The sequence below is a fragment of the Hevea brasiliensis genome, chromosome 10, assembly GCF_030052815.1.
Source record: "Hevea brasiliensis isolate MT/VB/25A 57/8 chromosome 10, ASM3005281v1, whole genome shotgun sequence".
Lineage (NCBI taxonomy): Eukaryota > Viridiplantae > Streptophyta > Magnoliopsida > Malpighiales > Euphorbiaceae > Hevea > Hevea brasiliensis.
This window is the reverse complement of record NC_079502.1, coordinates 87,071,987-87,144,075: the sequence shown is the minus strand read 5'-3', so window position 1 is coordinate 87,144,075 and position 72,089 is coordinate 87,071,987.

Here is a 72,089-nt window from a genome sequence, read left to right as displayed (position 1 = left end):
GCTATCTCAAGTGCAAATCCCCAAAAGGAAATTAGAAGATCTGTATAGCTCATCATACTACATATCATATCTAATAGGGTATGATTTCTTCTTTCAGATACACAATTAATTGTGGTGTTCCTGGAGGATTCAATTAAGAAATATGCTGTATTCCTTTAGGAACTCATCAAACTCAGTACTCAAGTATTCTCCTCCCCGATCTGATCGTAGAGTTTTAATACTTTTTTCTTTTTGTTTTTCTACTTTAGATTTAAATTCTTTAAACTTTTCAAACAATTCATGATAGTATTTCATTAAATACAAATACCCATACCTTGATTTATCATGTAACACCCTCGTACTAAGTAGTTTCGTACATTCTACTATTTCGATGACCAATGTTTGTTCGGACAATTAGAGTGTCTGGAAACATATTTAAATCATATAGAAAAACCATAAATTAAATTAATGAAGGTCAAATGAAATTGGAGGAAAATAATAGAAATGAAGTACAAATCGATTAAATAAGCCTGAGTCCCGAAGATGGGTGACCGACATGGGAAGCGACTGTGAGTTCAGTTGCTACCCTAATTTCATAAGGAACCTTATCGAGAACTCAATGAAGGATTAATTTAGAAATTATTGGGAAATTGAAATCAAAGAAATGATAAGAGAACAAGCATAAATAAGTGAATCAAAACCTAAGGACTCATCGAGATTATGGAAAAAGATGGACAATAACTCGATGAGGGGCATTTTGGTCAATTCACTCTAAGAGTTGAATTTTGACCTAAATTTCAATTAAAATGAGTGAGATTGAAACATTGAAAAAGAATTAAAATCATGAAGAGGTGTATGAAAATGTAAATAGGACATAAAGGGGATTAAGGAGATTGTTATAATTAAAATAATTATAATTAAAATTTTAAATTAATATATATATATATATTGATAATTTTAAAAAGAAGAAAAAAACTAATAAATGAGATTTTATCTTCTTTCTTTCTTTCCAAACCAGCTGGCTCCTCCTCTATCTCCCTCTCCTTCCATTTTCAACATTTTAAGCTTATAAATCCTTAGTTTTCTTCCATGTTTCCCATGGCTTATCTTGAGAAAAACATAACTTGGACCTTGATTTGAAGATTAGAAGCTAAAAAACCAAGAAATTTGAAGAGTAGTGGAAGAGAGGAAATTGCTAAAGTGAGGTAAGTAGACTTCTAAGCTTCCTTTCTTATATAATCACTTGAATTGAGTTTAGTTATGGGAAATTTACTTGAGAAATAATGAAATTATGCATGTATGAGGGGAACTTAAATTTCGGCTAGCCATGGGAGAGTAGGCTTTTGATGTGTTTTTATTGAATTGAGCATGAATTCTAGCTTAATTGAGGTTGTATATATGATTGGTGTGTTGAAATTGCATGAATTGGGAAGATGTGAAATTAGGGTTTTGGAGAATTAGGGCTTTTGTAGTATGATGTTCAATTGGTGCTTATAAGGTTAAATTATAGTCAATTTAGGTGTATTGAATGTGAATTAATGTTGGTTAGTGAATGGAATTAATGGAATGATAGTGTGATGAATGTGTTGAAATCTAGACACTTGAGTCCAGTGTGTTTAGAAGCCTATAAGTTGAGTTACACAACTCCAATTGGTGTGAAACCAATTAGAAATGAAACCTAAGACATAATTATCTAACTTTCATGGGGAAAGTCTGCTCAGAAAATGACCATAAGTTACCTTAATTTAGGCTTGAATCTGGATTACTAATTCTAGACCTGGAGAAAATTACCATATGAATAATACTTATTCAATTAGGCATAACTCACTCTATAAAACTCCAATTTAGGTGATTCTTGAACCTACGGAACCCTGAGACATAGGATAACAATTGTTATGAAGATCATGAAGCCAAATTATGACTCTAACTTGATCAAATTGCTAGACAAATTTAGTCCAATAAATCTACCCAAATGCTGGACTAAACCTGGAAAATGTGAAGGATTAGGCATCGACTAGTTTTGGCAAAATTGTCATAACTCAAGCTACACTATAGAAAATTAGGTGATTCCAAAGCCAAAATAACCATAAGACATAGAACTAAAAACTTTATGTTTGGACCTAAACCCAGTTCATAGGGCATATTGGGGTAAGTTAGGAATGCCAAATCTAAAATTCTTGCAGTGTAGTCAATTTGCCCTATGACCTTTGAATGGTTATCAGGCCATAAATTCCCCTATAAAACTCTAATTGAAGTGATTAAAAATGATTTGGAAACATAAGACAAAGGCCTAAAACATTGTTTTTGGGACTGGTCCAAATTATGAGCTGAGGATGCCAGGATATAGAATGCAAATTTAAGGTAAAAATCTTGAAAACATGGAATTGCAGGGTAAGACACCTAAAACAATATTTAGTAAATTAACCATAACTAGAGCTACATAACTCCAAATTGAGTGATTCAAAAAGGAAAATAAAACTAAGACATAGAGGAACAACTTTCATTGAGATCACCTTCCCATATTGTCGCAAGGGATTTTGCGGTCGCCTGAACGAACCCTCACCGAAGTGGGAAAGAGTGAGGAGTCGCCACCTTAGTTTTAAGGGAAACTAAAGAAAACCATTTGTGAAGATAAATTGAAATAAAACCACTTCAAAACAGAGATTCTAGGTTCGGGGTCCGTAAACGGGTGGGGAAGGTGTTAGGCACCCCACCTCGTCCCTTAATAAGGATAAGTAGATTTAATTTTTGTGTTAGTTAGGAAGGCTTGAATGGACATGTTAATCCTTTTGACTAAAGGAACATTTGATTTTTCACTAAATTTGGATCACCCAGATACATAAGTAAATGAGACAACCTTAGTGAGTTACTGTTTGCGTGTTAATTTTATTTGAAAGGAATATTTTATTAAAATTTTAATTTAAGAATCGGATAAGAACTCTTCTCCGAATTCTTTAATATTCATTAAAATTCTGAGTTGAGACCGGATAAGAACTCTCCTCCGATCTCTATTTATTAAAATTTTGAGTTGAGACCGGATAAGAACTCTCCTCCGATCTCTATTTAATGTCTATTAAAATTTTGAGTTGAGACTGGATAAGAACTCTCCTCCGATCTCTATTTAATATTTATTAAAATTTTGATTTGAGACCGGATAAGAACTCTCCTCCGATCTCTGTTAAGTATTTATTTAAAATTTTGATTTGAGACCGGATAAGAACTCTCTTCCGATCTTTTTTAAATTAACAGGAACCTGAATGGGATCTTTCCGATCTCCCGAATTTTAATTTCAGCTACATGTCATAAGGTCCTAAAGCTAAGGATTCTGGCGTTCTAAGGTGCTGGGGATAAGGCTTCTTTTAACTAATTGATATTTTGTGACTAAATAAGAGAAGCTGGACTGAATTTTGCTGACCTCCCCTAAGGTCACTTTACACCTATTAATGTCCGATCTATTCTGTTTCGTTTACTTTAGTTTTATTCCACTTTATGGCATCTTTCCGAATTGCCGTTTACGTTAGCCTAATAGTTTGGCTATTTTCTTGACGTGTTATTCAGGCTCTCTCTCTTAAAAGAGACCCTTAAGTTGCAGTTACCTACGTTTTACCCAACCACTTACACGCTACTAGGAGCTAGAAAACTTGCATTCAGAAATGACGAAGATTAATAAAATGATGGACTGATCACTAAAGAAATAACTCGAGAGTAACATTCTTTGGGGTTCTTTTGCACAAAATGAACTTGGAGAAAATCGCATATGTAAGAAGAACAAAGAAAGTGCGAAAAGTAAACGTAAACACTTAATAAAACAGCAGTATGAGCATTTACCTGTAAGGAGCCAAATTTATTGAAATAACTACGGGGTGACAAATAGTGATAAGACAGCGGACTGATTAGCCTGAGGGCTGATGTTCGTCGTGAACTGAAGGGTGCTTAGCTAAAATGCAATCAGATTAAGATAAAAATCGAGTGGAATGAAGTTAAGCTTGGGCAATGGGAATGAAAACAGAGATGATAAAGGGCTGAAAGTGAGAGTGTGACCAGATAATGAACAAACTGGAAATGTAGAGTTCCAGTATTCAGAATCCCTTTTTAAGAAAACCCTTCAGAAAACTAGTTTCAAAAGTCTTTCTAATCAACACTTCTAAGTAGTAGAATAACAAACTGAATGAAGTTTCAGAGTTCTTCCGCTATAATAACTACCTCTCTTTTTTTTGCCCGTCCTTTGAACAGTTTTTCATGAAGGTATTTATAGGAATCGGGTGCTCCCCATGAAGGGTCAGGATTTATTTTGAGGGAGATGGAGGGTCTGGATTTTGAAGGACATGATCGGATGCTCGAGAATTAAAGAGAACAAAAATGAACGGCTGAGATTATTCTTCAGAATATTTGTCCTTTTCTCCTTTCAATCTGACGGTCTCAAATCCTTTTGTCCGGAACGATCCGAGGGCTAAGAGTGAAAGGCGCTGGTCTTGTCATCTCTACTCTTGATCCAAGGGCTCCGGGCTCGTCCTTACAAGTGAGATCAACGGTGGAGATTGGGATGTACAGGACTGTCATGACATACCCTGGCACCTGTCAGCATTGCGGGAGATTCTTAGGCGTGCGTTGGAGATCTTGTCTGCCACGCTTTAACTACCTCGGCTCTGATTCTGACGACGGTTATTTGGGATTTGTCTTATTCTTCTTGCCTTCTGATCCTTCCCACGCTCCTATTCCGATCTCTCATGCTAATCTCCCATCTTCCGATCTCTATTATTCCGATCCCTAAAGATTGCCCAAATGATGTAATCCGATCTCTTGGAAATAAAAGTCAATTCTCATCTTGTTATTATTGCATTGATTATTTTTCGAGCTCTAATATGATTATCCGATCAGATTCTTTACCTGAATGACACTTATCTGATATGTAATTCGAAACACCTGGATCTACCGCTCTATAATTAACCGATCTCTTTATGGAATCTTAGGAATATTCATGAGACGTGTCAGAACAGCTGGTGAGTCCCGCTAACCGATGCGCTGCCTGGAACCTCGTGAGCATTAAATGCTCGGACGAGTATAAATAGGGGTGGGGGGGTTAGCCATTTGCTCCTGTATGTCATTTTCAATCTCTCGCTCACAACCTCAAAGTTTTCTCGTTTACTCAAGTTCTTCCGACGCCGATCAGACTCCGGTAAGGGCTTTTATCTTCTTTTTAGTTTAAGTTCTTTATTTCCTTTGAAAATGAGCGGTGCCGAGGGTCAGAGAGCGGCGAGCCCTCCTTCCATTCAGTTCTCGTGGTCGTCTGACGAAGAAGAGGTGGTCGGGCCAAGCGCGCAACCAGAACCTCCTAGGGTCTCCGTTCCAGCTCGGGGACGGATCGCACCATCAAGGCATGCACCTCCTTCGGGGAGGGAGAATCTTCCTATGGAAGAGCTGCCGTCGATCTTGCAAGAAACCGATCTGCAGTCGTTTAGCCAGGAGTACAACATAGAGCCCGATTCATATGAACTTATCCGGTGTCACGGCGATCACCGAGCCGATCACTCCTTTGAAGAGAATGACATGGTGATGGTATACGAGGAGCGATTAAAGGCGGTCTTGATTCCCTGGACGACTTCTTCAAGGAGGTCCTAAAATTCCACCGAGTGTGCATCGCCCAAATTCACCCTAACTCGTGGCGGATCTTGGTAGCCTTCCGAGGCCTGTGCCGAGCTAAGGGAATCAGACCTACGGCTAAGGTGTTCGCCGAACTGCACAGGCTAACTTGCCGAAAGGACGACGAGCATTGGTTCTTTTAGGCGAAGCCTCATTGCGGGCTCTTCACCGATCTGCCCTCCTCTCTTAAGAATTGGAAGAACCGCTTCTTCATTCTGAGGAGCAAAAATCCGACCTGCTTCGAGGACTTCCCCCGTAGCTGGTGGCATCAGGGGCCCTTGATTCCGAAGCGTATTACCCTGAACAAGGAGGAAAGCCTAATAGTGCTGGAGCTGAAGAATCAAGCTGCCACCCAAAAGTACTCCTGTTTAGATGCGGTGACTGCCGAGCTGCATCATTGGATGATGGAGTTGATCACGGGCGAAAAGCACGGGCTTCAGCTCTCTGATCTTGGCATCGGTATTTTCTATTTCTCAGATCTTTGGACCTTATCGATCTCACTGACCTTTTTTTTTGTGTAGGTATGGCGGGCGGTGAAGGTTCTAGGAAGCGGAAGAAGGAGAGAGAGATTTCCCGGAAAATAAAGGAGATGAAGCGTTCGGCCCTACTTCAAACTCCCGGCCATGAACCAGGGGAGACGCAAGGAGGCCCGTCCCGACCTTCGGGGCCGCCGATCACTGAAGCTGTCCGATCTCCTCCTCAACAGGAAGAGCCGGCTCCACCTCCTCCAGTTGCTCCAAGCACAGAAGGGGGTCGTTCTCGACCTTCTTCGAAGCCCTCTTCTCGTGGCGCTCAAGTCGTCGCTTCTCGGAGAACAATCGGACTGTTCGGGAGAACCCTGATTTTGCCAAAGTCTTGGGGTCTTCTATCTGCCTTCGGGAGGATCGGGACAGACTGTCTCCGGACAACCTTGACGATATCCTGACTCGATCCATGAGCCTGAATGTGGAGTGTCTGGTGAACCAGCACATAGTTCGGGAAAAGGCTCATCGCCTGGGTAAGGAGATCGAGAAGAAGAATCAGGAAGTGGCTTCTCTCCGATCCCAACTCCTATCCACTCAGGATTACATATCTCAAGTTGAGGGGCGGGCGAAGTTCTATGAAGACAAGCTGGCCGAACAGTCTCATGTTCTGGCTGAAAAGGATCGTGCTCTCGGGGAAGTCCAGGCGCTTCGGGCCAACGAAGCTTCTCAGGTCGCTCAACTTATCGAGGAGCTTAAGGCGAAAGACGAAGAAATGGTGACAGGAATAGCAGGTGCTTATGTGAATGCTCACCAGGACCTCTTAGCCGAACTCCAGAAGCGTTACCCAGAGGAGGACTTCTCTTGGATAGCCGACTGCTCTGAGGCGAGGGTGAGGATAGTGAGGAGGAGGGAGAGGGTGAGCGAAATGTAGATCAGGCTGGGGGTGATCCCCCAGCCGAATAACTTGTACAAATTCTGAAATGAAATGAAATGAAATGACTCTTTTGTTCAATGAATGGTTGTGATCGGAACATTTCTAAATTATTAAACACTTGATTGTTTGAGTATCTTGAAAGAACTTGAAAGTGATTATTAACCTAAGTGTGAGAGATCGGAAGACATAGTGAGCATAAGATCAGTAGAGAATCAACATTAATCGGGACCTGATTAAAGTTGGAAATTTGGTGAACCCACTTAAAATCAAGATCATCATTACATCGGATTGGAATCTTAATTATTCCTGAACTTAAAATGAGAAATCGGCAATAAGACCAGTGACATAAAGATTTAGTATTGACTCAATTTTGTTTGACAGGAGAGATCGGGAATGTAATCGACCGGTCAGGAAATTTGACAATTAGCTTGAGAGATCGGTGAGCGACTTGGCAAGGCCTTAGATGATACGAGGGCTTAGCATTGATTCAATTTTCTGTGAAGAGAGATCGGTAATATGGCAAAGAGAGGTCGGAAATGTAGTTGGCTGGCAAAGGAAAATTTAGTGCTGGGGATCGGTTTCAAGGTTTATTGATTCTGGGGATCGGCCAAAATATGGTGTCGACAGCTGCCCCTCTTTACATAATTTCTATTAAGGGAAAAATTTCCCGTGTAGGAATTATGTAAAGATTTAGACCCGTATTTTGGACGATTAGGTGTCCGAAACTAAGGCATACCTAAGTCAGTGACCTAGGGATCAGTATCAGAAGTTAAATTAAAATCAACTTGGATCAAGGAACCAGAGTTTGATAGCAGGAAATTAAAATCAACTTAGATCAAGGAACCAGAGGTTGATAGCAGGAAATTTAAATGCGGGAAATTAAAATCAACTTAGATCAAGGAACCAGAGGTTGATAGCAAGAAATGTAAATTGCAGGAAATTAAAATCAACTTAGATCAAGGAACCAGAGGTTGATAACAGGAAATGTAAATTGCAGGAAATTAAAATCAACTTAGATCAAGGAACCAGAGGTTGATAACAGGAAATTTAAATTGCAGGAAATTAAAATCAACTTAGATCAAGGAACTAGAAGTTGATAACAGGAAATTTAAATTGCAGGAAATTAAAATCAACTTAGATCAAGGAACCAGAGGTTGATAGCAGGAAATGTCAATTGCAGGAAATTAAAATCAACTTAGATCAAGGAACCAGAGGTTGATAACAGGAAATTTAAATGCGGGAAATTAAAATCAACTTAGATCAAGGAACCAGAGGTTGATAGCAGGAAATTTAAATGCGGGAAATTAAAATCAACTTAGATCAAGGAACCAGAGGTTGATAACAGGAAATTTAAATTGCAGGAAATTAAAATCAACTTAGATCAAGGAACCAGAGGTTGATAACAGGAAATTTAAATGCGGGAAATTAAAATACACTTAGATCAAGGAACCAGAGGTTGATAACATGAAATTTAAATTGCGGGAAATTAAAATCAACTTAGATCAAGGAACCAGAGGTTGATAACAGGAAATGTAAATTGCAGGAAATTAAAATCAACTTAGATCAAGGAACCAGAAGTTGATAACAGGAAATTTAAATGCGGGAAATTAAAATCAACTTAGATCAAGGAACCAGAGGTTGATAGCAGGAAATTTAAATGCAGGAAATTAAAATCAACTTAGATCAAGGAACCAGAGGTTGATAACAGGAAATTTAAATTGCAAGAAATTTAAATCAACTTAGATCAAGGAACCAGAGGTTGATAACAGGAAATTTAAATTGCAGGAAATTAAAATCAACTTAGTTCAAGGAACCAGAGGTTGATAGCAGGAAATGTAAATTGCAGGAAATTAAAATCAACTTAGATCAAGGAACCAGAGGTTGATAACAGGAAATTTAAATGCGGGAAATTAAAATCAACTTAGATCAAGGAACTAGAGGTTGATAGCAGGAAATTTAAATGCGGGAAATTAAAATCAACTTAGATCAAGGAACCAGAGGTTGATAGCAGGAAATTTAAATTGCGGGAAATTAAAATCAACTTAGATCAAGGAACCAGAGGTTGATAGCAGGAAATTTAAATTGCAGGAAATTAAAATCAACTTAGATCAAGGAACCAGAGGTTGATAACAGGAAATTTAAATTGCAGGAAATTAAAATCAACTTAGATCAAGGAACCAGAGGTTGATAGCAGGAAATGTAAATTGCAGGAAATTAAAATCAACTTAGATCAAGGAACCAGAGGTTGATAGCAGGAAATTTAAATGCGGTAAATTAAAATCAACTTAGATCAAGGAACCAGAGGTTGATAACAGGAAATTTAAATTGCGGGAAATTAAAATCAACTTAGATCAAGGAACCAGAGGTTGATAACAGGAAATGTAAATTGCAGGAAATTAAAATCAACTTAGATCAAGGAACCAGAGGTTGATAACAGGAAATTTAAATGCGGGAAATTAAAATCAACTTAGATCAAGGAACCAAAGGTTGATAGCAGGAAATTTAAATGCGGAAAATTAAAATAAACTTAGATCAAGGAACGAGAGGTTGATAACAGGAAATGTAAATTGCACTCACAAAGCAAGCCTGATCCGGACACAAGAAGTTCTTCCCCAATGAAGTGTACTTAACAGAATCTCGAAGACCAATGACGAATGGAGGACGAGTTGCAAGACTTGACCTATGGCATTGTTTCTTCAAATGCCCCATTTCTGTTTTTCAGATTTTCTCCTGAAAAGCACCCTCGCGGGTTTTTACTTCCCCTTCGTCTATATGGCTAGAAGTGCCCTTCAGGGTTTTCACCTCTAGTTTTTTTTTTTTTTTAGGTCATTCCCTGCAAATCTCATAGTAAAGTACGTGAGGTTATCAATTGTCAAATCTTAATCTTATGGCAAAAATTTTAACTGATTTAAATAGCGCATTAAATAACGAGATTGCAGAAAGATAAATATAAGGGAAAGATAGAAACATGGGGAATGAAGTGTGATTTTATTACGGTTTTAATAAAAACAAAGAAGAAGTTTCAAAGAAGAAGGGTACAAGGATAGATCTCACATATTCCTTGCGGTTGATCTTGAAATCCCTTAACTGCCATTATTTCAAGTTCTCTGAAGCCTCATGCCGTGACATTTTCCTCTTCATCCTGGTTTCATGCCCCCCGTTCCTTATTTCTCCTTTTTTGGTTCTTGGGATGCCCTTTCAGGTTTTCACCCCTAGAGTTTTTTTTTTTTTTTGCTAACTTACTTTTTCAAGGCGCCCTTTCGGGTTTTCATCCTTCACTTGTTTTACAGAAAGCGCCCCTTCAGGGTTTTCGCCTTCTTTCACACATTTTGCTAGGAGCGCCCTTTCGGGTTTTCACTCCTACTTTTTTTTTTATTTTTATTTTTTATTTTTTTTTAGGCATAGTATTTCTTGACGGTGTCAGCATTCACAGGTCTCGGAAACTCTCCACCGTCCATGTGGGTCAAGATCAAGGCTCCTCCAGAAAATGCCCTTTTAACCACATAGGGTCCCTCGTAGGTTGGCGACCATTTGCCCCGGGGATCATTTTGATTCGGCAGTACTTTCTTCAGAACTAAGTCCCCGGGTTGAAATTCGCGTGGGTGAACGCTTTTGTCAAATGCCTTAGCCATTCTCCTCTGGTATAACTGCCCATGACATGCCGCTGTTAATCTTTTCTCATCCAACAAGTTTAACTGATCCAACCTCGATCGGATCCATTCTGACTCATCAATCCCTGATTCCTTCAGGATCCATAGGGAAGGAATTTCAACTTTTACAGGTAATACTGCTTCCATCCCGTAAACCAGTGAGTACGGAGTTGCCCCGGTTGAGGTTCTTACAGAAGTCCGGTATGCGTGGAAAGCGTAAGGAAGCATATCATGCCAATCCCTATACGTGACCGTCATTTTCCGGATTATCCTCTTGAGGTTTTTGTTTGCAGCTTCCACCGCTCCATTCATCTGGGGACGGTATGGGGAGGAATTGAGGTGTCGGATTTTGTATTGATCACACAATTTCTGAATCCTCAGACCATTCAGATTCTTAGCGTTATCGGTGACGATTTCATTAGGGAGGCCATGCCGGCAGATAATATTGCTTCTGAGAAATCTGAGAAACGTATTCTGTGTGATGTGCGTATAGGATGTCGCCTCGACCCACTTGGAGAAATAGTCGATGGCCATAAGGATGAATCTGTGCCCATTGGATGCCTTGGGATTTATGGGACCAATCACATCGATGCCCCACATTGCGAAAGGCCATGGTGAGACGAGGTTGAACAACTTGTGAGGTGGCACATTTATCGGATTGGCATAGATTTGACACTTATGGCATTTTCGAAAATACTCGATGCAATCCTTTTCCATTGTGGTCCAAAAATACCCTCACGTCGCATGATTTGCTTAGCCATCATGTGCCCATTGGCATGGGTTGCACAATTTCCCTCATGAGTCTCAAAAAGGATTTTCTTCGCCTCTTTTGCATCCACACATCTCAACAGTTCACCGTTGGACCCTCTCTTGTATAGGGTCTCACCACTGGGGAAGTATCCCAATGCTAATCTCCGAAGCATCCTCTTTTCGTTTCGGTTTGCCCGAGGGAAATTCTGCAGTTCTCAGATGAGCAGAATGTCATGATACCAAGGTTTACCGTCGGGTTCTTCCTCAATCATGAAGCAATATGCTGGCTCACTTCTTGCTTTAATCTTCAATGTCTGAATCATCTGACCCTCTTCGATTTGAGCCATAACAGCTAGAGTAGCTAAGGCATCAGCAAATTAATTCTTGTCCCTACTAAGGTGAGTGAAAGAGATTTCTTCGAATTTTTTGATAAGCTCCAATAAGTACTTCTAATACGGGATTAGCTTGGGATCCTTGGTTTGCCATTCTCCCTTGACTTGATAAATAATCAGGGCTGAGTCTCCGTATACCTCCAACTTCCTGATTTTCATTTCGATGGCAGCCTGTAGACCCATCACACAAGCTTCGTATTCCGCGACGTTGTTGGTGCAGTCAAATCTCAATTTAATGGCTATCGGAAACTGTTTTCCATCCGGGGATATCAATACAGCTCCAATTCCATTACCGGACAAATTGACAGCTCCGTCGAAATACATTTCCCATACATCGGCTGGCCTCTCTTCTTCGCAGTCCACTTCATTAATATGCTCATCAGGGAACTCAAAATCCAGAGCTTCATAATCTTGGATAGGATTTTCTGCTAGGAGGTCAGCGATCACGCTACCTTTTACTGCCTTCCGGGTCATGTAGACTATGTCGTATTGGGAGAGTATAACCTGCCACTTGGCTATCCTACCTGGCACGAAGGGGCTTTCGAATACATATTTGATAGGATCCATCCTGGAGATGAGCCATGTCTTGTGATTCAGCATGTAGTGCTTGAGGCGATTTGCTGTCCAAGCTAATGCGCAGCAAGTCTTTTCTAAGAAAGAGTACCTCAACTCACAATCGTTGAACTTCTTGCTCAAGTAATAAATAGCCCTCTCCTTTCGGCCGGTATCATCATGTTGTCCCAAAACGCACCCCATCGAGTTCTGTTGGACCGCCATATACAGGATAAGAGGCCTTCCCGCCACGGGTGGAACCAATACTGGTGGGCTGGTCAAGTATTGCTTAATTTTCTCAAAAGCCTCCTGGCAAGCTGAATCCCACTGGGTGGAATTATTCTTCCGGAGTAGTCTGAAAATAGGCTCAGCTTTGGTAGTGAGATTAGAAATAAATCTCGAAATGTAGTTCAACTTTCCCAGGAAACTGCGCACTTCCCTTTCTGTTTTTGGGGATGGCATTTCTTGAATAGCTCGAACCTTGTCTGGATCAACCTCTATTCCCCTCTCGCTTACTATGAATCCCAACAACTTTCCCGATCTAGCTCCGAATATAGATTTGGCAGGGTTCAGTTTCAACTGGTATTTCCTAAGCCTTTCGAATACCCTCCTCATCACCTGTACGTAGCTTTCTTTTCCTTTGGATTTAATGATCATATCATCCACATACACTTCCACCTCTTTATGCATCATATCGTGGAATAATGTGACCATTGCGCGCTGGTAGGTAGCACCAGCATTCTTCAACCCAAAAGGCATGACCCGATAGCAAAACACTCCCCATTGAGTGATGAAAGCAGTCTTATCCTTGTCTTCCTCGTCCATCGGGATCTGATTATACCCTGATGCCCCATCAATACATGAACACCTGCCTAATCCCGCAGCATTGTCTACTAACACATCAATGTGGGGGAGAGGGAAATCGTCTTTCAAGCTTGCCTTATTAAGATCCCTGTAGTCAACGCACACCCTAACTCTCCCGTCCTTCTTCATTACCGGGACGACGTTAGCTACCCATTGGGGGTATTTGACCACTTCCAGGAACCCAGCGTCATACTGTTTCTTGACTTCATCCCGAACTTTGAGCAGTGTGTCGGGGTTCATTCTTCTTAACTTCTGCTTTACAGGGATTGTCCCCGGAATTAGGGGAATTTTGTGCGTCACTATCTGAGGGTCCAAACCCACTATATCATCATAGCTCCAGGAAAATATGTCGAGGAATTCTTTAAGCAGACTGATCATATCTCCCAATTCTTCACTCTCCACTACCTTAAGTTCCCTTTTTACTTCTTCTGTGCCTAAATTTATGGTGTGTGTTTCGTCTTCACAAGGCACTAGGGAGGGTTCATCTTTTTCATTGCTTTCTTCTGTAAGGTCTTCCTCAGAATCACTTGAAGTAATGGCAGTTATGGGGATTTCAAAATTAACCAGAGGAATTTCTGAGTCTATTGGATTATTGGGTGTTAATTGATGAATGGTCCTGAATGAATAAAAATGGAACATATTATAAGGATGGAATTCAAAAGGAAAGGAAAAGAGAATTGGATTTAAAATGTGCTATTAATTCATTAATATTTATGCCATAAGAAAAAGGTCCATTTACAATATTACACTTGCCACCATGGACAAAATGATCAAGTGTAGATAACCAAAAGGTACTTTAATCGAAATTGAGTACAGGGATGTCCTCCGCCGTCCAGTTGTCTAGTTCTTGCCCCTCAGCTATCGGTGAGACTAGAGCTTCATATAAGGGATCCAGGTAGATGACTTCGATGGATGGTTCATCAGGTGATTCTTCCACCTCTGCTGGATTTTCAATGATCGGTTTAGTGAAGACTTCTGTGATTCTCGGGACTACTTTCATCTTTCCCATTTTCTGATCGAATCTCTGATCCCGAAGTGTTTTCCTCATCCAGAATCGTCCATCCATAAGAGCATCTTCCTCATAACCCAATCTGTAACGGCCTATCTTCTGAATAGTCGGTATGGGTTCCACGATCCCTTGTAAGGCAGTACCTAGGCCTTTTCCCTCTTGATACCCATTTCTTGACATTACTTTGGCCACCATAGCCATAGCCCCCTCCTTCCCGGTATCTTGTAACTCAAGGGCCTGGAAAGAACTCTCCAATGACTCCTCGGCCGCTTCCACATAAGGAAGTGATTGCGGCTTGGTGACCAATATGGCTTCTTCACCCCTTACAGTGACGATTTTGCCGTCCTTAATGTATTTTATTTTCTGGTGCAAAGTTGAAGGAACAGCATTCGCAGAATGGATCCACGGCCTCCCCAACAACATAGTGTAGGCCGGCTCAATGTTCATCACCTGAAACGTGACGTTGCAAGTACATGCACCGACTTGGATTGGCAAATCAATGTCTCCCAGCACTTCTCTCCTTGTACCGTCGAAGGCTCTCACCACCATAGCACTCTGACGTATATCAGATTGGTCAACCGGCAGCCTGGCTAAGGTAGCGCTAGGCAGTACATTGAGGGCTGATCCGTTATCGATGAGGACCTTGGCCACTATACAACCCTTACATTTCACAGTTACATGCAGAGCTTTATTGTGCCTTAAGCCTGCAGGGTCTATCTCCTCTTCAGAAAAGGCTACAAAGCTGGATGCCTGGATTTGTTCTACTATCTTCTCAAACTGCCCCGGTGTGATGTCGGGGTTTACAAAGGCTTGATCCAGGATTCTCTGCAAGGCTTGTCGGTGGACTTCTGAGCTCAGGATCAGTGATAACAGTGAAATTCGGGCAAGTGTCTTCCTCAACTGCTCCACTACATCATATTCACTCTGTTTCATTATTTGGAGCAGCAGTTCTTCCTCTTCTTTATGTTCAGCAGGGTCTAATTCCCCTGCTTTCTCAACTTCCTCTTCTGTATTTCTTGATGACTCTCCCATTTTTACTTTCCCTTTCCTCTTTTCTCTTTCTTCATTCCCGTAACACCTCCCACTTCGAGTTATAAACTCGACTTTTTGCTCAGGTGGAGAGGGCTTTGTGGCAGCGACATGTTGAGGATTGTTCTGGGGAGTAGCACTGGTGGTAGGTCCGGCATAAGTCATCTGAAAGTGTTCATGAGTGAAACATGGCTTAGGGGGTGCCGGGGGTGAGGCAAGGCTAGGAGCCGGTGTACTGCTTAACGCTCCTTGGGTGAAGACTTGGAAATCGTAGTTCCAAGGTATGGCATGGGTGTTGGTAATAGGGAGCTGAGATGGGGCTCGGATAACCGTTACTGGCGGCGAGGCTACTAGGGGTGAAAAGGTGATTCTGGGTTTGGAGGTAGAAGCATTCTGGCTGTATCTAGTGGTGTTCACTCCCTCCTCCATCTTCGGCGTTGTCTGGCATCTCAGAACCTTGAGAGACAACAGGTTCAGGACCTCTTGTTTGAATCCATCACAATCCCGCAGCTCATGATCGGTTGCCCCTCCATGATAAGGACACCCCGTACATTCTTCTACTCCCGTTACCTGAGGGCAAAGGTAGCCTTCCCTCATTGCCATAGCAAAAATTTCTTTAAAGTAAGGAACCAGCTTGTCTACTTCCGGTGTTGATCCTTCTCTATCAGACTCTATCATGTTTACACCACCGCCCGCATTATGGTTAGGCAGTGGGTTTGAGGTAACATTGGGGAGGGAACCATTTCCCTCGATTTCAGCCACCTGTTTCAGATTAAAGCGTGCACTCTCCCCCTGAGTGCACTGCAGTTGTCAGTTGAATGCCCTTGTGCCCCTCCATGGTACTCACAACTGGCAGTGGCATCATACCACCTGGGATACGGCGGCTGGATCGAGTCTAAGGGGACTGGTACAATTTGGTTTATACCGACAAGGTATCAGTATATTTCACTGAGAGGGAGGGGAAGAGGTGGATCAGGGTTCCTTGGAGGTCTTGGGTTATTTTGCGGTGGTCTTGGTTGAGCGGGAGGAAGAGATGGTCTTGGTTGGTAATTTGTAGGTGAAGGGTATTGTGGGCGTGGGTGTGGATAATTAGGGAAAGGAGGTGGAATGTTGGCGACTGTTTGGCCATGAGGGGGAGGATATGGCCGATAATTGTTTTGAGGGAATGGGGAATAATTGTTTTGACGGGTGACGGAATGCACCTCACCCTCCTTCTTCTTGCCAAAGCTGGCAGTCTTTTTCGCAGGGTTCTCAGCCAACTCCTGCAATCGTCCCATTCTTAGATTGGCCTCTATTCTTTCACCGGCCTGTATGATGTCAGAGAAGCTATTGGAAGTGTTTCCAATCATCAAGTTGAAGTAGGGAGCCTTTAAAGTCTCGATGAACAGAGAGCATAGCTCATTGTCAGTCACCGGAGGGTGGACTTCTGCCGCCTTTTCTCTCCATCTCTGGGCATACTCCTTGAAGCTTTCCCGGTCTTTCTGCACCAGATTTTGAAGATCCCTCCTTGTGGGGGCCACATCGCAGTTAAATTTGTACTGCTTCAAAAAGGCCTCGGCTAAATCCTTCCAGGAGCGTGATGCTGCTCTGTCTAAGCTGAACGCACCACCTCGGGTTGCTCGAGAGGCTCTCATGAAAGAAGTGGATTAACAGTCTGTCATCATCTGTCATAGAGGACATCTTGGCAATATAGGTGGCCAAATGAATTCGAGGGTCCGAATTCCCAGTATACTTGTCAAAATCGGGGATCTTGAATTTGGGCGGCACCACCACATCCGGTACTAATCTTAGTGATGCCACGTCAACTGAGCCATACATATTCAGACCCTCTATAGCTCTCAATCTCTCTTCCAGAGCGGACAGCTTCTCATTTTCTCTCATCTTACTTTCTCCTCCTATTGTGTGAGGTACTCCCCCGACTGGGAAATGAGGGGCAGGATGAATTGGAGGGTTCGGGATCGAAAGGGATGATTCGGCATTCGGGATGGTTGGGTAATAAGAGAAAAGAGCTTCATTATTTAGTGGAACCGGATTGACAGTGACCGTCGGATCCTGGATTGGTGGCTGGAAAGTGAAAGAGGTTGAAGCGTAGTGAGAATCAACAGTTGTAGGAGGTGGAGGAGGTAATGGTAGGTTAAGGTCTGAAGTTGGCTTATTTTGGGACATCTCCCTCATCAGTTTCATAAGTTCTGAAACTTAGTCTTTTAGTTCAGACACTTGCCCCTGTAGATTCTGTACTTGTTCCTGGTCTTCCATTAGTTTTCTTGTTCGAGATCTCGTTAAGTACACTCGCTGGGGTTGAATCGCGTGCATGGTCAGACTTGCCTTGTTCGAAGCAATGTTGTTTTTCTGTAAGGGAGTCAAAAAAGAAATTTTTTAGTGAATTTTGATCAAAATTAAATAGGGTCCTGATGTGGACGAAGGATACGGTAGCATTTGAGAGCCAGGAATGAAATCTGTTGAAGGATGACTGCATCACTTTTATCATGGCATCGCTCAATAGTCTGACTGTGAATGACCGGATTGAATCCGTATTTATGATACCTGTCCACATAGCGCATTCAATTTTTCATATAACCCTAGCGAGGGAGTTCCTACGGGAGTCATATTATTCATTCACAAATTTGCTAAACAAGGGTCCAAAAATCATTTCATTAACCGAATAATTTGTACACCGTGTTCTTTACATCGGCCAAGGCTCTGGGAGGTTTTTTATAATGAGATGACATTTTCTGAGATACTCATATAACCTTTCTTCTTGCTTGGCAGGGTTGAATGCTTTTAGAGCATACTCGGATTCAGGTAGGAGTTCTTGCTTTCCCCGTGCTATCGTTCTCTCTAGCTGGTCAACATTCTCTTTCAGCTCTTGATAGAGAGCAGCTTGTTTTTCTTTCTCTTTTCTTTCCTTAGCACATTCTTTCAAGATATCGTTGATGAGTAGTGCCTATTCTTTTAATTCGAGCTTCTTCCTTTTGTTTTCCTGTTTATACTCTTCAACGAGTGCCTCCTGGTATTTCATCTTTTCCTGAAGCTCACCATTCTGTGCTTCTACTTCTTTCATTCTGACGTGGAGAGTTTTTCCTTTTCCCACCGTATCTCTTGCTCTTCAAAACCCATCTTTTAGGCCCTTGCCACTTCCCTGAGCCTTCTTACTTTCCTCTTGAGAATCTGCTGTTTGTCCTCCAACTGTTTTATTTGTTCTTGCAGTTGCGAGTTCTCGGTATTTGCCTTTTGTAGCGAGTTTATCAAATGGCTATCAGCTTCTTCTAATAGGACGTTTCGGCGAGGGTCGCTGTCTTCGAATTCTTCAGTTGAGTGTTCTCGGTCCCTGTTAGCCCTCCATTCAAGATAATCGCATGTGGCACTTGGACCTTTAGGCGACCTTTCCATCAGAGAGATGTTTTCCTAGGATCTGCGAGCCATTTTCAACCCTTCCTCTTCTTTGAGCTCGTGGTAGAAATGACCTTGGTGGTATTCTTCACATCGATTACGTGCGTATGAGCCAAACTGCCTCATTACTAATGCCGGAGTGTAACTTGTGTACCCGGTTACTCCGATTAAGGATACCGATTGATTACCTCCCGTACCGATCAAAACAGGTTGGCCTTACGTCCACAGCTTCTTCCAACAATATTCATGGCTATTGAAACTCAAAATCCATTCCTGCCACTGCTGTTCATTCTTCGGACTGATTACTAACCGGGTCATCTTCTCGATGGGAGGCTGGTCAAGGTACCAGGTCAATCCTTTGGTCTCCACAGGACACATGTGGCTGATAATCCAGAGGTATAACAATTGAGAACAACACTTGATGGACCCTTTACCTGTTATGCGCAGAGGTAAGGGTTAATAAGGTCTCTGCAAGAATTGCCGGTATCGGATTGACCTCCTGCCTTTCTACCGCCCAGAATACTTCCACCGTGCTGCAGGTTATGATTCCTAATGGTCCTGGGAACAAAATCAGGCCATAGATTCCCAATGCGAGTGCTACTGAAGCTTGATCCCACTGTTTCTCTTGGAGGAATTGACCTAACCGCTTCTCGAGGTAGGTCCAATACCATCCATGCGTGTTCCCTTTGACCGTTTCTTTTGACTTTGCTTCCTCCGAAGGAATACCCAACAAATGTGTTAATCGTTTCCAGGTCTGCCTATGCTCAAGGTGTAGGTAGATCCGATTCTGTGTTGAGTAAGGAATCTCCGATGTGCGATATTCTTCCATAGTGGGAGCGTATCAATGTCATTGAAAGAGAATACCCGTGCCAGGATTCCAAAGCGACACATGGCCTTTAATGTTGGGATTTAGACCTTGACTCGCATTAGGGTTGCAATTTTCCCGTATTTCCTTTCAAATCGTGCCTTGACCTGATCGGGAAATGACCTCCATCCATTAGACAGACCCTCGAGGCTGTCCATTCTAACTTCAATTTTATTCAGATCCCATGAGGGTAGTGAGCTAGTGTGTGCCTTGAAAACATTATCTTGCGAGGGTACTGGAGTATGAGTTGACTTGGACCGAAGTTTAGCATTCTGAACTTCTTCTGCCGACTGACTCGAGGATGCCATGATAAAAATGATGCCTTATCCTTCTCACAGACTCTTGGTTTGATGATGCCTGCGGGAAAACTCGTTAGGGAGATAAATTAGGGTAATTTTGAATCATACTGTTGACAGGATGACACGTACACATTTATCAAAGTAGGAAAATGTGTAGGTGTTTTAGTAGAATTCAAGATTACCCTCACAAAAATGAACAAAAGGAAATTAAAGCAAAACAGGGTAAGAGTAAGTATGCCCCTTTTTGTCCTATGATAGGGAGACTCCTGATATCGGATGAGCGCTACCTATTTGGATAGTTCTATCTTATAAGGTAGTTTTCTACGGTTTTCAGCTATTGTGATAGTTTAGCTCAAGGTCTAATTTTCTAAAAGCCACAGGTTCCCAAATTGCCCCTACTGTAAACAGTAGAGCCCCATTCTACCCCCATGATATTATCGGGAAAATTCCACGAGTATCACAGTGGATAGAATGAGTTTCAATATGAGCAGAAGCCTTCACGGATACTAACGGGGTAAAACCCACTGGTACCACTACATGACGCCCTCCTACTTTCCTAAATGGGTAAGAAAGCCCGGGTATAGGACCGAAGTGTGTGAGGACATTGTGTGAGTGTTCAGTGTGTGAAGGGACACCTTTACCTCTTCCCAATATAGGGGGATTTTTCTTTTTTTTTTTTTCTTTCCTTTTTTTCAAACAATAAGCGCTGTAGGGAATAAAACAAGCAAAACAAGTAAAACAGTTAGCGGAATAACAATAATTAACGTATAAAATATTGCGGAATGAGCCCACTATAATTTGATCGACAAAAATTAAATCTACTTTTGGACCTCTAGACCGGGGTTAAGTCAGTACCTCCCCAGCGGAGTCGCCAAGCTGTCACAAGGGATTTTGCGGTCGCTTGAACGAACCCTCACCGAAGTGGGAAAGAGTGAGGAGTCGCCACCTTAGTTTTAAGGGAAACTAAAGAAAACCATTTGTGAAGATAAATTGAAATAAAACCACTTCAAAACAGAGATTCTAGGTTCGGGGTCCGTAAACGGGTGGGGAAGGTGTTAGGCACCCCACCTCGTCCCTTAATAAGGGTAAGTAGATTTAATTTTTGTGTTAGTTAGGAAGGCTTGAATGGACATGTTAATCCTTTTGACTCAAGGAACATTTGATTTTTCACTAAATTTGGATCACCCAGATACATAAGTAAATGAGACAACCTTAGTGAGTTACTGTTTGCGTGTTAATTTTATTTGAAAGGAATATTTTATTAAAATTTTAATTTAAGAATCGGATAAGAACTCTTCTCCAAATTCTTTAATATTCATTAAAATTCTGAGTTGAGACCGGATAAGAACTCTCCTCCGATCTCTATTTATTAAAATTTTGAGTTGAGACCGGATAAGAACTCTCCTCCGATCTCTATTTAATGTCTATTAAAATTTTGAGTTGAGACCGGATAAGAACTCTCCTCCGATCTCTATTTAATATTTATTAAAATTTTGATTTGAGACCGGATAAGAACTCTCCTCCGATCTCTGTTAAGTATTTATTTTGAAATTTTGATTTGAGACCGGATAAGAACTCTCTTCCGATCTCTTTTAAATTAACAGGAACCTAAATGGGATCTTTCCGATCTCCCGAATTTTAATTTCAGCTACATGTCATAAGGTCCTAAAGCTAAGGATTACAGCGTTCTAAGGTCTTTGAGGATAAGGCTTCTTTTAACTAATTGATATTTTGTGACTAAATAAGAGAAATCGACTGAATTTTGCTGACCTCCCTAAGGTCACTTTACGATACCTATTAATGTCCGATCTATTCATTTCCGTTTACTTTGGTTTTATTCCACTTTATGGCATCTTCTTTGAATTGCCGTTTACGTCGACCTAATAGTTTGGCTATTTTCTGACGTGTTATTCGCTCTCTCTCTTAAAGAGACCCTTAAGTTGCGATTACCTCGTTTTACCCAACCACTTACACGCTACTAAGAGCTAGAAAACTTGCATTGAAATGACGAAGATTAATAAAATGATGGGTGATCACTAAAGAAATAACTCGAGAGTAACATTCTTTGGGGTTCTTTTGCACAAAATGAACTTGGAGAAAATCGCATATGTAAGAAGAACAAAGAAAGTGCGAAAAGTAAACGTAAACACTTAATAAAACAGCAGTATGAGCTCTTACATGTAAGAGCCAAATTTATTGAAATAACTACGGGGTGACAAATAGTGATAAGGCAATGGTGATTAGCTTTGAGGGTGATGTTAAATCGTGTGAAGGGTGCTTAGCTAAAATGCAATCAGATTAAGATAAAAATCGAGTGGAATGAAGTTAAGCTTGGACAATGGGAATGAAAACAGAGATGATAAAGGGCTGAAAGTGAGAGTGTGACCAGATAATGGACAAACTGGAAATGTAGAGTTCCAAGATTCGAATCCTTTTAAGAAAACCCTTCAGAAAACTAGTTTCAAAAGTCTTTCTAATCAACACTTCTAAGTAGCAGAATAACAAACTGAATGAAGTTTCAGAGTTCTTCCGCTATAATAACTACCTCTCTTTTTCTTGCCCGTCCTTTGAACAGTTTTTCATGCAGATATTTATAGGAATCGGGTGCTCCCCATGAAGGGTCAGGATTTATTTTGAGGGAGATGGAGGGTCTGGATTTTGAAGGACATGATCAGATGCTCGAGAATTAAAGAGAACAAAAATGAACGGCTGAGATTATTCTTCAGAATATTTGTCCTTTTCTCCTTTCAATCTGACGGTTTCAAATCCTTTTGTCCGGAACGATCCAAGGGCTTCGGGCTCGTCCTTACAAGTGAGATCAACGGTGGAGATTGGGATGTACAGGACTGTCATGACATACCCTGGCACCTGTCAGCATTGCGGGCGATTCTTAGGCATGCGGTGGAGATCTCGTCTGCCACGCTTTAACTACCTCGGCTCTGATTCTGACGACGGTTATTTGGGATTTGTCTTATTCTTCTTGCCTTCCGATCCTTCCCACACTCCTATTTCGATCTCTCATGCTAATCTCCCATCTTCCGATCTCTATTATTCCGATCCCTAAAGATCGCCCAAATAATGTAATCCGATCTCTTGGAAATAAAAGTCAATTCTCATCTTGTTATTATTGCATTGATTATTTTCCGAGCTCTAATATGATTATCCGATCTGATTCTTTACCTGAATGACACTTATCCGATCTGTAATTCGAAACACCTGGATCTACCGCTCTATAATTAACCGATCTCTTTATGGAATCTTGGGAATATTAGTGATACGTGTTAGAACAGCTGGCGAGTCCCGCTAACCGATGCGCTGCCTGGAACCTCGTGAGCATTAAATGCTCGGACAAGTATAAATAGGGGTGGGGGGGGGGTTAGCCATTTGCTCTTGTATGTCATTTTCAATGTCTCGCTCACAACCTCAAAGTTTTCTCGTTTACTCAAGTTCTTCCGACGCCGATCAGACTCCGGTAAGGGCTTTGATCTTCTTTTTAGTTTAAGTTCTTTATTTCCTTTGAAAATGAGCGGTCTGCAGGGTCGAGAGCGGCTAGCCCTCCTTCCATTCGGTTCGTGGTCGTCGGCGAAGAAGAGGTGGTCGGGCCAAGCGCGCAACCAGAACCTCCTAGGGTCTCCGTTCCAGCTCGGGGGCGAATCGCACCATCAAGGCATGCACCTCCTTCGGGGAGGGAGAATCTTCCTATGGACGAGCTGCCGTCGATCTTGCAAGAAACCGATCTGCAATCGTTTAGCCAGGAGTACAACATAGAGCCCAATTCATATGAACTTATCCGGTGTCACGGCGATCACCGAGCCGATCACTCCTTTGAAGAGAATGACATGGTGATGGTATACGAGGAACAGTTAAAGGCCGGTCTTGATTCCCTCGGGCGACTTCTTCAAGGAGGTCCTAAAATTCCACCGAGTGTGCATCGCCCAAATTCACCCTAACTCGTGGCGGATCTTGGTAGCCTTCCGAGGCCTGTGCCGAGCTAAGGGAATCAGACCTACGGCTAAGGTGTTCGCCGAACTGCACAGGCTAACTCGCCGAAAGGACGACGAGCATTGGTTCTTTCAGGCGAAGCCTTATTGCGGGCTCTTCACCGATCTGCCCTCCTCTCTTAAGAATTGGAAGAACCGCTTCTTCATTCTGAGGAGCAAAAATCCGACCTGCTTCGAGGACTTCCCCGTGGTGGTGGCACGAGGCCCTTGATTGAGCGTATTACCTGAACAAGGAGGAAAGCCTAATAGTGCTGGAGCTGAAGAATCAAGCTGCCACCCAAAAGTACTCCTGTTTAGATGCAGTGACTGCCGAGCTGCATCATTGGACGATGGAGTTGATCACGGGCGAAAAGCGCGGGCTTCAGCTCTCTGATCTTGGCATCGGTATTTTCTATTTTTCAAATCTTTGGACCTTATTGATCTCACTGACCTCTTTTTTGTGTAGGTATGGCGGGCGGTGAAGGTTCTAGGAAGCGGAAGAAGGAGAGAGAGATTTCCCGAAAAATAAAGGAGATGAAGCGTTCGGCCCTACTTCAAACTCCCGGCCATGAACCAGGGGAGACGCAAGGAGGCCCGTCCCGACCTTCGGGGCCGCCGATCACTGAAGTTGTCGGATCTCCTCCTCAACAGGAAGAGCCGGCTCCACCTCCTCCAGTTGCTCCAAGCACAGAAGGGGGTCGTTCTCGACCTTCTTCGAAGCCCTCTTCTCGTGGCGCTCAAGTGCTGATCGCTTCTCTGGAGAACAATCGGACTGTTCGGGAGAGCCCTGATTTTGCCAAAGTCTTGGGGTCTTCTATCTGCCTTTGGGAGGATCGGGACAGACTGTCTTCGGACAACCTTGACGATATCCTGACTCGATCCATGAGCCTGAATGTGGAGTGTCTGGTGAACCAGCACATAGTTCGGGAAAAGGCTCATCGCCTGGGTAAGGAGATCGAGAAGAAGAATCAGGAAGTGGCTTCTCTCCGATCCCAACTCCTATCCACTCAGGATTACATATCTCAAGTTGAGGGGCGGGCGAAGTTCTATGAAGACAAGCTGGCCGAACAGTCTCATGTTCTGGCTGAAAAGGATCGTGCTCTCGGGGAAGTCCAGGCGCTTCGGGCCAACGAAGCTTATCAGGTCGCTCAACTTATCGAGGAGCTTAAGGCGAAAGACGAAGAAATGGTGACAGGAATAGCAGGTGCTTATGTGAATGCTCACCAGGACCTCTTAGCCGAACTCCAGAAGCGTTACCCAGAGGAGGACTTCTCTTGGATGGTCGACCTGGCTCCTGGGGGCGAGGGTGAGGATAGTGAGGAGGAGGGAGAGGGTGAGCGAAATGTAGATCAGGCTGGGGGATCACCCCCAGCCGAATAACTTGTACAAATTCTGAAATGAAATGAAATGAAATGACTCTTTTGTTCAATGAATGGTTGTGATCGGAACATTTCTAAATTATTAAACACTTGATTGTTTGAGTATCTTGAAAGAACTTGAAAGTGATTATTAACCTAAGTGTGAGAGATCGGAAGACATAGTGAGCATAAGATCAGTAGAGAATCAACATTAATCGGGACCTGATTAAAGTTGGAAATTTGGTGAACCCACTTAAAATCAAGATCATCATTACATCGGATTGGAATCTTAATTATTCCTGAACTTAAAATGGGAAATCGGCAATAAGACCAGTGACATAAAGATTTAGTATTGACTCAATTTTGTTTGACAGGAGAGATCGGGAATGTAATCGACCGGTTAGGAAATTTGACAATTAGCTTGAGAGATCGGTGAGCGACTTGGCAAGGCCTTAGATGATACGAGGGCTTAGCATTGATTCAATTTTCTGTGAAGAGAGATCGGTAATATGGCAAAGAAAGGTCGGAAATGTAGTTGGTTGGCAAAGGAAAATTTAGTCCTGGGGATCGGTTTCAAGGTTTATTGATTCTGGGGATCGGCCAAAATATGGTGTCGACACATATTATGACTGAAACTAGGTTAGAATTGGGTTCTAAGGTCAAGTCTTGAATCTACCCTGAACCCAAAAACTTTTAAATTTCATGGTAACTTAGGAAATTATTTGATTAGCTATTAGTAAAGTTTAGAATGAGTATTAAGACTTTAAAATTGTGTAATTTCAGTGGAAAAGGAGCCTTCTAAGGAAGGGAAAGACTAAGTCAAGAAAAGAGAATTCAAAGAAGGTTTGTGCACAACTAGACTTTCTTTTTGTTTTAACATTGTAAATGAACTTTATATGATTCAAGCATGCTTTTTCTTATGCATTTAAGAATTATTTACCTTGTTTTGAAGATTTTTAAATTGTGAATGAATTTATATTATGGAAAGATGAATGTTGGCTATCAATTTTATTGTAGCAAGGGGGTGAGCCGGATTTTGAATGTTTTTAGAGGTGTTTGAGTACTTGATGTGTTGCTAACCCTATAAGGGGAAGTGGATGAATAAAATATGATTATTTGATTTGCAATATGATTCTTTGAATGAAATTATTTGAATTTGTTTTGAAACCACAGTTATCATGGCAATTTGATTTGTGTCCCTCATTATTTGAGGTGAAATTGATATTGTGTTCCTCCCTCTCTGGCTTGCCAGTTGAGGTTGAGTTCGGATGATTACTCATATTGCTAGCTAGCCACCTCCCTCATTAATTGTGGTTAGTGAAGTTGTAGATTGCTTTGTCGTGGTGTACAACATGGCATTGATTAGAAATTTTGTGTCATGGCCCTAACTGTGTGATTGTTGGCAACACAACTTCTTTGTGAACACTTTGATAAAATGTGATTGAAATGAATGATTTGTATGATTGGAAATTTGAACAATGGTTTATGACTTATGGAAAATTTGGATATTTCAAGCTCTTTGTTATGCCTTGAATAAGCATGTTTTATATTGAATTTAAAAATTATAGTTGTGCACCACTGAGTTCACCACTCAGCGATAGCTTTTGTATGCTGTCGCAGGTAGGGGAAAAGAGAAGGCTGTAGAGTGAGAAGCAGCGGAGTAGTGGTTTGAGTTAGCTTCGGGTATATATTAGGTATACCCATTGTAAATTCATTTTGACGTAATTTTGATTATATGTATGTATAAACATTCAAGCAGTTGTACATAAACTTTGTAATATTATTTTTCCATTTCAGCTTGATGTAAATTTTTTTTGTAATATTAATTTGTTACTTTCAATGAATGTAAATTTGTAATTAAATGTTCTTTTGAGATGTCAATAAAGAATTATTATTCTTTTGGTCTTGAATGAGTAAAAAGAAATGATTTGACCATGATTTAAATTTAATTTATGCATGATATTATTTACAGGATGTTTTCAACAGGTTTTAAATTTTGGATTTATTAAAATTACAGCTATTACCACGCAAAATTTCCGTAAAATTAAAATGAAACAAAATGCTTTGATTCATTTAAAATCCCTTGTAGTATATCTAATGGGTTATTGGTAGGCGAAGTTAAATAATTTATTAGGTATACTATGAGATCATGTTATACCTTACGGAAGGGTAGGGTGTGACATATCATTGGTAAAGGTGATGAAGTAGTAATAACCTCCTCTTGGCATTTCTTTAAATGGGCCGCATACATCACTATGTATCAGCTTCAAAATATCTTTAGCTCTTAATCCTTGTCTAACAAAGGGAGATATAGTCATTTTGCCTTGAAGGCAGGATTCACAAATTGGAGTAGGTTCAGAACCCAATGAAGATAAAATCTTCATTTTCTCCAATTTTGTAATCCTATCTTCTGCAACAAGACCTAATCTTAAGTGCCAAAAATGTTTTGGACTTAATTTGGTTTCAGTAATGGCATTAAATTCAATTTGATTGCTTGCACTGATTTTATATTCATTATTATTATCCAAATAATAAAGGCCATCATGTAAATTATCTATGCCAACAATTTTATTTCCAAAATAAATATTGCAAACATCATCTATGAACCGAAATTTATATCAATTACTAGTTAAACTAGATATAGAAATGATGTTTTTTAAAAGAATCAGGTACATACAATACATGATCTAAATACAAAACATGTTCTTTTAGATACAAAGATGTAGACCCTGTGGCTAAGGCTGCAACTGTTGCTCTATTGCCAATGCGGATTCTAACATCTTGTGACTTCAAGCATTCACTACTTGCTAGTTTCTGCATATAAAAGTATATGTGAGAACTTGCACCAGTATCTAAAACCCAAGCTGTAGATGAAATATGAGTATTACCATAATCTAAATAACAAGAAATAGACATACCTTCCAAAGGCTTATCCTTCTTGTTCTTCACAGACTCTAAATACTCAAGGTAGTTTCTCTTCTAGTGCCCTTCTTTTTTACAATGGAAACACTTTTCTCTGTCTGAAACAACTTCAGATTTCTTCTTCTTCTGTTTGGTTATTCTTCTAAATAGACCTGGAATAGAAGGTTTCTTTTTCTTGTTACCTTTATTCTTCTTGGACTTTCCAACATAAGAAGATGAGGCAACTTAAGCAACCTCCTTTCCTTTATTTCCTGGCATGTTCTTTTGGGCTATCACTAGTAGGTTCAACAACCCAGCTTAAGTGCACTCCTATTTAGTCATATGGAAATTAGTAACAAAAGATCCAAAAGACTTAGGTAGGGACTGACGGATCAAATTTGACTGTAATTAAAAGTCCATGGAAAAATCAAGATCCTCCAACTATTCAATAAGCTAAATCATCTTATGGACATGATCTCCCACATTCTGTCCCTCAGTCATCCTCATTCTAAATAGCTATTTAGATATCTCATATCTTGCATGTCTGCTATGCTCACAATACAACTCTTGTAGGCGGGCAAGGATGTCTAATGGACTTTGCATTTTCTCATGCTGCTTCTGCAATTCATTTGTTATGGAAGCTAGCATATAGCATCTAGCCCTCATATCATGCTCTTTTCATCTATCTAAAGTTTTTTTTTCTTCCTATGAAGCCCCTACAGGTAAGGGGCTAGGAACCCTTGAATCCATAACATATTCAATATGTTCTAAATTCAGAACAAGCTTTAGAATTCTTAACCAATCAGAAAAATTTGGACCAGTAAGCCTATTATGGTTATGTATGCTCGCTAAGACATTGGATGGTTGTGGTTGAGTGCTCATTTTATCAAATTAATACTACAGAAAATAATAAGATTTAAATTAGCATATTGTATCAAGTATATTAACCAAAATGATTATGGTCTTTTAATCAAATTGGTCCTCCCACTAATTTGGCAAATCCTACACTTCCAAAATAAGAAACGAAAATCCTAGTTAAGATAGATTTCTAGTGGGTGATTGAATTCTTATAAACTATTATTCATCCTCTAGTACATCTATTCTTGAAATCATAACAATTTATAAGTGAATAACTCTTTACTCATCACATCACATCACATGTGAGGTTCAATCAATTATTTGGCCCCTGATGCTCAAAACCTCAGGTACACCTATTCTTGGTATATCTTGCATTATTTAAGTTGAGCCCACTAAGTCAGCCTGCAAATTTGAACCTTAATGACCTCAGGTATATCCATTATTGGCCACCAAGGTATTTACATACTCACAATATCTCATGCTTAACAATTATTTTAAGAACATCTCTTAAACCAAATGCATCATTCCTATGTAAACATAGCCAACAATGCAAGTGTCTAAAATATCTCAAAATAATTGTCTTAGTGGAGGGATATCACGTAATTTCCAAAATTACACCATTTTCAACTTAATCATTTTGTTGGACGATTTCCTCTGCCGACTTAATCACTATACGGTCTCACTTTGGACATTAACCATTTTCATGCATATCTCATATACATCATGAACATATATATCACAAACATACATTCATACAATGGAAATGGAAAAGACATGATCATGGACTATTCTATGGAAATTTAAGCCCAGCCACAAGGATTGAATTCACAACATCCTAGGTTACATCCCTCTATTTGTAGCTTGTTCACAATTCTTCAACTCTTGAAGGGTTGTGCTCCCACTGATCTCCATCAATGTATTAAGCTCCATTTCTTCTTGTAAATCCACCAAGCCAATTATAATATTTATCCTTGGCATACCAAGGTGAAAATACAATAAAATTGAGCATTCAAGCTCAAATAAATAAATTACAACCTAAGAAATCTATCACAACAACATATGATACAACCCTTGTAAGAATTAAAATAATTATTACAAGTCCATAGGAATAAATAAGAACACAATTACATTGGTCTCCTAAAGTCCATGATCACCCTTCATGCCAATATCTATACATTCATCACATAAACATATATTTAATTCTAAATATCACATATTTAAATTAAATCTAATCAACCATGAATCTCATTCATAATCATGTTATATTCAATTTGGACCTTAGATTAAATAATTTAATTATCAAGAAAAGTCATACAAGTTAAGAAAACATCTTGGTCACATCATTAGCCTAATGGATATTTCACCTTGGCATAATGGTACTTCACTCAAAATTTATGATTTTTCTTGGTATCTAATAGTTTTAAACATCATCTCATGCATGTTCGACACCATTAAACAACTTAACTAAAAAACATAAAATTGTTTGCAAAAAGTCAAATTTTGGCCGAATTGAAGGTGAGCATAGTCTCACCATGCTTGATTCAATTCTAATAATTTTGAGTTTTGCTTATTTCCAATTACATCCCATGCAACATATAAATGTCCCAAACTGCCTATAACATGAATTAATGTTCCTAATGGCAAATTAGGGTGGCTTTGATATCGATTGAAAGAGAAATGCACCAATTGCAAAAATAATTCATTAATAGGTGTAATGTAACACCCTAGGCAAATCCCACATCGGCAAAACACGGGAGAGATGCTGGCTTTATAAGTTGGTGGTTCGTAATCCCTAGTGATGCGTTTTAAAATCGTGAGGGCTTCGGCCCAGAGCGGACAATATCACTAGTGGGCCGGGCCATTACATTTGTGGTATCAAAGCCGCTCTGCGTGCAACCTTGGGCGATGGTGGGGCAAACCTTAGCGAGGACGCTGAGTCCCATAAGGGGGGTGGATTGTAACACCCTAGGCAAATCCCACATTGGCAAAACACGGGAGATGCTGGGTTTATAAGTTGGTGGTTCGTAACCCCTAGTGACGCATTTTAAAACCGTGAGGGCTTCGGCCCAGAGCGGACAATATCACTAGTGGGCCGGGCCATTACATGTAAATATTAGCAATTTAAAATTTTTCATAACCTAGGGTTTCAAGTATCATGCAACCACATTAAGCTATTGAAAAACACATCATTTAGTCTCACTAAATCATGTTTCAATTGCTAATCAAGCCTAATTTCCATTAGGAAATAATTTCCTCAAATTTTAACAAGTTAGGGTTTTGGAGAATTCTTACCCAATAGGTATAGAATCAGATTCTAAACACATAATCTAGGAAGCAAGGCCGCCAATTGCTAGCCCTCTACCTTATCCACACAAGCTCTTTGATTGAAGCCACTTGATCAACACAAAAATCTCCTCCTTTGCTTCCTTATGGTTCGGCCAGAAATTGAAAGGGAGGAAGAGTATGTTGTTTCAAGTTTTCTCTTTTGGAAGTCATGAGAAACACTTTCTCATTTGTAATTCAAAAGCAACAACACTTGATTCTCTTGAATTCTTAGTCTTAAGGATGAAGATGAAACTAAGGGAGAAGGAGAAAAGTGGCCAGCCAAGAGATGCTAGAAGAAGACATATTAATTTCTTCTTATCTCTTAAACTAAATATATTCATTTCATAATTAATATTAGCTAACAAGTGTGCATTTTCAATTGGTTAATTAAAAGTGTTGTCCAAATCCTACTGGTCCACTTGTCCAAGCTTAATATTAATTTAGAAATTAAGATTTGATTAATTAAAAATTAATCATGCTAATTAATTAATTAATCAACCATTAATTAATTAATTTCCTTCTATGTTTGACTAAGTCAACTTGGTCAAACTTTGACAAGTCAAACTAGTCAAAATTCATTTTCTTCCTTAAGTTAATTTTCAAGTTTATAGTTAAAAACTTTAAATATTAACTTCAAAACTTCTGTTGATAAATTTATTTTCAAGTCATTGCAATCTAATTGCAAACTATATTAGTTAATTCAATTAATCAATTAAACATTTAATTAATTAATTAAATTAATTTTGCTTTGATCAAATTGCTCTTATGTGTGTGACTTACTGGATTTATTACTAATTGGCAATGAGAATAATATTAACTCTTTAATATTATTGGAACCATTCCAAACTCAAAATGAAATTTTCTTTTCATACGAGTTCTCATAAGTCATAATTGGCATCTAGCATTATGTGCTATGACTACCCAATTAATTATGAATTTATTCTTTAATTCATGAACCTTTGATCATACATACCATTTACTAAAATCTTTCCATTACAAAATTCTAATTCAAGCTGGAGTCATGGTTTATGTCAAACTCTAATTGCTTTGAATCATATGTTCTCTTTTAATTCTAATTCTTGATTAATAAAACTTTCTTGTCAGAAACTCTTTTCTAACAAAGTCTATCTATCATAGCCAGAAACTTAAATTATCAAGAACAATTAAATGAATATAGGATTTTATCCCTATTTACTTAGGGTAACAGATCCTATTTTGACTAACACCTATCTCCATATACAACTAGTCGAAGCCAACATATGCCCATATACTCATACTTAGTACAAGTATGAAAGTAGTATCAAACTCAAACCACCCATATACAAGATAACTATGTTTTCTCAGGTCAAGGGATTATATGCACTATTACGATCTAGATGTCTTTGTATTGACAAGAGTAAACTCCATGTATAAGTTATCTTATGTCACTAGTTCGACCTATTTATCATATAAGTGCCCACTATGTTTGTCGTATGGTATGAGACTCGCTATTCCATCCTATTAGTATCTCATACTCATCTATGGAAACAAACATAAGTGACAATCTTCTTGGATAAGTCATGCCCAATGAATTACCCTAGATTGTCAATCGAATTTATAACACTTATACTAGAATGTTCTGTCACTCATATTCTTAGCAATTTAAGAATAGAATATCTAACAAGATATTAAAGGACCTTTTCAATTAAATTTAAATCATTTGTATAACACCCTCACTTTAAATAGTCCGTACATTTTACTGTTCCGGTGACTAATGTCTGTTCGGAGAGCTAGAATATCTGGAATTATATTTCAACTAGAGTGAGGAGTCATAAATAACCCAAATGACAACAAGAAAAATTAAGAAAAAATTTAAGCAATAAAATGCACTAAGGTGAAATGAGCCGTAGCTCAGGTAATGGGTGACCTAACGGAAAGCGATTGTAAAGACAGTTAGTAACTTTAGACCCGTGGGAAACCCTGTGAAATAATTTTTGAAACTCCAATGAAGAGTTATTGAGCCTTAGATGACAAAAGAATGCCAAGCAAATGTTAAAAAATTTTCTAAATCGGTACAGACAATTTTAGCTTGTTAAGCTAAATGAAGGGCATTTTGGTCATTTCACCTCCAGAGATGATTTTTGACCAACTTGTCCATATAAGTAAGTGAGGCATACAACATAAAATGTGAATAAATATTGCTAAAAATTTAATTAAAAATGAGTAAAGAAAGAAGAAAGAAAAAGAAAAAAAATGAAATTTAAAATTCAATTATGACATAAGGCATATGCAAGCATGATGCAATTAAAATTATTTCAACCAATCATAATTAGACAAGCTTCATCATAAAAGATAAAAAGAGATTAATTAAAAATCAAAAGCCATCTTCTTTATTTCTTCCCTTCATAGCCGAATTCACTCTCTCTCCTCCCTCCATTGTTACTCTTCCATCAAACCTTGCATAACCCTAGTTTCTCACCATAAAACCCCTTGCTCCTTTCACTAAAACTAATCCCTGCACCTTGAGCGAACTTGAAGCAGCAAAAAGAAGAGAAAAGAAAGAGGTTTAACAAGCTTGAAAATTAACTTAAGTAAGGTTAGTGTCAAATCTTTCCTCTATCTCTCTTAATTCTTGTTTAGGCACTTGATTTAAGTTAGAAATTGTCACGACCCAACCTATGGGCCAGACCGGCACTAGGACCTGGGCCAGCTTAAAGCCCCTGAGGCCCGTAGTAAGCCTAACTATTCCTCAAATCCATAACCAGGCCCACAATTTAGGCCCAATATGCATATAAGATAATTTAAATTAAACTGTTATAATTTCATTTCGGGCCAACTTAGCCCATAAATTTTTCAGAAACTAAAACCAGGGGAGCCCAGCTCAACCCTTTTACCTCATTTACAAACTGTTTAAATACCATACAAATCTTCGTTTATTAATCTCAAAAATTTAAATTAACACAATTTCTAACAAGGTCCACACTATTATTAACACATGCGGAGTTCTAGATTTTATATTTAGAAAAGATAGTAAAACAATTAAATAATCAACGTTAAACCTGCGAGGGAGAAAACAGGTTGCTCTGTAAAATAACTCCTCCTGTGGCCTGGAAAAATATTGAACAGGAGTGAGCATTTGACTCAGAGAGTAAAATATCAATTTTAACCATAATCTCTATAACTATCTAAAGCTAATGCACCCTGTAGAGTGAAATGCAACATCAACAATAATTTCACATCATAATAGCAAAAAGGTAATTTGGAGCACTCACACACCCAATAATAGCAATCATAATATATGGGAGCTGATCCCCTATACAGCTCTCTTAAATCCAACAAGAACTCGGACTTCCACTTAATAACAAAATCGGGGTCCCAGCGAAGAACTCAAGCCGTGTTTACCCCGAAGGACCGGGTCCTAGCGAAGATCTCAAGCCGTGTCTACCCGTCCTATCCATAGTCCACACCACATCACACGCACGCCAACGCACGCACACTGCTCCAAATTACCACAACAACATCCATGGCACTTAACAGTTATGAATGCAACATAAAATGTGCCTAGAGTTTAACTATATAGATATTTACATATAAGTGATGCATGGGCATGCTTGAACATATAATAATATTGAAATTACAATTAAAATTAAAATTTTACTCACAGTACACCGATGACTATTGCGGCTGCTGGATGCAGAAAAATAGCTGACCTCGATCACCTAATAATTAAATTATAAATTTATTAGTACTAAGTTAAGATAAAACTCTAAAGGGGCAATAGACAGCCTAATTTATGTCGAAAATCTGGCAGAGTTTCCCCTATACCTGGGACCTACCCAACCTGCAAAAAGGCTCAAAATAACACTTCTAAATTCAACTCATATCTCATTATCATCATATGGCCCCTCCTGGGCCCTCCAAACCAAGCAATGCTCAAAACCTTAAAAATTACGTTTTAGTCCCTATAATTGATATTTTGTAAAAATCTACTCAAACAAGCTCTAAAAATTCTAAAATTTTGCCCCGTGATCCTTAATAATATTATAAGGCTATTGCAAAATAAATTGTAATTTTGTAATCACCCATGAATATTTTACTCAAAAATGTCACTCAATAACAGCTAACATATTCTTAATTCAACCCAATTTAATATTCACATATTTAAACCTCCATCCTCAAGCTTCAACCAATCATATAAAATTTAAATATCTTAATTTCAAATAATCTTATATGCCCATATGCTAAAAATCTAACTAAAATCCATCTATATTTCTCAAAAATATTCTAGAATCATTCAAAAATTCAACAAACACCATAGAATATCTCCAAATAATTTTACTTTCATCATATATTTTTCTTAGAATTTTTCTCCAATTTTTCCTGTTTAAGAAACACTGTATTTATGCTCCACAGACAGAGAAATAATAAAAATTGTCTTACCCGAAGTTTATCTGTGTCTCAAAAATTTCAAAAATTTATGAGGAAGCCTCTGGAAGTTGAATCATCTCCATAGCCCACCGGAAGAACCACACATTTGCGGGATTTGATCATACCATCATGTTCCTCTCCTCTTCCTCAGTCCATATGTGGTCTCGGATCGTCGATCCAACGGTCGGATCGTCCTAGATCTGACGAAAAAGCTTGAAAAACCAGAAACTTCTCTCCTCCATATCTCACTCATCCGACCTCCATTTGCTGCAAAATTGGTATCAAAAGAAAGCTCTCGGAACAAGCTTTCCAATGCCACCTGAATCGCCTCGATCGGACGTCGGATGAAGCCGGAATCGCGCCGGAAAGCCGCTGCCCACTGTGCGCGCATTTTCTCTCCTCCTCCCTCTCTTGCCGCCGTTTCTGGTGGCTCTTGCCGTCGCCGGCCAGGTGGGGAGCCACTCGGGAGGTCGCCGGCCGGTCACCGGAGAAAGAAAGAAGGAGAAGAGAGGGGAGGAGAGGAGAGAAGAGAAAAAATTGGGGGGGGGGGGGGTCCTCCTCCCTTTTTTTTTTTTTTTAAACTTTTTTTTTTAAATGTTTGGCAGTGACAGTGGAAATCCATTGTCACACGCCAAACTCAAATCATTTTTTTTTTCTGAGTTGTTACAGAAATTGCAAGAAAATGAAATGAAATCTACATGTATGTATACCCCATAATTTTGGCAGCCATGAACATGCTAGGGTTTGATGACTTATAAGTGAATTAAAATGGTGTAGAGATGCCTTTTTATGTGTACAAATGAATTAGAATCTTAAATTGTATGTGTAGTGCAAGATTGGAAGAAGGGGTGTCACAATTTGAACATAAATGAAAAGAATAATTGCCATTAAATGGGAGTAAAAGTTTACATGATACAATGCAATGATATGCTATAGGACATACTACTAACATCTAAAACTATAAACCATAATTTATAATACTTGTACCAGAATATTTCGTCACTCATATTCTTAACACTTTAAGAATGAAACATCTGATAAGTTACTAAAGGATATTTTCAATTAAATTTAAACCATTTAAATTTAAAAGAAAAAGATATATACTATTAAAAGGAAATAAATATTTATAAGATACAATTTTATGATATGCGCTAGGGCAAACTACTAACAATCTTTCACTTGCACTAGAGCCAATCATTACAAAATCTTAGACCCATCTTCTCAAGATGTTGATCTAATTGGTTTTATGCCATGGCCTTGGTGAATGAATCAACTGGATTATCAACTGAAGCTATCTTCTGCATGGCTACATTGCCTCTCCCAACTATTTCTTTGATAATATGATAGCACCTTTCTATGAGTTTAGATTTCTGATGAGACCGGAGTTTCTTTGCTTGAATAACAACACTATTATTATCACAATATAGAGGAATTGGTGAAACAATCGAAGGAACTACTCCAAGTTTTATAACGAACTTCTTTATCCAAACAGCTTCTTTTGAAGCATCAGATGCAGCAATATACTTAGCCTCTGTAGTGGAATCTATAACTGTTGTTTGCTTGGAACTTTTCCAGCTAACTGCACCTCCATTATATATAAACACAAAACCTAAGATAGACTTCTATCATCCGCATCTGATTGAAAATTAGAATTTGTAAATCCATCCATTTGCAAATTACCTCCTCCATATATCAAGAGTAAATCCTTAGTTCTTCTCAAGTACTTAAGGATATTCTTGACTCTAGTCCAGTGTTCAAAACTTGGATTGGATTGAAACTTACTAGTTAAACTAACAGCATAAGTGATATCTAGCCTTGTACACAACATAGTATACATAAGACTTCCAATTACTAAAGCATATGAAATTCATGCCATCTTTTCTCTTTCCTCAGGTGTCTTTAGAGACATTTCTTTGGAAATATGGATACCGTGCCTTACAAGCAATAATCCTTTCATGGAATCAAGCATGTTAAACCTTTTTAACAACTTTTCCAAGTATAGACTTTGGGATAAAACTATCATTCTTTTCGATCTATCTCTAGATATATGAATTTCCAAAATATAGGTTGCTTTCCCAAAGTCTTTCATTAAGAAAGTATTAGACAATCAGATTTTTATAGTTGTTAGCATACCGATATCATTACCCATCTATAATATGTCATCCACATACAAAACAAGGAAAGTGAGTGCACTCCCACTAACCTTCTTATACACACATGGCTCATCTTCATTTTTGATAAAACTAAAAGATTTGATGGCTTCATCAAAATGGATGTTCCAACTCCTCGAAGATTGTTTTAAACCATAAATGGATCTTTTAAGCTTGCATACTTTAGAACCATCCTTGGATTCAAAACCCCTAGGATTGTTCTATGAAAATGTTTTCCTCTATATATCCATTGAGGAAAGCTGTTTTGACATCCATTTGCCAAATTTTATAATCATAGTATGCTACTATTGCCAATAAAATCCCAATAGATTTCAGCATTGCTACAGGCAAGAATGTTTCTTCATAATCAATCCCTTGCCTTTGGCAAAACCCTTTCGCTACTAGCCTTGCTTTGTAGATTTCTACCTTTCCATCAGAACCAGTTTTTCACTTGAAAACCCATTTATTCCCTATTGGTACAATACCTTCAGGTGGGTCTACAAGATCCCAAACTTGATTCTTATACATGAAATCCATTTCAGATTTCATGGCTTCTATCCATTTTGAAGAGTCTATATCTCATATAGCTTCTTCATAAATCATAGGATCATCATCATGATCAACTTCTTCATGAACAAACAACTCTTGTTCATTCTTATGAAGAAATTGATATCTATCCGAAGGATGAGATATTCTACTAGATCTTCGAGGAATTAATGTGGAGACATCATCAATAGGTGTAGGCTCACTAGATGGATCAATATCCATTTTATCTGTTTGTTGGTCAGAATTCTCTAATTCTAATTCTATCTTCCTTCCTTTGCCACCTTCTTGAATAAACTCTTTCTCAAGAAAAATAGCATCTCTACTTATCACAACTCTTTGTGATGAAGGAATATAGAAATAATATCCAAAACTATCTTTTGGATATCCAACAAATTGTCCCTTTTTTTATTTTGTTTCCAATTTATCAATCTTCAACTTTTTTATATATGTTGGATAACCCCAAATCTTAAAATGCTCAAGACTTGATTGTTTTTCATACAATATCTCACATGGAGTGGAAGAGACTAATTTGGAAGGGATGCGATTAAGAAGGTGCAAAGCTGTTTCTAATGCAAATCTCCATAAGGAGATTGGAAGGTCAGTATAGCTCATTATACTTCGTACCATATCCAATAGAGTACGATTTCTCATTTCAGATACACCATTTAATTGTGGCATTCCAAGAGGAGTTAATTGAAAAACAATGCTATGTTCTTTTAAGAATTCATTGAATTTAGTACTTAAGTATTCACCCCCTCAATTTGATCTTAGAGTTTTAATATTTTTTCCTGTTTGTTTTTCTACTTCTGATTTGAATTCTTTGAACTTTTCAAAGGATTCATGTTTATATTTCATCAAATACAAATACCCATACCTTGATTTATCATTTGTAAAGGTAATGAAGTAGTAAAAACTACCTCTTACCATTTCTTTAAATGGGCCACATACATCACTATGTATTCACTTTAAACTTCTTTAGCTCTTAATCCTTGTCCAACAAAGAGCGATCTAGTCATTTTTCCTTGAAGATAGGATTCACAAATTGGAGTAGGTTCAGACCCAATAAAGATGAAATCCCCATTTTCTTCAATTTTATAATCATATCTTTTGCAATATGACCTAATCTTAAGTGCTAAAGTTGTTTTGGATTTGATTTGGTTTCAATGATGGCATTAAACTCAATTTGATTACTTGGATTTGTTTTGTTTTCATTATCCAAATAATAAAGACCATCTTGTAAATAATCCATGCAAATAATTTTATTTCTAAAATAAATGTTGCAAATGTCATCTATGAAATGAAATTCATATCCATTACTAGTCAAACTAGATACATAAATGATGTTTTTGAAAGCATCAAGTACATACAAAGTATGATCCAAAAACAAAACATGCTCTTTTAGATACATTGATTTAGACCCTATGGCTAATGTTGCAATAGTTGCTCCATTGCCAATCTGGAGTCTAATATCTTGTGCATCTAAGCTTTCACTGCTTGCTAGTTCCTGCATATCAAAACATATATGAGAACTTGCACCAGTATCTAAAACCTAAGCTGTAGATAAACTATGAGTATTATCAGAATCTAAATAATAAGATATGGACATACCTTCTAAAGGCTTATCTTTCTTGTCAGATGCCAAATGCTCTAGGCAGTCTTTTTTCCAGTGCTCATTCTTCTGACAATGGGAATGCTTTCCTTTATCAGAAACAACTTTAGATTTTATCAGAAACAGCTTTAGATTTCTTTCTCTTTTGGGATTGGTTTTTGGCAATCCTGCCAGAAGGACCAGGGACAAAAGTTTTCTTCCTTTTATTGCTTTTCTTCTTCTTAGAATTTCCAGAAGAAGAAGCAACTAAGGCAACTTCTTTTCCCTTATTGCCAGGCATGTTTTTCTATGTAATGACTAGCAAATTCAACAAACCAGCCAAGGTGCATTCCTGTTTAGTCATATGAAAATTTGTAATGAAAGAACCAAATGACTCTGGAAGGCATTGCAAGATCAAATCTATTTGCAATGTGAAATCCATAATGAAATCAAATGCTTCAAGCAATCAGCGTAATCATTTTATGCATATGATCTCCCACATTCATCTCTTATGTCATCCTCATCCTGAATAACTATTTAGATATTTCATATCTAGCATTCCTGCTATGCTCACCATACAACTCTTACAGGTAATCCAGGATTTCAGATGCAGATTACATCTTCTTATGTTGCTTATATAACTTATAACTCATTAGTTATAGAAGCAAACATGTAGCGCCTGGCTCGCATGTCATGTTCCTTCCAGCTATCTAAAGTGTCATGTTCCTCTTGTGTGGCCTCTTCTGGTAAAGGACCAGGAACTTTGGAATCTAGAACGTATCCTATACACTCTAAATTCAAGACAATCTTTAGATTTCTCAATCAATCCGAGAATTAGGCCCAGTTAGCCTATTATTATCAAGTATGCTAGCTAAAATGTTGGATGGTTGTGTTATCATTTTATCATATTAAACTGCATAAAATAACAAGATTCTAAGTAGTATATTATACTATGTAACTAATCAAAATGATTATGGTCTTTTAATCAAATTGTTCCTCTCACTAATTTGGCAAATCCTACACTTTCAAAGTAGGAGGCAGAAATCCTAGTTGAGATGGATTTCTAGTGGGTGATTGAATTCCTATAAATTGGTAATTATCTTTAAGTACATCTATTCTTCAATTCATAACAATTCATAAGTGAGTAACTCTTTACTCATCACATTTCATGTGAGGTTCAATCAATTATTTGGCTCCTAATGCTCAAAACCTCAGGTACATCCATTGTTGGTATATCTTGTATTAGTTAAGTTAAGCCAACTAGGTCAATAAGTATGCAAATTTGAACCTTAATGACCTCAGGTACATCCATTCTTGATCACTAAAGTATTTACATACTTACAACATCTCATGTTTAATAATTATTTCAAGAAAATCTCTTAAACCAAATACATCATTCCCATGTAACCATAGCCAACAATGTAAATGTTTAAAATTTCTTAAATAATTGCCTTAGTGGAGAGCCATGATGTAATTTTCAAAATTACACCATTACTAACTTAATCATTTGATTGAAAGATTTTTTGGAATACTTAATTACTATTTGGTCTCACTTTGCACATTAACCATTTTCATGTATATCTTATATACATTCATGAACATACACATCTCATACATACATTCATCAATAATAATGTAAAAGGTATTGTGACACTCCTTACTCGTCTACAGTATAGCCGAGCAAGATATGCCACACTATGTACCGGAATACCATATTTTATCTCAATTATTTTATCCTTCCTTAATTTATTTCTTTATGATGATGAAATGCAATTTGGGAGATTTGACTCATTTAAGTCATTTATAGAAATTATAAATTCATTTGAGGTTCCAAAAATTTTATAGAAAATCCGACATAGTACTGGCTAAAAATGGAGAAAACAGTTCTTCGGAACCTGTGAAAAACACTTCCAATAATCATTTTTATTCCACAACTCCCAATTATCACATCAATTTTCAACAATTTCTCATCAATTTCTCAAACTTTCCAATCATTCAATTCACATCATATTTATACTCAAATCATAAATAAATACTCAACTTTCATTTATGAACACCATTTACAGATAATTTCATTAATACATAATCACATAAGTTTCAATATACATGACATAATAAAAGTTTAGTTATAAAATTTACAAAAATACAAAACACAAAATACAAAATACAAAATATAGCCTAGCATCCTACCAATGCACTGTAGCTGAGAGGTGACATAGGACACTAGCAGATCTGACTCTCACCCTAACTGGGGTCTACTGGGATCGTGCTCCGTAACTCCAGTACCTACGCATGGCAAAAAGTAACTCGCTAAGCAATAATGCTTAGTGGTGCCAATAATGAATAAAAAGAACTAAAAGAAAATAAATATGCAGTGTGTATATTGATGGCTCATGCAGACAAATTTTTGGTAATTATTTGTAGTCTTATTTATTTGGTACTTGTTATATCCATTATTTCATTAAATTTATCAACTTTCATTTTTGGTTGCTCAAGTAATCTATACTGGATGACTGGACTGGATAAACGGGTAAACTGGCACTGGTACCTTGGGCCGTCACATCATCGGTCACATAGTGTCTCCCGGTGTGCAACAGAACAGCTGATAAGCTGTAATAACATTAGGCACAAGGCTAAGTATCATCATAATATCAGAATGGCTAAAAGCCATAAAATCACAGAATGGCATAATGCCATGTGTAGTACTGCTAAATGAACCCTTTTGGCATGCCAACCTATCCAAACTAATCTTACTAGGTGTGCTAGGGCACATTACCAAGTTATTGATTGAATTTTCATGCTTTACATGTAAGGTTACTATTCATTTTACTATTTAGGTCAAATTATTGACTTTCCAATGCATAATAGCTACATAAGTCCTAATCACATAAATTTACTACATTTTGATTCCCAAAAGTGTTGGCATTAGTTGCCAATCCATACTTCTAACCAATGGTGAATAAATAAAAAATTTCAATTTTCAGTGCTAGAGTTCACTGTTCCATTAAGCCATTCTATAGTGAGAATTTGGCCAAATATTCTTCATCAAAGTTGTTCTTTATTGTGTCTAGTTATATTTATTTTTTTGAATCACTCCATTTGGAGTTTCGTAGCTCAAGTTATGGCCTAAACACCATAACTGGCCGGATTGCAATTTTTCTAGAATTTCTGGGCAGAATCAATTCTACAGTTTTTGTACACTGAATGCAGATCAGTTTTTGGACATGTTATGGTTAAAATTTGGGTTTGTTTTCTTCATGAAAGTTGTAGGGCTATGTCTCAGCTTTCTATTGGTTAAAATTCAGGTCAATTGGACCTTTCTACCCTGAGTTATGATCAAATGAATGAATACTATTCATTTGGTCATTTTCTAGGGACTGCATATTAGTCACTCGGATTAGGTCAATTTTTAGATCCACTTAGGTTGGTTTTCTAGGACAGGTTCCTTCATCAAAATTGTTGTATTTTGTGTCTAGTATAGCCTATAATTGGCCTTGCACTAATTGGAGTTACCTAGCTTGAGTTATAACCCTAGGAGCACACTGGACTCAAAGGGTCCAGAATGCACACTTAAGGCAGTCTAATTCTCTACATTAGTTAATGTCACCAATCACTCCATTTCCAATTCAAAATACACCAAATAGTTACTAAATGACCATTAAAATATCATTTTGTGTTCAATTGCATCTACCCCCATATTTGAGTTTCAAACCCTAGCCCTAAAATTTCAAAGTTTCATTTTCTTGCACTAAACTCATAAACTAATGTTTTGAGTGATACAATCATATCAAGGGTAGCCTATTCACTTATTTAATCCAAAGAAACCATCAAAACCATAACAAATCCATGGCTACTGAAAATAGGGTAACACCTTAACATATTTATTTTTAATGGAATTTCATATATCCTAGCTCAAATTTTCATTCTAACAAGAAATATGAAGAAAAGAGAAAAGGAATTGGACACTAACCTCAATTGATCACTCTTCCAAGTTTCCAAATCTTCCTTTTTCCTTCTTCTTTTTGCTGGCTAGAAGTTGTTTAAGGTGTAAGGAAAAATTGTAGTGAAGGGAAACTAGGGTTTTTGGGGTGATTTGGTGGGTTAGCTCAAGCTTGATCAAGCTTCCATGGAGTTTTCTTTCCTCTCTCTCTCTCTCTCTCTCTATGTTTCGGCTGCCCAAAGGTTGTAGATGGCTGTCCACTTTTTTTAATTTTTATCTCCTTTTATTCATGTTTAAGTAGTTTATAATGATGTATCAAAATTTGGTTGGGTGAAAATATTTTAATTGCATCATGCTTATGTCATAAATGTGACTTTTATTTCATTTTCTTTTCTTTTCTTTTCTACTCATTTTCAATTAAATTTTTAGCAATATTTATTCATATTTTAGATCATAGTAATTATTTACTTAATTGGACAAGTCGGCCAAAAATTATCTCTAAAGACGAAATGACCAAAATGCCCTCTGTTTGGCTTATTGAGCCAAAATCGTCTATACTGATCTAAAAATTTTTCTAAGTATTTTCTTGGCATTCTAATGCCATAGAAACATCAATGACTCTTCTCTGGAGTCCCAAAAATTTATTTTATGAATTTTTTCTTGGGTTTAGGGCTCCTGTTGCAAGGACCACAACTTCCCACTGGGTTACTCATCATTAGGGCATTGGCTCATTTAACTTGGTTGTATTTTATTTCTAAAATTTTTCCTAAATTTTTCTTATTAATATTTGAGTTAATTATGGTTCCTCACTTTAGTTTAAATATTTTTCCAGACGTTCTAGCTGTCCGGACCGACACCGGTCACCGGAATAGTAGAATGTACGAAATTGCTACAGTGAGGGTGTTACAGATATGATTATGGACTATTCTATGGGAATCCAATCCTAGCCACAAGGATTAGATTCAAGGGCATCCTGGGTTATCATCCATTTATTTGAAGCTTTGCTTGACAATCTTTAACTCTTGTGCTCTCGCTGATCTCCATCAATGTCTTGAACTCCATTTCTTCTTGTAAATTCCACTAAAGCTAATTACATAATGTATCCTTGGCATACTAAGGTGAAAAATACAAAAGAATTAAGCATGCAAGCCCAAATAAATAAATTTACATCCTATGACTAATCATAGCCACTTATGATACATCCCTTTGTAAATGATAAAATAATTATTACAATCCCATAAAATAAAATAAGAAATCAATCACATTGGTCTCCTAAGTCCATGATCATCCTTCATGCACTTTTCACACATCCAACTCTTGAACATGAAATTTAATTCTAAATATCCAATATTCAAAATTAAATTAATTTCTCATGAATCTCATTCATAAGCTTGCTATATTTATGTTGAGACTTTGATTAAACATTTTAACCACCAAGAAAAACAAGAAAAACCATAAAACCAACATTTGAATACCCATGTTCTAAACATGGCCGAATGGCACGAATGCATAATTGGTAATTTTTCTTGATTTTTTCTTGCTCCAACTTACATCCAATGCAACTTTCAAAAGTCTCAAACATCATATAACATGAATTAAAGTTCATAATGGCAAATTAGGGTGGCTCTAATACCAATTGAAAGAAAATTGCACGTAAGGGTGCAAAGTTAGCAATTTTAAAATTTTGATACCTAGGGTTTCATGCAAAACATAAACCATTTATGCTATTTTAAAACACATAATTTGGTCATAACTAATTATGTTTCAATTGCTAACATGCCTAATTGCTATTAGGAAATAAAACCCCTAAATTTAACAAAGTAAAGTTTAGGGAAATTTACCCCTAAGGCGCATAATCAAATCCAACACCTAATCTGGGGAGTGAAGACCACCAATTATTGATCCTTTAGCTTGTCCACATAAACAAGAAGACCAAAGCTTCCATTGATGAACCAAAACCCCTTGGATCCTTTCCCTTTGATTCTACCAATAGTAGAAAAGGAGATTATAGGGTTTTACTTGTATGGAACTGTGGAGAAACACTTTCTCAACCTTTAATTTTTAATTCTCTTGAATCAAGCAAGAAAATAAGAAAAAAATTTTGGCTATGGAGATAAGAGTGGTTCAACCAAAAGATGGAAGAAGAAGAAATCACTTTTTCTTTCTTTCTTATCCTTTTATTTATTTTAATTTCCCTTAATTATTTTTAACCTTACAAGTGTCCATACTTAATTCAAAGATTAAATGTGTTTTTTAATCTTAATTAGTCCACTTGTCAAGTTAAGATAATTAAAGGAATTAAAATTTCAATTAATTAGTATAAGAAAAATCCTAATTAATCAAGCGCTTTCTGTAACACCCTCCCGGTAGCAACTCCGTACATTCTACTGTTTCGGTGATCGGTGTCGGTCCGGACAGCTAGAACGTTCGGAAAAATATTTAAGCTAAAGTGAGGAACCATAATTAACTCAAATATTAAATAGAAAAATTTAGTAAAAATTTTAGAAATAAAATACAACCAAGTTAAATGAGCCGGTGCCCAAGCGATGGGTAACCCAGAGGGAAGTTGCGGTTCTCGCAACTAGGAGCCCTAGACCGGGGTAAAAATTCATAAAATAATTTTTGGGACTCCAGAGAAGGGTCATTGAGGTTCCTATGGCATTAGAATGCCAAGAAAATATTTAGGAAAATTTTCAATCGGTACAGACAATTTTGACCCACTGAGCCAAACGGAGGGCATTTTGGTCATTTCGCCTTCAGAGGTGATTTTTGGCCGACTTGTCCAGTTAAGTAAATAATTATTATGACATAAAATATGAATAAACATTACTAAAAATTAAATTGAAAATGAGTAGTGATGAAAAGAAAAGAAAAATGAAGAAAATTGAAATTTTGACATCACATGATGTCATTTAAAAAGCTCCACCCAATCATCATTTGACAAATAAATTAAAGGGACAAAAATGACATAAAATGGGACAAAAATAAAACCAATTCCAGCAGCTTCTTCCTCATTTCAGCCGTAGCTCTTCCTTTTCCAAAGCTTTCCACCATTGTTACTCCCCTTTAAGCTTAAATTTCCTTAAAATCTCACCATATTTCCCATAATCATCTTCATAAAAACTGAATATCTACCCTAGCTAGAGTGCTTGGAAGTAAAAGGAAGCAAGAATCTTGAATTTGGCAAGAAAGAGACTTGGCTAAATTAAGGTTAGTGCATATACATACCTTAAACTCTTTATTTCCATGATAAGAGACATGAATTAAGTAAGAAATTGTAGCTTAAATGGATAAAAATTGTGTGTATGTCCACCATGAATTTCGGCTGCCCTAATGAAGAAATAGGAATGAGTGTTTTTGATGAACTTAGAGTGAACTAGAAATCATGTTTAAAGTATATGAATGTAAGAATAATGAATTAGTAGCTAACTAAGGTGAATTGTGTAAACCATGAATTTGAGCTAGGGTTTTGGGAGTAAAATGTGAACTTGGCTTATGAAATGATTAAAGGACATTCTAATGGTCAATTAGTGACCATTTGAGGCAAGTTAATCATAATTTGAAGTGAGCTAATGCATGGCAAAGTGAAATGTGCAGGCTGCCTAGAGACAGCAGTAATGAGGCTGTGATTCCAGCCCACTTAGACAGCCATAACTTTGGCTGTGTAGGTTCAATTAGTGTTAGGCCAATTGGACATGAAACTAGACTTATAATGGCACATTTTTGCTGAAGAAACCATGCCCAAAAGACCAAAGCAAGAGGACCAAAAGTTGGCCCCAATCCGGGTACCCTGCAAGCCAATTCTGCAGAATGACCAAATGAACAGTAACTGTTCATTTGGCCATAACTCACTGTAGAAATGGTCAATTGACCTGAAATTTTTAAAGCAACAAGTTAAGAAATAGACAAACAACTTTCATGAAGAAACCTACCCCAAATTATGACCAGAACCTAACCCAAATGGCAGTCACAATCACTGTTCATGGTACTGTAGATTTGGTAAATTCTGCAGAATTGAAATCCGGCCAGCTGTGGTTTTTGGATCATATCTGGAGCTAAAAAACTCCAAATGGAGTGATTCAAAAAAAGAAATTCAACTAGACAAAATAAGGAACAACTTTCATGTTTACCATTTCCTCAAATTCCCACTACAACAGTGCCCAATGGAACAGTAAAGTTAGGCTACAAAAACTGAAAATTCTACTTCCCTTGGTTTAAACTTAGAAATGGTATAAATGCTTAATGCCAACAAGTTTTGAATGCAAAATGTGGTATGTTGGGAGTGTCAAAACCAATGTACCTATTTTCTATCAAAAAGTCAACATTTTTGTTAACCAATGAGGTGAATAGTGACACCAAAACTTGAAATTCAAAAATTGAAGAATTCAAAAGTATCAAATGCCCTAGTATACCTAACAAGATTGGTTTGGATAGTTTGGCATGCCAATAGGGTTCAGTTAGCAGTACTGCACATGGCAATATGCCATTCTGTGATTTCATGGCTTTTAGCCATTCTGACCTTGTATTGAGATGTGGCCTTGTGCCTGATATTATTCTGACTAGTTAGGTTACAGTTGCACACCGGGAGATACATATGTGACCGATGGTGTGACGGCCCGAGGTACTAGATACCCAGTGCCAGTTTACCCGTTTATCTAGTCCAGTCATCCAGTATAGGTTACTTGGGCAACCTAATGAATGAAAATGGACAAAGTTAACGAAATAAATGAATATAACAAACACAAATAAATAAGACATATACATACTTATTTTCTGCTATTTTCTTTTATTTTGTTATTGCACCACTAAGCATTATTGCTTAGCGCGTTGCTTTTGCCACGAGTAGGTTCTGGAGATATTGAACGTGAGCCCAGTAGACCACAGACTGGGTGAGTCCATCCTGCAGCTCTGCACAGTGTCCGTGTCACCTCACCATCTACAGTGCATTAGTAGGACACTAGGCTTCTTTTTGGTATTTTGTAATTGATTTTTATTTTCCTTTGTGTAAATGAAACTTATGTAATGTATTTTGATTTTCATGTAAATAATGAAAATTGTGTTGATGAATGGAAAAGTGAATGTTTGACTGTGATTTATATATGATATGACATGAGATGAATGATTGAGAAAATCAGTTGAAAAATGTTGAGATTTTGAGATTGGAGTTTGAGAGTGATGAGATATGAATATTGAAAGTGTTTTTAACAGGTTCCGAAGAACTGTTTTCTACATTATTAGCCGGTACTCTGCCGGATTTTCTATAAAATTTTCGGAACCTCAAATAAATTGTAATTTCAATAAATGGCTTAAATGAATTATATTTCACAAGTTGTATTCAAAACTATGATAAAAATAAATTAAGGTAAAATAGAGTGTGCCGGTACACCATGTGACATTGCTTACTCGGATATACTGTACACGGGTATGGAGTGTCACACTTTCTCTCTCCTTTGATCAAGTCAAACTAAATCAAATTAACCAAAATTAATTTTTTTTCTTATGCTTAATTAATCAAGTTTATATTTAAACACCTTAAATATTAACTTGAATACTTCTATTGATAAATTTAGTTTCATGTCATGCTAGAAACTTTGCAATCTAATTGCAAACTAAATATATTAATTTGATTAATTAACTAAACTATTTAATTGATTAATCAAATTAATTTTGCTTTGGTCATATTGTTTTTATGTGTGTGACTTACTGGGTTCATTACTAATTGGTAATGAGAATAATATTAACTCTTTAATATTATTGGAACTATTTCATACTCAAAATGAAATTTCCTTTTCATTTAAGTTCTCATAAATCATGATTGACATCTAGCATAATGCACCATGACTATCCAATTAGTTATGAATTGTTTCCTAATTCATGAACTTTTATCACACATACTATGCACTAAAATCTCTCCTTTACAAAATCTCAATTCTAGCTAGAGTCATGGTTTATATCAAACTCTTATTGCTTAGAATCATATGTCCTCATTTTAATTCTAACTCTTGGTTAATAAGACTATCCAGTCAGAAACTCTTTTCTGAGTAAGTCTAATCTGTTCTGGCCAGGAACTTGACTTATCATGTAACACACCTTACTCGATCTACAGTGAAACCGAGTAAAGGAATGCCACATTCTGTGCTTAGAGCACCTAACTTTGTATTTGAATAATTTTCTTACTTAATGTTTATTATTTTTTTCTTTATTAAAATTTTTTTTAATCATAAATTTCAAAGGGAAAAACCGCAAGAGTTTCCCCTAAAGTTTTGACATCCACCTGTTAATAACACATATTAATAATCATATTTTCAATTGCAATAATATTGATAATCAACTCTCATCATACTTGTAATCAAATTCATTTTTTCATCATATGTGAATTTTTACATAATATATATTCAGACATAAATGTGTAAATGTAACAAAGTATGCTTATACTTAATTTACGGTCATCCAAAATAAAATTTACATCGAGTGTTTTGGTACATGACAATTGGAATACAAAAATGAGTGACAGTCCAAGTATGAGATGACTTCGGACTTTCCTGCAGATCCACTCCCTCCTCCCCTATCTCTGTCTACATACTCCTTACCTTCAGTACCTGCGTGAGGAAAAACCTATGCGCTAAGCTTCACAGCTTAGTGGTGCACTAATAATTTAAAAAGAATAAAAGCAAAACTTGTATATATACTATAAGAGATTTTATAAATAATGTTTAAGGGTTAACATCATTCTCATTATGTTTATGTACATTTTTTTTAATTAAATCACATTTTAAGGCTTGTCATGTGGCCACAGTAACCTATGATAGAACTATATGGACTGGATATGGAACTCTCAGTACTAAATACTTTGTGTCTTTGACCGGTTTAACAATAGGTACTCGATGCCCCTATATAACTGTCAATATAGCCTCTCGGTACTAAACACTCGGTGTCTCTGATCGGTTTAACAATGGGCACTCGGTGCCTCTATATAGTCATTCATCAATCCAATAGTATAATTAATGCAGTATTGCTAATAATGTCCCCTATTGGCATGCTAATCTATCCAAACCAATAATTCACTGTCTAGGTTTACCCGGGCTTAATAAGGTAATTATCATTTTTATTTTCACATGATGGAATCAACAATACTTGTATGTGCATAAACTTTTTCCATTATCATATTTTCATATTGCATACATTTAAATTTTCATACATTTATTCAAAATTCACACATATGATGTCCATTGTCAAATTTCAACAAAAATCAGACTTTATGCATTACTTTGCTCAAGTATTTTGGCCTAGTAATTACAGGAATTAAATTCAACTTTCTTTATGAGATTTTTAAATCTATCTCTTAACTTAAATATAGTTTTTAAATCATTTAATTTGGATTCAATGATCAAAAGTTATGATCAATTAATCAATAGCTATCCTTAAGCAAAATTTTAACTTCACCAGTTATAGAGCAGGTTTTGGACAAATTTTGGACTCTGGATTTGAACAGGTTGCAATTAGATTTTGCCAATTTATTCTTCATGAAAGTTGATCCCTTGGATCTTAATTTCCAAAAAAATAAGAATCATCTCTTTTGGAGTTCCCTAGGGTAAGTTATACCCATTTTACTCCTGACAGTCCAGAATGCACTCCTACCAGGTTTCATATTCTGTGCCCTATCTTCTAGCCAAATTTAAGGTCATTTCCACAAAATTTTTGGGTAGCATTCCTTCATGAAAGTTTTAGCCTTATTTCTTAACTTTCATTGGCCCTAAATTTCATGTCATTTGAAATTATAGAATGCAAATTATAGGCTTATGAATCATTACTGTCCTAAATTTCTAGTCAAATTCAGGTGAATAGGATAGCAAAGTTAAAATTCCATCAAAAATTCTAGTAACAAGGGTTTCATGGCATCTTTTCCAAAATTAAACTTTCATATGTCCATTTCAATCTCCAATTGAATCATTTCAAAATCAGGACTACAACTCAAGTTATGAATGAAAAAGTGCAAACTATTCCAGACTTCAGTCATAGTTAGAGTAGTAATAAGAAATACAAGAATTTCACCATGCAGCCAATAAAATCAATTTTTGGTCATAACTACAAAGTTTTAGAGTATTCATTTAGCTTTCCAATGGTTTAAGAATCACCCTATTTTAAGTTCTGGAGCACCGGTTATGAATTTTCAAATTCGCATGTCCTGCTTCTAGAAATCATCAGGTCTATTTTCTAGATTTGAGCAACAAAAAGTTTTGCCCTAAAACACTATCATAGCAGGGGAATTAGGTCTAGCACAAAACTACAAAGTTTTAGAGCATTCATCAAGGTTTTCATAGACATAAAGATCATAAAAATCTATCTTTTCTAGCTCAAGTTATGAAATTTTAAAAAAGGCTAGTCCTACAGGCCTACTGGTAGAACTAGGGTTTCATCACCCCTTCCAACTATCTTTCTCACTATTTTAAATTTCCCCCTTGTCCCTAGTGGTATCCTTACTCGAACTTGATAAAAAATAAAGGTTATAGCGCTAACCTTAAGGGAAAACTAGCCGCTACTCCCCCTTTTTTTTTCCAAATTCTCCTCCAAACCCTTTATGGAATTAGGGTTCTTCAAGCTTTGTTTGTTAACTCTTCTTGCTTCCTTGTTTATACCTTCCAAAAATGGTTTGATCTAGGGTTTGGATTTGAGGTTTTCTCTTTAAATTTTGAGAGAAATGGCTATTGGAAGAAACAAAGAAAAGGGGAAGAAGAATGAGCATGGCCAGCTTGGTTTGGAGAGGAAGAAGATAAGGATGCTTTAATTAGTTTTACCCATTAATTTTTCATCTTTGTCCATTGGTCCATAGGGTATTTTCTCTTATTTCTAAATTTTCACCAAAACTTTATAATCTATTCAAGGTAGTCCTCCAACCTTTTATTTACCCCTTAACTTTTTGATTAATTCATTTTAGTCCTCTAACTCTTAGTGGCCAACTTCCTAGGTATGATAGGAAGCAAGTGCACACCCATATAGTTTGCCACTTATGTGAATACTTTTACTTCTTTTCATTTTTTTGACTTATTAATTCATAATTATACCTTAATTAAGTCTTAATTAAGAGTTCTACAAGGTTCTATACAAATTGAAGTACTGAATAAACCCAAAATACCGATCTTTATCCACTTCCCAGGGGAATTACTCATCGCCGGGACTTGTGCACATTTAATTGATTTTTAATCCATTTCTTTTATTTTCCTTCAACCTTACTTGATCTTTATTAAATTAAATTATGACTCTTTACTTTAATTTAAGGGTGGTTTCAGACATTCTAGCCATCCGAACAGACGTTAGTCGCCAGAACAGTAGAATATATGAAACTACCTAAAGTGAGGGAGTTACATATCAAGAATAATTTAAACGGACATAGGATTTTATCCCTATTTACTTAGGGTAATAGGTCTTATCTTGACTAACACCTATCTTCATATATAACTAGTTGGAGTCAACACATGCCCATATACTCAAACTCAAACTACTTATATACAAGATAATTGTGTTATCTAAGGTCAAGGGATTATATGCACTATTATGATCTAGATGATTATGTATTGACAAGAGTAAACTTTATGTACATATCATCTTATGTCATTGGTTTGGCATACTTATCTTATAAATGCCCACTTTATTTATTATATGGCATGAGACTTATCATTCCATATCATTAGTATCTCATACTAATCATGGAAATAAATAGGTATGATAGTTTATATGAATAAATCTTATCCTAGGAAGTATCCAAAACTGTAAGCCATGATTTATAGTACTTGTACCAAAATATTCCATTACTCATATTCTTAACACTTCAAGAATGAAACATCTAACAAGTTACTAAAGGATATTTTCAATTAAATTTAAACCATTTAAATGTAAAAGAAAAAGTTATATGCCATTAAAAGGAAATAAATATTTACAAGATACAATTTCATGATATGCTCTAGGGCATACTACTAATAAATATTTATACTATGTTTCACTTGATGACGAATGAAACTTTCATCTATATAATCCCATTCCTACCAGTGTTGAGTTCTAATCAGGCCTCACATTCTTTTTCATCATTCTGTTTATGGATCGGAAGTTTATCATTCACTTTTTTTCACTTTAATTTCGTAGAATCTTGCCATTGAGCTCACATTAGGCAACTTTTACTATCTTCCAAACCCCTTATCATCATTCTTGACATCCTTTCTCTTCATTCATTTTTGTTTCTTGCCTAATATTCAAGCCTTAATAATAGTAAGGAATAATTCTTAATCATTTGCTCTTGACTTAAAGCCCAAGGACATTCATTAACTTAAGACAATCACACAAACAAATTAACTCACACCTTATACTTACTAATAGGGACCTGAATACCAAAATTGCATTCAGTAAAACAAAATGTCAACAAAACAGTAGACATGTATCTAACATTCATAATGATTGCATATGAAAATACTATTTCCCATACATGGCATGACTTTACTCTTTTTATACTTAACGCTTTAAGCAACTAGATCCCATTTCAGTAATAAGTGATCTAATACCAACTTTTTAATGACCCATATTCAGACCATCACTGACACTAGAGCATTAGGAGGCATAAGGCCACCAGAACCTGTAGCAAACTTGACCTTACCTTTAATTTACACTGTTATAATATTTCTTTATAAAAATTTATGTAAGACCCATTGACACGCGGCTTAGAAGACATCACTTCATTTATCATTTCCTAATTTACTAAAAGATTTCACTTTCATTTCTTAAAGCTCATCTCATAAGGCCTAGCCAAGGCTTTCCATCACAATCATTTACATTCTTTCCTTTGAAGTTGGAACATGTGTAAATAGGGCTTTCAATTCTCTTATGCTTTCATTACTACTTTGAAAATTATATATAATCTCATAAGAATCCCAAATCTCATTAATGTACTATTATTACAAAATGTACATCAAAAAAGCACAATGTCATAATAACCACGATTATACATGTTCCAAAATAGCTCCACAAAATGATACAAAATATGCAAACTTGACTATATCAAATCTTGGATATTATTTATCCAAAATCAGCTGACTAGCGCCCTTACTCATGTCCTTAAAGGGGATAAACAAAAGAAGAATGAGTTTATAAACCTAATGAGTAGAGAATCACATGGGAAATGGAAATATATTGTTAAAAATACAATCTAGGCACATGAATGCATCATTGATATGAAGGCTTTCACAGCATAAATAGTTAACAACAAGGTAGATATATCACTAAATGTGACATCCTTACTTTAGGTAGTCTATATATTTTACTATTCCAGTGACCAATGTTTGTCCGGATAATTAGAATGTCTGGAACTATATTTAAACTAGAGTGAGAAGTCATAAATAACCCAAATAATGACAAGAAAAATTAAGGAAAATTTTAAGCAATGAAATGCACTAAGATTAAATGAGCCATAGCTCCGGTGATTAGTAACCCTAACGGGAAGCGATTGTGAAGATAGTTTGCAATCTTAAACCCATGGGGAATCCTGTGAAATAATTTTTAGGACTCAATTGAAGGATTCTTGAGGCTTAGATGACAATAGAATGCCAAGAAAATATAAGAAAATTTTAGTTAATCGGTACAGACAATTTTAGTTCAGTAAACAAAATGAAAGGCATTTTGCTCATTTCACCTTCAGAGATGATTTTTAACCAACTTATCCATTTAAGTAAGTGAGATTTATGATATAAAATATGAATAAATATTGCTAAAAATTTAATTAAAAATGATAAAAGAAAGAAGAAAAGAAAAGAAAAATCAAATAAAAATTAAAACCTAATTATGAAATAATAATGATGTAATTAAAAATTTCCCAACCAATAAAAATTAGACAAGCCATTATAAAAGGGACAAAATAAGAGATAAATGAGTTAAAAATTTGAAAAAGCCATCTTCCACTTTCTTCCTCTCATGGCCGAACCCCATGGGAGTCATGCTTCCATCATTTTCTTGCAATTTAGCTTCAATTGCTCATGCTTTCCAACCTAAAACCCATAGTTACCTTCACTAAAAATTTAACCCACACCTTGAAGAAGCTAGTGGCAGCCAAGAATTAAAGAAATTCTTGAAGTTTTATGTTAGTAGTATGCCCTAGAGCATATCATTTAGTATGTATCTCGTACCTGTTTTATTAATAAAAAGGCATTTTTACTTTTCCGTTTACATAATATATTTATGTGTAATAGAAAAGGTCCATTGATATTTTGTTAGAAATTCTATTCTTGAGTTATTAAGAATATGAGTGACAGTATTTCTAGCACAAAGTATCATAAATTGGTTCACAATCAAGGATACTTCACACAGGAAATGACTTATCCAGAAAGATTGTATTCATGTTTGTTCCCAAGGTATTTATATGAGATATAAATAAGATGGAATGGTGAGTCTCATGCCATATAACAAACATGATGGCACTTATACATGATAAGTAGGTCGAACCAGTGACACTTATGACAAGCACGTGGAGTTTACTCTTGTCAATGCATTGTCATAAATCATATCAGTGCATATAATCTTTAGACATGAGATAACACAGTTATCTTGTATATAGGTGGTTTGAGTTTGATACTGCTTTCATACTTGTTCTGTGTATAGGTATATGGGCATGTGTTGGCCCCTACTAGTTATATATGGAGGTAGGTGTTGATCAAGATGGAATCTGTTACCTTAAGTAAATAGGGATAAAATCCTATATTCATTTAATTGCTCTTGATGTTTCAAGTTCCTGGCCATGACAGACAGATTTAATCAGAAAAGAGTTTATGAAGAGAAAATCTTTTTAATCAAGAATTAGAATTAAAGGAGAATATAATATTCATAGCAAATAGGGTTTGACATAAACCATAACTTCAGCTCGAATTGGAATTTTGTAACAGAGAGATTCTAGTGGATGGTAACATATGATTAAAGGTTCATTTAAGGTATTCCTTATTACTAATTGGGTGGCCATGGCATTCTATGCTAGGTGTTAACCATGGTCTATGAGATGCCTAAAATGATTTAAAGAAATCATTTGTTGTAAGAAAGAGTTCTGATGATATTAAGAGTTAATATCATATCTCATTGCCAATTAGTGATGAGCCTAGTGAGTCACATATATACACAAGTAATCACCAAGTTAAATGTGATTTAATTAATTAGTTAAAGAGTTTAATTGATTAATTAAATAGTTTTGGTTTGCAATTAAATTGCAAAGTCCCTAGCATGACTTGAAACCAAATCTAGGTTATTGGATGTATAGTATAAGTTAAATTTTATATTTAAAGTGTTTAAATATGAATTTAATTATGAGAAATTAATTAATAGAGATTAATTAATTAATTTATATTTGATATAAATTGATTAGAAGAGGAGAAATAATTATTTTGGGTTGAGAACTCAAAATTACAACACAAGGGTAATTTGGTCATTTCACAGGGTGACATGTGGCACCATGAGATAGTGACACATGGCATCATGATTTGTCATTTGTCTTCCTATCATGCATGATGATCAAAGTCAAGATTAAACCTAGCTTTGACACTTGGCTTAATGTGATTAGGTCAATTAAAATTAAGATGCAATCAGAAGATGACATGTGGCAAGGGTTTTAAGTGATGACCTAATTATATAATGTGATGTTATGAAAGAATAAAACACATTCTGATTTTATCAAAAGTGTGCCGCCACCCTTGAAGCCTTCTTCCTCTCTTCTTCTTCATCTCTCATCAATTCAAAGAGAATTGTTCATATTCTCTTGAATTAAAATTGCTAGAAATCGTTTCTAGTGTCCTGTATACATCTATAACCTCTTTAAAGGCAAATCCCTATTTTCTAATTGGTTGGCAAGGCTTTAGAAGCTATTCAATGGGCTTCCATTGGTGATCTTAGTGTTGACAATCTAGAGAGACAACATTTGGGGTCCTAGATGCTTTCCAAAGGTACCAAACACATCTACAGTGCATCAAAAGGTTAGTGCACATGTTCTTGAATTAATCTAGGGTTCTAATGAATTAATTTGTTAATTCTAAAATCTTAAATGGAAAATGTAGATCCAAATACATATTAAAAGTGTTTTAATATACAATTGAATATTGAAATCAATAGGTAAATAATGAATCTTGCATGATGCATGAGACCTTAGAAGAAAATTTTTGAATTCAATATTCTAATATGATAATTTTCATGCTTCTGCTCCTTCAATTGGTATTAGAGCCACTATATTTGCCATTTAGATTATTTAATATATGATTTAATTGTGTGATTTGATCATAAGATGATTGATTTATTGATGGTTGCAAAGAAATATGTGGCAGCATGCTTGTTTAGAGTCACCATGGTGGCAGCTTGCATGGTTGTGCAAACCTAGGGTGCGCATAACTTGGGTTTGAGTGTGGGCTTATTTTCAAGGCCCATAATTAGGCCCATGACTAATTAAAATGTTTAATTAGGATTTTTAATCACACAATTAAATTTTGATTCAAATTTGAATTTTTAAATTTGTTTGAATGTGATTCAAATCTGAATTTTTAAATTTGTTTGAATTCGATTCCAATCTGAATTTTTAAATTTATTTGAATGTGATTCAAATTTGAATTTTTAAATTTGTTTGAATCATATTTAAATATGGATTTTTAAGTTGAATATGAGATATTCAATTTAATTTTATTATGTATGTTTTATTTAATTATTAAATAGTGATATGTATGATGGATGATCATGGACAATAAAAGACTAATGTGATTGGATTTATTTCTTTTATATTTCTTTGGGTTGTAAATTAATTAATTTAATTTTAGTGGCATGTATTATAAAGGTTGTAATATTTTTGGGTTATAATTTCATTTATTTGAGGACTTTAAAGTCTAATTTCTTGTAAATTCGCCTTGGTATGCCAAGGATTACAATGTAATAGATTGCAAGAAGATCAAGGAGGTCAAGAGCATTGGTGGGACCAGTGGGAGGAATTCAAGATCAAGTGTTGATTATGTACTCCTTCAGCAACTCTTGTAATATGCATGAATGAAATGCACCTAGGAATACTCTGATTCAATTCTTATTGGCTCAGAATTGAATCCCTTAGAAAGTCCATGATCATACCATATTTATATTGTTTATCCATGTATGCATGAGATGTATGGGAATGTATGCAAGTATATGATATATGCATGCTGATTGGATAATGTGCAAAGTGAGACCATAATAGTAATTAGGCCGACCACAAAATCTTCCAAACAAATTATTAAGTTAGAAATGGTATAATTAAAGGTCATTATATCATGGGCCCTCCATTAAGGCAATTATTTTAAGAAATTTTAAAAACTTGCATATAATGCAATTAATTTAAAAGATTTTCTTAAGAATAAGTATTAAGCATGAGATGTTGTAAATATGTAAATGGTTTGGTGGCCAATAATGGATGTGCCTGAGGACATTAAAATTATTTGCATGTTTACTGGTTCAATGGGATCAACTTAACTAATGCAAGATAAGTCAATAATGGATGTGCCTGAGATTTTGAGCATGCGGTAAAGGATTGAACCTCACATGAGATGTGATGGACAAGGAGTTGCTCACTTACAGTTTGTTGTAATTCCAATAATGGATATGCCTGAGGATGATCAACAAGACTATAAGAATTCAATCACCCACTAGAAATTCATCCAACTAGGATTTCTATTTTCTACTTTGGAAGTGTAAGATTCGCTAAGTTAGTGGGAGGACCAATTTGATTAATAGACCATAATCATTTTGGTTAATTACATGATACATTTACTAATTAATCTGGTTATTTTCTATATTTAATTTTCTAATAATAATGAATACACAACAATCACCACCATCCAATATCCTTGCGAGCATACTTGATCACAATAGGTTGACAAGACCTAATCTTTCAGATTGGCTAAGAAATTTGAAACTTGTCTTGAACCTTGAACATATAGGATATGTTCTAGACTCACAGGTTCCTGGTCCCTTACCTCCAGAGGCCACTAAAGAGGAACATGAAACTTTGGACAAGTGGAAGGAGCATGATATGAGAGCCAAGTGTTACATACTTGCTTCTGTGAGTAATGAGTTACAGAAGCAACATGAAAATATGCAATATGCGAGTGAGATACTCCTTCACCTGTAAGAGTTCTATGGTGAGCACAACAGAAATGCTAGGTATGAGATATCTAGACAGCTATTTCGCATGAGAATGTCTAAGGGACAAAATGTTGGGGATCATATCGACAAGATGATTCGGCTTATTGAGCAGCTGGAACATCTTGACTTTAACATGGATTTCCAACTGCAGATGGATTTGATCCTTCAGTCCCTACTTGAGTCATTTGGGAATTTTGTGACAAATTTCCATATGACTAAGCAGGAATACACCTTGGCTGGTTTACTTAACATGCTGGTTATTGCCCAAAAGAATATGCTAGGCAATAAAGGAAAAGAGGTAGCTTTGATTGCATTTTCTTTTGCTGGAAACTCCAATAAGAAGAAGGGCAATAAGAAAAAGAAACCTCAAATTCCTAGTCCTTCCAAGAAGATAGCTAAACAAAAAGGGAAGACCAAAGCTGATGGAGGCAAAGGAAAGTGTTTCCACTGCCAGCAGGATGGGCACTGGAATAGGAACTGCCCAGAGTATAGCAAGTAGTAGCAGCTTGCAAAAATGAGATATTAGACTACGGGTTGGCAATGGATCAACTGTTGAAGCTTTAGCCATAGGATCTAAATCTTTATACATGTGTAGACATGTTTTGTATTTAAATAAGGTTTTGCATATACCTGATGTTTTTAAGAACATCATTTCTGTATCTAGTTTGACTAGAGATGGTTATGAATTTCAGTTCATAAATGATGTTTGTAATATTTATTTTGGAAATAAATATGTTGGTTCAGGTTATATGCATGATGGACTTTATTATTTAGATAATAATGTTAAATACAAATCTAATGCAAGCAATCTAAAAGAATGTAATGCCATGGTGAAAATCAACTCAAGTTCAAAATGTATTTGGCACTTAAGATTAGGTCATGTTGCAGAAGATAGGATTGCAAAACTAGAGAAAATGGGGATTTTATCCTCATTGGGTTCTGAGCCTACTCCAACTTGTGAATCCTGCCTTCAGGGTAAAATGACCAGATCACCCTTTGTTGGACAAGGACTAAGAGCTGAAAATATTTTGGAACTAATACATAGTGATGTATATGGTCCATTTAAGGAAATGGTTAGAGGTTGTTTTCATTACTTTATTACCTTTACTGATGATAAATCAAGATTTGGGTATTTGTATTTGATGAATACAAACATGAATCCTTTGAAAAGTTCAAAGAATTTAAATCTGAAGTAGAAAATCAAACAGGAAAAAGTATTAAAGCTCTTCGATCATATCGTGGAGGTGAATACCTGAGTACTAAATTTGATAAATACTTGAAAGAGCATGGCATTGTTTCCCAGCTGACTCCTCCAGGAACACCACAGCTAAATGGTGTATCTGAAAGGAGAAATTGTACCCTATTGGATATGGTACGTAGTATGATGAGATATACTGATATGCCAATCTCCTATTTGGGGATTTGCATTAGAATCAGCTTTGCATATTCTAAATAGGATTCCATCAAAATTAGTATCTTCCACACCTTATGAGATATGGCATGGAAGAAAACCAAGTCTTAAGTATGTTAAGATTTGGGGTTGTCCAGCTTATATCAAAAAGCTGAACACTGATAAATTAGAAACCAGATCAGAAAAGGGTCGATTTGTTGGATATCCAAAAGAGAGTTTTGGATATTATTTTTATTTGCCTACATCACAAAAGGTTGTGGTAAGTAGAGATGCCACATTTCTTGAACAACAATTTGTTCAAGAAGGAGGCAAAGGAAGGCAAATAGAGTTAGAATTGGAGAATTCTGACCAACCAACAGATCAGATGGATATAGATCCATCTAGTCAACCTACACCAATTGATGAAACATCTACAGCAATTCCTCGCAGATCAACCAGGATATCTCACCCACCAGTGAGATATGGTTTACTTCATGAAGAAGAACAAGAGTTGTCTACTCATGAAGAAGTAGATCATGGAGATGATCCACTTACCTATGAAGAAGCTATATCAGATATAGATTATTCAAAATGGATTGATGCTATGAAATTCGAGATTGATTCCATGTATAAGAATCAAGTTTGGGATCTTGTTGGCCCACCTGAAGGTATTGTACCTATAGGGAACAAATGGGTTTTTAAGAAGAAAATTGGTTCTGATGGAAAGGTAGAGACCTATAAAGCAAGGCTAGTAGCGAAAGGATTTCGCCAAAGGCAATGAATCGACTATAAGGAGACTTTCTCACCTGTTGCCATGCTTAAATCAATTAGGATTCTATTAGCAATAGCTGCATACTATGATTATGAGATTTAGCAAATGGATGTCAAAACAGCTTTTCTCAATTGATACATTGAAGAAAACATTTTCATGAAACAGCCTAGGGGTTTTGAATCCCAAGATGGTTCCAAGGTATGCAAGCTAAAGTGATCCATTTATGGGTTGAAACAAGCTTCGAGGAGTTAGAACATCTGTTTTGATGAAGCCATTAAGTCATTTGGTTTCATAAAAAATGAGGATGAGTCATGTGTATATAAGAAGGTTAATGAGTGCTGTCACTTTCCTTGTCTTATATGTGGATGACATTTTGTTAATGGGTAATGACATAGGTATGTTGACAACTGTAAAGGTATGGTTGTCAAATACATTCTCCATGAAAGACTTAAGGGAGGCAACCTATATTCTTGGGATTCGCATCTATAGAGATAGAGTGAAAAGAATAAATAGTTTATCCTAAAGTCTGAACTTGGAAAAGGTGTTAAAGAGGTTTAACATACTTGATTCCAAGAGAGGATTGTTACCAGTGAGACATGGTATCCACCTTTCTAATGAGATGTCTCCAAAGACACCTGAAGAAAGAGATAAAATGACCAGGATTCTATATGCTTCGGCTATTGGAAGTTTGATGCATGCAATGTTGTGTACTAGGTCGGATATAGCATATGCTGTTAGTTTGACTAGCAGGTATCAATCCAATCCAGGTTTGGAACATTGGATAGCTATCAAGAACATCCTTAAGTACTTGAGAAGAACTAAAGATTTATTCTTGATTTATAGAGGTGGTGACTTGCAATTAGATGGTTATACTGATTCTGATTTCCAATCAGATATCAATGATAGAAAGTCTACCTCTGGGTATGTGTTCATTTGTAACAGAGGTGCAGTCAGTTGGAAGAGTTCCAAACAGAGTACGACTACAGATTCCACTACAGAGGCTGAGTACATTGCTACATCAGATGCTGCCAAAAAGAGGCTGTTTGGATAAGGAACCCTGGACTCACCAGATATCCAAACACATAGAAAGGAGCTACCACATTATTAGAGAGATAGTTGGGCGAGGCGATGTAGCCATGCAGAAAATAGCATCAGCTGAAAATCCAGCTGATCCATTCACTAAGCCTATGTCACAAACTCAGCTAGACCGACATCTTGAGAAGATGGGTCTAAGATATTGTAATGAATGGCTCTAGTGCAAGTGGGAGATTGTTAGTAGTATGCCCTAGAGCATATCATTTAGTATGTATCTTGTACATGTTTTATTAATAAAAAGGCATTTTCACTTTTTCGTTTACATAATATATTTATGTGTAATAGAAAAGGTCCATTGATATTTTGTTATAAATTATATTCTTAAGTTGTTAAGAATATGAGTGACAGTATTTCTAGCACAAAATATCATAAATTGGTTCACAATAGAGGATACTTCACACAGGACATGACTTATCCAGAAAGATTGTATTCATGTTTGTTCCCAAGGTATTTATATGAGATATAAAAAAGATGGAATGGTGAGTCTCGTACCATATAACAAACATGATAGGCACTTATACATGATAAGTAGGCCGAACCAGTGACACTTATGACAAGCACGTGGAGTTTACTCTTGTCAATGCATTGTCATAAATCATATCAGTGCATATAATCTTTAGACCTGAGATAACACAGTTATCTTGTATATAGGTGGTTTGAGTTTGATACTGCTTTCATACTTGTACTGTGTATGGGTATATGGGCATGTGTTGGCTCCTGCTAGTTATATATGGAGATAGGTGTTGATCAAGATGGAATCTATTACCCTAAGTAAATAGGGATAAAATCCTATATTCATTTAATTATTCTTGATGTTTCAAGTTCCTGGCCAAGACAGACAGATTTAATCAGAAAAGAGTTTATGACGAGAAAATCTTTTTAATCAAGAATTAGAATTAAAAGAGAATATATTATTCATAGCAAATGGGGTTTAACATAAACCATGACTCCAGCTAAAATTGAGATTTTGTAACAGAGAGATTCTAGTGCATGGTAACATATGATTAAAGGTTCATTTAAGATATTCCTTATTACTAATTGGGTGGCCATGGCATGCTATGCTAGGTGTTAACCATGGTCTATGAGATGCCTAAAATGATTTAGAGAAATTATTTATGATAAGAAAGAGTTCTGATGATATTAAGAGTTAATATCATATCTCATTGCCAATTAGTGATGAGCCTAGTGAGTCACACGCATACACAAGTAATCACCAAGTTAAATGTGATTTAATTAATTAGTTAAAGAGTTTAATTGATTAATTAAATAGTTTTAGTTTGCAATTAAATTGCAAAGTCCCTAGCATGACTTGAAACTAAATCTAGGTTATTGGATGTATAGTATAAGTTAAATTTTATATTTAAAGTGTTTAAATATGAATTTAATTATGAGAAATTAATTAATAGAGATTAATTAATTAATTTATATTTGATATAAATTGATTAGAAGAGGAGAAATAATTATTTTGGGTTGAGAACTCAAAATTACAACACAAGGGTAATTTGGTCATTTCACAGGGTGACATGTGGCACCATGAGATAGTGACACATGGCATTATGATTTGTCATTTATCTTCCTATCATGCATGATGATCAAAGTCAAGATTAAACCTAGCTTTGACACTTGGCTTGATGTGATTAGGTCAATTAAAATTAAGATGCAATCAGAAGATAACAAGTGACAAGGGTTTTAAGTGATGACCTAATTATATAATGTGATGTTATGAAAGAATAAAACACATTCTAATTTTATCAAAAGTGTGCCGCCACCCTTGAAGCCTTCTTCCTCTCTTCTTCTTCATCTGTCATCAATTCAAAGAGAATTATTTATATTCTCTTGAATTAAAATTGCTAGAAATCGTTTCTAGTGTCTTGTATACATCTACAACCTCTCTAAGGGCAAATTCCTATTTTCTAATTGGTTGGCAAGGCTTTAGAAGCTATTCAAGGGGCTGCCATTGGTGATCTTGGTGTGGACAATCTAGAGGGACAACATTTGGGGTCCTAGATGCTTCCCAAAGGTACCAAACACATCTACAGTGCATCAAAAGGTTAGTGCACATGTTCTTGAATTAATCTAGGGTTCTAATGAATTAATTTGTTAATTCTAAAATCTTAAATAGTAAATGTAGATCCAAATACATATTAAAAGTATTTTAATATGCAATTGAACATTGAAATCAATAGGTAAATAATGAATCTTGTAGGATACACAAGACCCTAAAAGAAAATTTTTGAATTCAATGTTCTAATCTAATAATTTTTATCCTTCCGCTCCTTCATTTTAGAAGACCAAACTTGGCTTAAGTTGAGGTTAGTGCTTATTTTCACATCTCTCTCTTTATACTATGTTAGGGACTTAAATTGAGTTAGAAATTGTAAGAAAAAGAAATAAAACACACATGTATGAACACCTATAAATTCGGCAGTTATGAAAGGATTTAGGGTTTGTTGATTTTTTTTTATGGAATAAAGTGGTTTATTAGTGTTGATGATGAGTGTGTGTGATAAATTAGTTGATTGGTATGTGTTATATGAATTGTGATTATGGAGCTAGGGTTTTGAGGAGAAAATTTGAGAATTTGTTAAATTGTTGTTGAATTAATGTTGATGAGATTAATTATGGACTATTTGAAGTGCATGAAATGTGATTTGAGGTTGATAGTAGTGTGGAAAGGTGGTATTGGGAGTGTTGTTTCATTGCAGGATTTTTGGACTTATGAGTCAGGCAAAGTTAGACAGCCATAAGTAGAGTTGTGTTACTCCAATTGGTGTGAGGCTAATTGGAGATGAAACCTAGGACATATTGACACATTTTTCATGAAGAGACCCTGGCCAGAAAACCAACCTAAAGTGACCTAAAAATTGCCTAAATCCGGGTAACCAAAATCTGCACCTGGAAAATGACCAAATGAACAGTGTTTGTTTAAATAGCCATAACTTTGTGTAGAGAGGTCCAAATGACCTGATTATTTGTCACACCTTACCCCTCTGTAAGGCATAACATGATCCCATAGAATACTTAATGAACTACTGAACTTCACCTACCGATAACTCATTAAGTACCCTACAAGGGATTTTAAAACAATTTTCTTACATTTTGGAAGTGGTGAGCATTTTGGTAGGAATTAAAAACCATTTATTCAAAGTTTAAATACTAGAAAAAATTTTTGTCCATTTTAATTTTGCCGCAAATTTTATAAAAATTTTGACAGAGTTCCGTTTGTAATTAGAGAAAACAGTTCTTCAAATACCTGAGAAAAACACTTCCAAAAATTTTTTACAACTCCCAACCTCCAATAAATCTCAATCAACTCAATTCAAATCACTTCAAAGTAATTCCACAATACAAATCAAAATTCATCATCTCAAAATATTTAATACTTCATTCACAATGCATAAAACATGAAATTCACATGTACAAATATTAAATTTACAGAAGGAAATCCAAAATAATATTATTACAATTTATTTACAACTGCTCAACTTACATTGATACATACAACATTTCTATATTTATATCAAAATTATCTACAAGGGTATAAAATAATACTCGTACAAAATGATCGATGTGGTCCACAATTCGATAGCAGCTCACTCTGCTGCTTTCTCATTGCTCTTATCTGCGACAGCAAAATAAGCTATCGTTGAGTATAAAAACACTCAGTGGTGCACAATAAAAATTTAAAATGCAATACATAAATCGTTCATTGATGAAATACAATTTGAATACTTCTCAATCACATTTCACAAATATTAAAGCTCATAATAACACCATTTAGTCAAATAATCTATTAAACACAGTGTTGCCAAAATTATATACACTTAAGCCATGACACAAAATTTCCGATCAATGCCGTGTTGTACACCACGACAAAGCAATCTACAACCCCATTAATCGAAATCAATGAGGGAGGTGGCTAGCTAGCTAATGAGTACTCATCCGATCTCAACCTCAACTGGCAAGCCAGAGAGGGAGGAAAATAAACGATCTCAACCCCATAAATGGAGGAGGAATAATGTGATACTGTCATGCTAAGTGTGAACATAAAATCAATTCAAAACAATTTATTCAAATAATTTATGAAAAATCTAATCAATTTTCAAAGTCATATTTGCGATTATAAAATGGCAACACAGTACGTAATTAATCACAGAAGTCAAATTTTTGCGAATAAAATATTTAAATAAGAATTATTGTGCACAGACCTGACGTGAGTCGCCTCTAGGCCTTGACTCAGTCTCTCCGAGCCTCCAAGTCTTTTTGAGCTGAAACACACAGTTTCATAGTGTTTCAGTACCATAACTTAACATAAGTCCAAAAATAAATTTTACTTCATTTTTACCTAGCTTTAATGTGCTAATTTCGACGTTCTTGAAGTTTTTGTGTTTCGGGTTACTATTCACTACACTATTCAAGTCAAATTGTTGACTTTTTAAGGCTTAATAGGTATGGGAACTCCAACTTCACCCACATACCACATTTTGGTCATTAAATTTGTTGGTTTTGGTCATTTTCTCAAAGCTTAAGTCCTTTTGGCAAAATTGTCAAATTTTCAGTTTTGGTGTCCCTAATTGCACTGTTCCATTGGTTAATCTACTGTTGGAATTTGATAAAACTTCCTTCATAGAAAATGTTCCTTATTGTCTTAAGTTTATTCTCATTTTTGGATCACCCCAATTGAAGTTTTGTAGCTCAAGTTATGGCCATTTGAACTAAGGCTACCGGATTAGACACAACCTAGATTTTCTGGGCAAATTTTGGTGCTGGCATATTTGAGTCACCAACTTGGGGTGGCCAAATGGCTTGGTTGCTGGCAGAATTTGGACTTGTGTTCTTCATGAAAGTTTTAGGTCTATATCTCATCTAACTTCTGGTAAAATTTCAGATCATTTTGACCTGTCTAACTCGAGTTATGACCAAATGAACAAACACTGTTCATTTGGTCAGTTTGTACAGTGGCAGACTGCTCTTATCCAACTTTGGTCAATTGGTTCACTAAGTTTTGGTCATTTTTTGGGCATGGTTCCTAAATGAAAATTGTGTCATTTTATGTCTATTTTCATCCCCAATTGGTACCATATCAATTGGATTTGTAAAATTTCATTTTTGGTCCTTCAAAGTTGACTTGGTCATGCTGCCAGCAGCATGACCATATAACCTCCGAATTTAACTTAATTTCCTACCATTCCCACACAACTCATTTGGTCATAATTGACCATTATTTCACTTCACAATAGGTCAAAGATATCATTTGCTCATTTCTTACATTTTTGGTTCACAAACCTAATATTCAAAACCCTAACTCATCCATCTCATGCATTTAATCACAATTAGTGCTCTTAATCCTAACCATTCAACTAAATAAGGTTTTTAAAATCATTCAAATCCATCAAACCATACAAAATCATACTCCCCTTCAACAGGCCGAAATTTCAGTTTGGTCCTCCCCACCAATTTTTTTAATTTTAAGTTTATTTACAAGCTCTAGATGCCATACATACACTAATTAAACTAAAATTTTGAAGTTTGCAATACTAACCTTGCTTGGAGGATTTTTTGGCTTCCCTTTCTTCAAGTCTTTCTTCTTCTTTTTACTCTCTAATGCTTTCTCAACATGTAAGGAGAAATTTTTGTGTTGAGACTTTGTGAATTTATGGGTTAGGGTAGGGAAATTCAAGCTTTTATTCCCTTAACAATGGTGGAATATGGTGAAGGAGTGGGGAGAGAGGAATGGGACGGCAAAGGGAAGAAAGAAGACTCTAGATTTTTTTTTTTTTTTCTTTTCTTTTCTTTATTTATTTTTTCATATGGAAGACCAAAAATCCCATTTAATTATTTTATTAATTATACCTTTTATGGCATCATGCATGATGTCATGCATGATGTCATCACCTTTTTACTTTTTCATTTTCCTCTTTTTTTTATATTTTTTTATTAGTTCTTTAATTTAATTCTCGATCCTGAAATTTTCTTTTCTTCGATTTTATTTGACAGTTAGGTCAAGTCAGCTCTCGGGGTCAATTGACCAAATTGCCCCTCGCCGGTTCATCCCAGTTTGCATATAATTCCATATTTCTTCCGGCTCCCTGACCTAATTATTTGACTGGCTTAACAGTTCTTTTTCGTGATTTTCTCTTTTCCACTGTGTTCATAAGGGTCCTAAGGACCGCGGCGTCACATTTTATGGTTCGAAATTTGAGTTTAAAATGACTTCGCAGTCGTTCCTGAGGAGGTCACCCATCGCTGTGACTCTCGGCTCGTTTAACCTCTTATGTTTTGTTTTTCTTATTTATACTTAACTAATTGAACATTACTAATTATTTGTGTTTATGGCTTCTCTAGTTGTCTTAAGTATGTTTCTAATCCCCTTAATTGTCCGGACCGACTCCGGTCACCGGAACAGTGAAATATACCAGGCTATACAAATAGGGGTGTTACATTATTGAACCCATGGAAAGCTTAGACAATGTAGAATAACTTTCATGAAGAATAGAAACCCAAATTTTGACCATAACCTAATCAAATTGCTAATCAAATTTAGCTCACCAAAACTGCCAGAATCAAAATTGCTAAAAAATTCTAGATATGACCAATCTGGCTAGTTATGGTAATTTGACCATAACTTGATCTACAAAATTCCAAATGGAGTGATTCAAAAAGGAAATTAAAGTAGAGACATTAAGGAACAACTTTGATAAAGAAAGGTTAGCCAAAATCCCACTGTAGCTAGGTCCAATGGAACAGTAAATTTAGGTGACCAAAACTAAAATTTTGGAAATGCATCTAGGGAACGTTGAATTGCAATTGGCAACTAATGCCAATAAATTTAGAACCCAAAATGTGGTATGACCAAGTATTAAAAATTTTTATATCTATTATTTATGAAAAAGTCAATATTTTTGTATGAATACAAATGGAAATAGTAATCACTAAATTATGTGAAATAGTATAATAAACTAGAAAAGCCATTGTAAATGTTAATTATAGGATGTGATTAGTAATTTATGATTTTTGAATTTGAGTAACCCTAAAACATAGGAGAATAATTCATATGAAGAATCTTAGGCTAACATATGACTGTAACATGTCCAAATGATTGGACAAAGGTGGAATTCTAGAATCTGCCTGGTTCTGGAATCATAAGGAGACAATGAACCAGTTATGGTTATTTGACCATAATTGGAGTTCTAAAACTTTAATTGACATAATTCAAAATAATATGAATAACTAAAATGAAGACCTAAGACTTTATTGTAAGAACATGGAACCAATTCTAAGCCTAAGTGCTTGGAATTGTATGACAAAGAAAATAGAAAAATCTTGAAACTAGTAGACTTACAGGGTTTAGCACCCTGGACAGTCATTAATCAATTAACTATAACTAGAGTTATACTACTTCAAAGTAAATGATTAAAAAGGGAAATTTAAGTTAATCTGAAATCGATGAAATGTTCATGGATTACTTGGAATATGAATGTTAATTTATATAAATATTGTAATGAATAAATGAATCATATGAATGTATGAATGGGACATTAGTTCTCATTATTGGAGAAAGGAAGAATGTTTTGAGTACAATGGTACGAGAAACAATTGACGTGAATTGTGATCAATATAGATAATATAATGAATGTATAAATTACGTAGAAATGTGATTTGAAAATTATGTTTCCATCATAACTAGAATTAAAATGCTATAAGATATAAATAGAAAATATAATGAAATAATAAAACATATTAACACTTAATGGTACTAATATGCCAATGTATTGCCTAGACACGTGTAACACCCTTACTTTAGCTAGTCCGCGCATTCGACTATTCCGGTGACCAATGTCTGACCGAACAGCAAGAATGTCTGGAACTATAATTAGACTAGAATGAGGAGTCATAAATAATTCAATTAAGTGTAAGAAAAAATTAAGGAAAAAATTTTAGCAATGAAATACAACAAAGTTAAATGAGCCGGTGTCATGGTGATAGGTGACCCAACGAGAAGCGACTGTAAAGACAATTGTCGACCCTATACCCATAGGGGAACCCTGTGAAATAATTTCTAGGATGCCAGAGAAAAGCTATGGTGCCAAGGTAGCATTAGAATGCCAATAAAAGGTTAGGAGAATTTTTAATATCGGTACAGACAGTTTTGGCTCCTTAAGACAAACAAAGGGCAATTTGGTCATTTCACCTTTAGAGAGGATTTTTGACCAACTTGTCCAATTAAGTAAATAAATTATATGACATAAAATATGAAAAAAATATTGCTAAAAATTTAATAAAAGAATGAGTAGAAATAAGAAAGGAAAAGAAGAAAAGAAAATGGAATTTAATTAGATTTATGACATGGGATGATGTCATTAAAACCTCTCCCACCAATCACAATTAAACAAATCCATTCTAAGAGATAAAAACAAATCAAATAAAGGAAGAAAAAGTAGTCTTCTTCCTCATTCCCAATAGTTGGCCGAACCATGAGTCCCATTTCCTTTCCACCATTTTTTATTTTAAAAGCTTCAATTCCCATCCATTTCTTCCATATTTTTCCTACCTCCAAACACAAAAACTTGATATCTAACCTAACTAGTGTGATTAGAAGCAAAAGGGAGCAAAGAGATTGAAGATTTAGTGAGAAGAAAAATTAAAAACAAAAGGTTAGTGCTATAATCAAGTTATTTTCCTTCTTTAATCCTTGTTAGTGTAGTGAATTAAGTTAAATTTTTATGAAATTGAAAGAAGTTGATGAGAAATTGAAAGATAAATTTTTGGCAGCCATGGGAGAGAGTTGAAAT